This window comes from Lacerta agilis, chromosome 8 (genome assembly GCF_009819535.1).
Source record: "Lacerta agilis isolate rLacAgi1 chromosome 8, rLacAgi1.pri, whole genome shotgun sequence".
Classification (NCBI taxonomy): Eukaryota; Metazoa; Chordata; class Lepidosauria; order Squamata; family Lacertidae; genus Lacerta; species Lacerta agilis.
In genome coordinates, this window is record NC_046319.1 from 56,146,342 (window position 1) to 56,218,185 (window position 71,844).

Below are 71,844 nucleotides of genomic sequence, written 5' to 3' on the forward strand. Positions count from 1 at the left end.
ACACAGCCCACAGGTTTCTCCCACAAACAGATAATTAATGAGACACACAGGCAACTGTCTACTGAAAACTTTAATGAAACAAATAAGTTAATAAGTTAATAAAGTGAGGTAACTATTCATTGTCTCAGAAACAAGGTTTATTTGGAAATCCATTGGAGGGTCCACCTCATTTACCTTGGTTGGTCAAAGCCATGCCCCTCCTCTCTTCCTCCCCCAACCGCACAAGCCTCTTCTCCCTCCCACTTTTGGAGACGTCCGTCTTGGATGGAAGACTTGGGGTGTGTTCTCCAAAGACGCCGTGTTCAGTGCATTGAGAGGTGGGGAGAGGTGGGCTTTGGTGGGCTGAGAAGTCAGGAAGAGCTCTAGCCATTTCTTCAAGACACATGCATGAGCATGCAAAGGAGAAAGGTGCATGGGAGGCCAGAGGGGCTTTTGTGGCATGCACCCTAAGGAGGCGTGAAATGGAAGCAGGGCCCTCCCCCTAATCTGATACCTCCTGGGGCAACTGGATCACCCTGGTGATGTTGCCTGCGAGGTGAAAAGAAAGGGATAACCTTCCAGTTTTAAACCCTCCTCCATCTTCATGTATGGCAATGGTGGTGGCGGCGCTAAGAAAGAGAAGACAAAAATCAGTGGGGAAGGGAAGACAAAAACCATGAAGAAGAGGAAGACAGAAACAATGAGGAAGAGGAAGACAGAAACAAAGAGGAAGACAGAAACAATGAGGAAGAGGAAGGACTTTGATCTGATCTCCTGCTTAAAAATAATTAATTATCCAATCAGGATGGGAGTGCGCTGTGAAATCCAGGTGGCCAGGTAGAGGCCAGAGAAAGGGGAGGAAAGGCAGAAAGGAGCAAGCCATTCAAGCTTGTAAATTATCGTGGGATGGCTCTGTACCAACAAGAATGTGCAATGGAAATGGAGAGCGAGGAAGTATATGGTCCCCTCAAACTACTAGATCTAAGGGCCACTGTTTACACAGCAGCAAGCTCAGGTTTGCAGCAGAGTGTCAACTCAGCAGAGCTGCAGTCAATTGTGGACCTTTGACATGCATGCTGGTATGATGCATGTGCTTTTAGACACATCTGGTTTGTACATTATTTTTGCAGATGAATTTCTAATGCAGAGTTGGGAAATCTCAGGCCCATGGGCCTCTCTCTCTCTCTGGCTCTTGGGGCTTTTCACAGGCCATGCCTCTTCCTAGTCCATGCCCCTTTTCCCAGGCCACGCCCTTCACAAGTGTTTTGCTTGTGCCCTTGGAACACAGGACACAAGTTTGCCTGGATGGAGAAGGGTGTGCTGCATGTGGCTGTAGGTAGAAACTTCTGACTCTTGCTTAGTTGGGATGTTGCCTACTAGACAAAAGTCACCCCTGTTGCTCCACCCACTTTAGCTCTGGACCTGCCCACCATGGGCATGCGGCCCCTGGAAGCTTGCCCATCAGGGAATGCGGCCCTCAGGTTAAAGAAAGATTATCCACCCCTACCTAAGTGTTGTTGTCGCTGTTGTTTTTTTGTAATAGCACATACCTGGAAAGGTAATGTGTCAAGAGGGCCTTAGCCACTGATCTTTCCCAAGAAAGGACACTCAAGACTGAAGTCTACAGTGATGCTTATTGCAATTAAGATTAAGAAAACAGCAAAACAAACTAATTGGGAAAAGTTATTAGGAAGGCAAGTCCGAGAGCCAGTGAGGTGTCATGGTTAGAGTTCTGGACCTCGGGGACCAAGGTTCAAAGCCCTAGTCAGCCATGAAGCCCACTGGGTGACTTTGGGCCAGTCGTAGCCTCTCAGCCTGACCTACCTCACAGGGTTGTTGTGAGGGTAAAACAGGGATGGGGAGAGCTATGTACACCACCCTTGAGCTTCTTGGAGGAGAAAGTGGGATAGAAATATAGTAATAACATAAACAATAAATAAAAATACTGTATCATATCTGGAGGCACAGCCTCGTAATGGGAACAGCTCCCAAAGATGCAGAAGTTGGGGCCTGAAATGGTGTTGGAAACAAGCTTTTGGTGAGGATCATAGGAAGGCAGTTTAGTGGGCTGCCTGCAGGAGACTGAGGGGTGGAAATTGGGGGGTCAACCAGGACCTATCCGCTAGCAAAGGGGCTGGATTCGTTAGGTGGTCTGAGGGGAGGGAGCATCTAAAGCTATGCCAGAGTGCCCTCCGTCAAGTTAACCACCACAAAACCAGAGCCTCTAATCATGAAAGCCTAATGCTATTGGATGCAAAGGAGGCACAATGCCTTGGGACAGACTGGCTGTTGCCGTAAAGGCAGGATGCAACACACCCTGCAGGTCACCAGGAACCTCTCTGCTGCTGGCCAGCTGGATTTGGCCTTCTTAGCTGAGCACATAAAGGCATCAGGATTGCCTCTGTGTCCTACTCAGGGGAGGCTCAAAGTCCACTGACTGACTGTTAAGATTTGATTTCAGGTTGCATATTTAAGATTGTTGCATATCATGTTTGCTCTGCACCTGGGAAGCACTTCCCCTGTGAGGAAGGTCCCGCTGTGCTTGTGATATCGGGGCCACAGAGCAATGTCCACTACCTGGTGGGGGTGAGTGGGGGAAGAGCCAAGGTGCTTAAACGCTGCCAAGAGCAGGAATAGACATTGCCAGTTATTATCCTCTTCTAGATGCAAAAGTAAGAGACCACATTCACTTGAGTCGCAATGCCCCTTGCTTTTGACTGGGGAAGAAAGGGTTACCTAGCATTTGCATAGCTGTTAGTAAGCATCTCCGACCTGGTAGAAGTCCGGAGCCAGAGGCGGTCAGATACAAGCCGATAAAGTAAAGTGTCTGGAACCACTGGTGTTATTTGCTGGGCTGGGGGAGGGGGCTGTTGGTGGCTCTTCAGCCCTGGTACCTCTGTGACAAAGGAGGGTCCAGCCCCTGTGAAGTTGGATGCACCTGGAGATGCTTTTGATAGCAGAGAACCTTAAAAGATGCTCATCAAAGGCTGAAGGGCAAAGGATGGAGCCCTCTGCATCATTTTCTCAGGCTAGCATGGCTTTCTCTCCATGGAAAAGACCACCTGCCCCATGCAGTTCAGACTGCCAGGCGCTGCTATTTAGCACTTTTTGTTTAAAAAGCCACAGAAGTGCCACAATGGCTCTATGGAGGGCATTAAAACTGCATCCTTCTTGGAACACCCAGTAATAGTGGCTTTGTTCTGGCAGCTGGAAGACTTCAAGTAAAGTTGAGGTGCACTGAGAGAGAGGAGTCAGTTGGCGCCCCACCAGGATGGCGAGGGTGACGAAGGGCTCTTGCTCTCGGAGCACTGTCTGTCAGAGCAGCCGGCAATGTTTGTCTATCCCTCCTTCTGCCCTGGAAGCGGAGAGATGCCACCCTCCCTAATATGGCTGGTATGTAACGACCACATGGCTAGGCTGGAAGCCATCTTAGTCCATGTTGGTGCTAGCCGACCGGGAGATGTTCAGGGTCTGAGCGGAGACAGAGATGTCCTCGTGGTCCACGGGGCTGTGGTAGTCGGAGGTGATGTCAGGCTCCCCGGTGGGGATTGGCATTGCCGTCAGGCTGATGGAGTTCACGGACCCTTTCCGCAAGCACTGAGAATAGACACCCAAGAGCAAATCCAACTTGTGCTCAATGGACTGCACCTGCACAAAGCAAGAGAGATTTGTCAAAGGCCAGGAGTTGGTGATGGAGGCTGAACCTGAAGGGGAAGTCACTGCTCCTGGAGGAGTCATTGGCCTCCCACCACCACCAAGCCGAGAATGTGGCATTGTCTTCCTCTCACAACTCCACTGCAGAAGACCCAGGAAGACCTGAACCTCCCCTCTTCCATTGCTGGAGGAGATTATTAGAGAAGGCCAAGCCCTTTAAGCAGAGGAAGTTTCAACAATTAGGCTGCATCTGTTGCTACTATATCAGGGCTCTGTTTCAACTGCAGTAACTTGAGAGCACAATCTGAGCCCTGCTTTGTCTTGTGTGTAGCTTGAACCTCACTGTATCCTACACCCTGGCTGAGCAGAACAGGACAAGGAGAGGGAGGAAGGGAGAAAAAGGCCCTGTAGTGCCCCGGATCAGAGTGGAAAGGGAAAACGAAAGGAGAGAAACTCAACTTTCACATCTCTAGCTTCTAGATTTGACTGAGACCCTAGCTGAAAAAGTAGCCTCGGAAAGTCTGTCACCATTGCAGCCAAGTTCTCTCTAATGAGTGTTCAGCGCAATTCTTTGATTTTATCACTGCTATGAGTTCCAGCTGGCAATGAGGCCTTAGTTTAGCTAAATAAATACATTATTTCACATCCCACCTTTCCTGCCAAAGGACCTCAGTGTGATGGACGTGATAAAACACTAAAAACATCTTAAAACATTTTTTAAAATTGACCACATATAAAGCTATTCCCAGCTGGGTGTTGCAAGAGGCCCCTTAAGTGTGTGCATTACAGCCCCCTCCCTCCCTCCCTCCTCCTCCACTTCCAGCCGTACCTGCTTCTCCACCTTGACTACTCGGCCCATCATACTGAAGTCGTCGGCCAGCTCCACCTCCAGTGGTGTCTTCTCCCCTTTTTTCTTATCGATAGTGATAGCTCCCCGGCCCATGATCTGATCCACACTGCCAGGCAGGGAAGAGAGAAGAGACAGGCAGGAAAATGAAATCACAGATGCAACAATGCAAGGAGGGCAAAGCACGGTGGGAACATAACAGCATCAGAAAAGCCTGCTGGATGAGGCCAATGGCCCCTCTAGTCCAGCATCCTGCTCTCGCAGTGGCCAACCAGATGCCTCGGTGGGAAGCCCACAAGCAGGACCTGAGCACAAGGACATTCTCCCCTCCTGCGGTTTTGAGCAACAGGCGTTCAGAAGCACATGTCCAGTAGCCAGTGATAGCCTTCTCATCCTCCATGAATGGGTCTAATCCTCTTTTGAAGCCATCCAAGTTGGTGGCAATTGCTGCCTCTTGTGGGAGTGAGCTCTGCAGTTTAACTGTTCTATGCATGCAGAAATACTTTCTTTCATATTTCCCAAATCTTTCAACATTCAGCTTCATTAGATGCCCATGAGTCCATGTTCATGGAAGACAATCTTACTTGGCTATGAGTGATAGAAGAAGAAGAAGAAGAAGAAGAAGAAGAAGAAGAAGAAGAAGAAGAAGAAGAAGAAGAAGAGAGGAATGAATTTCTCCTCCTCTATCCACTTTCTCCTTACCACTTACAATGTCATAAACTCCAACCATATCACCTCTTGCCTTCACAGAGCTATAATTCCAAACAGCCTTAAAAAACAGAGTTCCCAGGATTCTTTGGGGGAAGTAATGTGCTTTAAATGAAAATACCTTGCCTGATGCCAAGAGGCAGCAAGTGCCAAAGAATGGCTACAGATTTCTTATAAATGCTGAACAAGTATTACATGGCATCTGCAACCAGACCCAGGCTATTAAAGGTGTTCTCAATTAATAGTAACACCTTGAATTTGTCCTGGTAGCAAACTGGCAGCCAGCGCAGACACCTGGGCACAGGTATTATATGTTGGGAGGGTATCACTCCTGTTAGCAATCACACTGCAACATTCTGCATTGGCTGTAGGGATCAAGCACAAGGGAAGAAGCCCCATGAGCAATGATGGCAGTTGTAGTTCAACAACACTGGAGGGAAGGAAGGAGGGAAGGAGAGAGGCAGGTTCTGGGTGAAAGTGGGTTTCCTGCAAGAGAAACTATAGTCCAGGTAGGCACTGGCAGCTCCACTTACCGCGTCTGGAGACTTTTGATCCTGCCAAGCATGTCCAGGTGGCCAGCTGAGTACTGCTCAATAACATCCTTGACGTCATACGGACGCAACGTCTCCTTGAACTTCCTCTTGGCCACCAGGAACTTGAGGATTCTGCAAAAATGTAAGAATCCAGAAGGCTTGAGGGAAAAGCAGCCAGATAATTTGATGCAAGAAGCTGCCCTACAGTGAGATGGACCACTGGCCTATCTAGCATAGTCTGCTCTGTCTAGTAGCACCTTTCTAGGGTTGCAGACAGAAGACTTGTCTATCCATGCTAATTGGAGATACCAGGTGGTGGGACCTCATCCAATGAAAGTAGATGCTCTAACCCATTCCCATTACCACTGGCCCATGTAGCCCTGTAAGAACTTCAGAAAAGGTGTACAGGATCAAACCAAAGGATTAGCTCGCCAGAGCATCCTGTTCTCACCATGACCAACCAGGTGTCTTGAAGCAAAGGCAAAGTGTCCTGGAAGTTTTGCTAACACCACCTTGTTAGCCAAGATAACCCCACAATTAATTGGTCGTTGTTGTCATATATGTTTATATTTGTTTGCTTTGATATAAGCTAATTGGCTGGCTTTGATGTTATCCTTATCTGTGCGCTTGCGGTACTGGGCTCTGAGCCCAGAAAGGGAAACAATCTGTAAAACTTGGGTATTTGCCACCTATGCCCTCATTTGGACAGGTGAAGCAATAGGAAGTCAACTACCTAAAGTCAGCTAAGCAGCCACCCCCATCTCAAAGTTCAAGTTGTCTCATCAAAAGCAAGGCATCAATCGATCAGAGAGGATGGGTGGAAGGAGGAAAGGGGTACCCAGAGCCACACTTGCAAAATAACACAAGACAAAGGCCCCCAGGGGCCTGAACCAAGAACACTTGCCCCGCAGGGCTCACCTCACTGCCCTGATGAGCATCTTCACAGCAGGCATGATGTCCTCAAAAGTCAAGTCACACTGGTAGGCCTTCTCCTCACTGCTTTCCTCTGCAGGTCCATCAACTGTGAGCAGAAACAAGGCTTCATGGGAGGAGAATGACTTGCCTGGCACTCCTGCCTTCTTAGTTCTAAGGAAGGCAGAAACCTCTGTGCACAGCCCACCATTTGCAGAAATTTCCCTCCACTTTCCTCTTTATTTCTCTCCACTCTCCATCGGTTCATTTGCACCATAATTGCCTCCCTCTCTCTCTCTCTCTCTCTCTCTCTCTGTGTGTGTGTGTGTTTTCCCATTTTTTCTCCGATTTTGTTTATCCTGGTGAGTGCAGACACACAGGCACACAACAATTGCTCAGTAGTATAAGCTTGTATCACAATAAAAGTTGTGAAGATTGAAGGGCAGGAACAGGGCAGTTGGTGGCTGCTGTTGCATACTATCAATATCATATTTATAACAGGGATGAAATTCCCCCAGCAGGTTCAGATTGATTAGTGACCCCATAACGTCTTTATTTCTTCCTTCCTTCCTTTCGTAGTAGCATGTGGCTTGGATCATTTCCTCAAGCTGTCTAGAACTCTTTCTTCTGCAGGCATTTTGAGGAGCAGCCCCTAAAGTGAAGCACGCTCTGCAACCTTCTCCCCCCACCCCAGAACCCCTTCACAACCTCAAACTGCAGGTGCTCCCAAGACCTACCTTCCACAGGTGCCCGGGGCTTCAGCCTCAATGAGGCCCGGAATCTTGTCCTGTCATTGAAGCTCCAGCTCTTCTGCACCTTGGTGGGGCTGATGGCCTCGTTGACATTCTCAGTGCTGGGAGAGCGGCGGAGGGGTGGGACCAGATGCTGCTTCCCCCGGCTGCCCTGCCTTTGGGAATTGTTCAGGCGGATGCGGTCCTTGATGCCCATTTTATTGCTGCAAAGGATTCAGGGGAGGAACAGAGAAATTAGGAGGGAGGTGAGGAGCTCTTGAGCTGGGGAGGATGCAAGTAGTAACCTAAAGGGGGCGCTAGAGAGAAAGAGATAGAGAGATGTGGCGCATTGCACTCTGGTCTCCAGTGGACCTGCTGACTACTTCCAAGAGGGAGCTGACTGGAGCTGACTCAATGGTTCTGACATCCTACACCAACTCTAGATGTATGTCAGAATCAGAGAGGAAACGTTGATACAAAGAATAGCCTGATCACAACAGGCTAAAGACAGGGCACTGCCCAAGGTCTTGAACACAGAACCTGAATAAATGGCTACTCTACCCACACTGAGACTCAAAGAGGTTCTTATTTAGCCTGTGGTATCTTCCCCCCCAACTCAGGTGAATTTCTGTTTGCTCACAAACCAGTCAGGCATCAGCAAAGACCAATGACTGGTCAAAATACGCTGTGTGCCCACCAGCCCCTCATAAAGCACAATCCTGTAATATTTTCCTGGGAATAAGCCCCACTGAACTCAGTGTCACTCACTTCTGAGTAGATATTATAGGATTGCAATATGACTAATCCAAAACAGGCCTGGAGAACCTGTGGCCCTCCAGGTATTGCCGGACTACAACTCCCATCATTCCTGACTTTGGGCCATGTTGGCTGGGGCTGGAGTCCAACATCTGGAGGGCCACAGATTCCCTACCCAATCAGGAATGTAAGTGTGACACGGTGGTTCCAAGGCATGCATGTTGTGCCCCAATTGATGCATTTTAGCCTGGATTAGTTAATCCAGAATAAGAAGGTGGTCCTAGCTAGTGTACAAATGGCAGTAGAAACTGTGGTAGTGATGATTTATATATATATTTTGTAATTTTGTTTTGCAATTAATGGGTGTCTTTTATTTTTCAACACTTTTACAAATGATTTTGACTGCTTCCTTCCCACAAGGAAGGCTTTATTTTCTGCTGCTTGTGGAAGTGAAAAGAAAAGACTAAATGATTGGTTCTTAAGTAAGGCAGATACAACTGTTTCAACTGTTTCAACCAGTATCAAAGCTGAATCCACTCCTTAGCTCAGCCTTCCCCTTCAAATGTTTTTGGGTACAACTCTCCTCCATTGCCCCACCAGTCTCTGGGGCTGATTTTGTAGTGCAAAATCCCTGGAAGGCATCATGGCAGGGAAGGATGTATTCCCTGTAGCTATGCAGGAGTAGGGGGGAAATCTACATGTAAAGGGGGAGGGACCAATTTCCCATCTGTGCTCTCTAGGATGTGGGGACAGGCATATCATAAATCAGAGCTGCAATTCCACCCCTAAAATGCAAAAGTGACTTAAGGGTTAAAACTTTCTGAGAACGTCAACTTTAAAAAGAAAAAAGAAAAAAAAGGATTGTAGTCTTTATCATTGCTAACAACAACATGAAAGTGTGTGGGCAAGTTTTGTTGAATTCTGGTTAAGATTTGCAAGGATTAGGGGTGGAGTTTCAGTACCCTGAACAGCTCCTGGCGCCTCCTTCCAACTAGTAGAACCAGAATAGATGATGCAAAGTAAGAGAGTTCATGCATATTTATTTAACAGACATAAGATTGCAGGATCCAGCTTGTTGTAGAATTTGAGTTACCTTAATGCACACGCACACAAATATATATATTGCACCCAATCCTGACCACTGACACTTGTTGTTTGTTGTTAACAAAGAAATAGGTGAGAGGAAGAAGGAAAAGGCCAAAATCAAGTCATGCCACAAAACTCTATTCATGATCCAGATGCTACTGAGGTACTTACGGTAAGGGCTGAAAAAGAAAGGAACAAAAATATAAAGCATTAAAATGACCAACCGATAAAGAGAGATTGAAAGACACCGCCAGAAGGAGGCCTGGAAAGGAGATGTTTGGATACTCCAGAGGTTTTGGGGGAGTACATGGGAGCTAGTTAAAATAAACAAGTCTTTCGGTTGATGTTCTGGCTAAATGGCCAAGAACATCTCCCTTGGTAGGAAGTTGAGGCCTCCAACCCAAGCAAAGCTGACAGTGCAAGGAAGAGGGCAGCAAATCTGTTCCAGAGCCGAATTCAAAGTGCTGGTTCTGACCTATAAAACAGCAATGACCTCAGGGGTTATAATGCTTACCCCATATTTGAGTTGAGCATTATGAACTCCTGAAGTGTGTATTTCCAAGTCCCAGAAATACAAATTTTGGCGACATCACTAGCACTGACCCACAGGATTTTTATGAAGATCCAGCACTGAAAGAATTGTTACCACTAAGTAATCCAGAGATGGAACAAACAATATGTAACACAGACGACATCACATAACCCTTTCTAAGATGTCTGGAGGCTACGCAAGGGGAGCCCCATACCCAAGGTGCAAGGACCAGAAGTCACCATTTGGTATAAGATCCACACAAAGGCAAATTTAACAGTGGGGGATTTTACATTTGGGTCTTATCAACTTTCCTTAAAACAAACAAACAAAAGTCAAGGGAAATGTAAGTTTCTTGATCTCACTTGTAAGCTACTCTGGAAGGCACTCTGCTACTCAGGTACAACAAAGCATTGTTAGCCTTCAACACTGAAATAAGAGTGAAAGGGCAACATGTGTCTGTCAGAAGCACAATTAAGTAAGAACATAACAAGAGCCCGCTGGATCGTCTAGCCCTGCGTCCTGTACTCACAGTGGCCAACCAGATGCCTGTGGGGAACCTGCAAGCAGGACTTGAGTGCAAGAGCAACTCTCCCCTCCTGCAGTTTCCCCCCAAAAATCGTTCAGAAGCATTGCTGCCTCTGAACATGGAGACAGAAAATAGGCATCATGGTTAGCAGCCACCCATAGTCTTCTCCTCCCTGAATTTTTCTGAAAATTGCAGCACAAACAAAAGGGTGGATGAGCCCTGAGACTAACCATCTCTTGGCTACCTTCAAGCCCCAGGGTGCCTTCTGAATTGGGGTGGGAGGGGGGGGGAGAACATTGCATCTGCTCTGGGTAACTTCTTCCGTCAATCCTTCCAGCCAGGGGCTTTCAGTCTTTTAAACTGGAGACACCCCTTCCCCACATTGGCTGGATTTCAGCAGAACCCACTGATGCACTGCTGGGGAGTCTACTGAAGTGCACCCTCAGTTCATGCAAAACACAGATCACAGGCCTCCTCCTAGTCCTCAGCATCACCTGAGAGCAGCTTTCTGCAACCAGGTACCCTCCAGATGCTTTTGGACTGCACCTCCCATCAGCCCTAGCCAGCACAGCCCATGCTGGCTGGGACCAATGGGAGTTGCCGCCTAAATCTTAGTAGTGCACCTGGCTGGCAAAGTCTGCCCTCCAAGAACTGAGAGTTCACCCTTTCTGCGCCCCCAGCATTCCTTGCAGCTCTACACTGCTGGGCTGAGGGTAGGGCCATAGCCACGGGTGTCCATTGGGGGGTGGGGCATTTGCCTCCCTGAATCCTAAATGCATTTATTTGTTTCACTGTACACAGGCTCATGCAAGTTACAAGTGTCACAGACTTCCCCCGACAAAAATTATTTCTGCACACATCCATGGCCATAGCTCAGTGGCAGAGCACATGCTGTGCATGCAGGTCCCAGGTGCAATCCCCAGCAGCATCTCCAGGTAGGGCTAGGAAGGACCTGGCCTGAAACCCTAGAGAACTGCTGTCGGTCACTGTAGACAATACTGAGCAAGATTGACCAGTGGTCTGACTTCCTATGAGTAGTAATTGTGATTAAGGCATTGTTCTGGAAACGTTTGTCCGGGGTTCTTGCCGAGGGAATGCCAATTGACTTTCAAGCCAGGGTTCCTTGGCACACAATAACTGCCACCAGGGCAGACATTATCTGTCAGCCTTGTTCCTTGGGTTGCACTGATGGGGCAGTTGTCAACCTCCTTGGCCTCCTCTCCTGCTCCACCCTTCCCCCATGCATCTCAACTAAAAACACGATAGGAATAACTTCAGGGCCAGCCCTTGTGTAGCATATTCTGCCAGACTAAATTCTTCCTGTGGGTGAAAACTGATTGAACCCATCCATGACAACCACCAACCTTTAGTTCCATGGATGCACACCTAGGAAAATCTTGGGGTGTGGGGTCAGTAGATGAGCTTTGAATGCGATCCTTTTGAGGTTTAATGCAGCAGAAGTCCTACAGGGTGAGCTGTGGACTCTGAAGACTCTCTGCATCCCTGCAGATGTGGGCGTGGCACCCAGACGCAGAAGCAAGTGCTCGTATTGGAATCCAGACGCCCATGAAAAGTGGTGACATCACCGTGCTAATGGAACCACTTCCCCTGGAATGATGTGGTGTGTGGGTGAGGGAGAGAGAGAATCCACAAAGTCACTACTGGCCCCAAGAGTTATTCCAAACCCACTTTGTCGTCAAGCACCTACAGGCAAGCAGATCTCCAGCACAGCTTTCTCAGAGTTGCTATAAGAAAAAAATGGGAAAATCCAACTTTCTTCCTATTAATTTTTGGCAGTGCTCAGATTATGAAGTGAGGGAAGTAGGGCAGGTGCCTTAATGAAACCTACAAGGTCCACCACCAAAACTTCCCCAATATAACTGAGCTTTTTTCTTCTTCTTCCCTTGCCTTCTAAAAAGAGACAATAAGTGGGCTGTTGCAAAAGGGAAGGGGCAAAGATTCTTCTGTCCCAGCTGAGCATTGATGGAAGCAGAAGTCTATCTTCCTTATTGCTTCATGGGGGCCATCTGATAGCAATGGAAGCAGGACTCCCTGCTCACAACGCAATCTCATTTGAGAACAGGAACTTCCTGACCTGCATCTCTACATTCCCCATGAAGCCACACGGACCAACTCTGTGTCTAGTGGCCACATTCAGTCACTAAAGGAATCTCTAAGTACAGCATCCATCATCTTCAACCAACAGCCATTCTAACCAAGGCTGATTGGAGCTGCAGCTCAGAAGCATCTTGAGGGCTCCATGCTCCCCTTCCTTGGAACGGAGAATTCGAGGAGGACAAAGTCCTGGCAATACAGCTTGTCCAACAGTGATGTCTCTCATGTGAGCCCACTGCATACTCTACAGGTGGGAGGGACCTTGGTGAGATCAGCACTCTATAAAGCTGAATTCTAGCACAGGTTTGGTGGCCCTCATGATTTGCGCTGGTCTGGGGTTGAACCCCCTCCTCATTGTCCTGGCTGAGAAGAGGAATAAAGTATCACACTGTTTGGCCAGAAATAAAGAGGGTAATCTATGCTGAGTTTAGCTTGATGAGAGGTTCTGCTATTAGCTCCAGGCCCTGTTCAAGAAGCCCCACCCTGAGCCATCACTACCATCTTCTGCCCCAAACACACTCCACCCCCTTGGCTGCTGAGTCTCCACCCCTTGAGCCTCTGGGCAACTTGGGAGTGGTACCTTTTTGAACCATAGATGATTCCCTCTATAACACTGTCCTGATAAAATTCACGTCTTATAAACTTTTGATCAGTTTTTGGTCCATCAACTGCCTTCTGTTCAGACAGGTCAAATCCCAACCCAACAGGAAAGGAAGTAGAAAAGTTTAGAAGACTAGGGAAGGGAACCGTTTTAAAAGGAGTTTGGGGGACATTGCATAGTTCTCTCTCCTTTTTCTATGGTTCCAGCAGAAACGCATTAATGGACTCTCCTTTTAAGCTGCACTGGAGACCAATTATCTGGTTGCAGGAGAGCAAACGTATCTCCCACCAAGAAAGGACTTCATAGCAAGATTCGGAGGGTTACCCCCCATGCACATCTCCATTGCACATTGGGGCGGCATGCCGTCCTTTTTTTTTTTTTCTAAAGGAAAGGCAAAAACCAACACAGGACAAAACAATGCAACAACAATTAAAATCTAATTCAACCCCAAAACATCTCTTGGGTAGCAGATCCAAAGCCTCGGTACCTCTGTTTCCAGCCGGTGTGAATCCGAAAGAAATTCCTTTTACTACTAAAGATCTGGCTAGAGAAATGGAAAGAAAGAAAGAAAACAACAGAAGGGGAAAGGTGGGAGGAGGAGGAGGCAAAAAGTTAGTAAGGGGGGCAGCAGAAGGGAAGTTAGAAGGGTGACCCCAGAGGGGAAAAGCCTTGCTGAGGCTGGCAATAATGGATGCTTGTGTGCATACAGCGCCCCCTGCAGAACGAATCGCTCAATGACAAATGTGACTGAATATTTAACTCTTATCCATATGTTTTTGGTCCTAATTCAAATGAACAGGTATGGGGCAATTTATTGGACCCCTTCAGGAAGCAATCCATTATATATATATATATATATATATATATATATATATATATATATATAACCTGTTGGAAAAACTTCTGGTTTAAAAAGGATAAGCACATTTCAGAGAAAGAACTGGGGGGTGCGCAGCAAATAACCAGTTTTTGTGCAGGAAGTTTTGGTACACGCATTCTCTCTCACTTTTTGCTCTCTGCCTCCATATGGCAAGCTGCATACTTGAAACTTTGCACAAGAGAAGCAACTGACAAGAGGCATTCCTGGGAAAACCGGAATATGCCTCTCTGCGATCGTGATTCTGAGACATGCATTCATTGGAACACTGGAACAGGCGGCTGTGCAGTAGCATCAAAACAAAGCAGTTGTGTCAGCAACCAACTTTTTGGAAGACTGCTCGGGAGAAATATGCGAGGGCAATGGGCTGAGTCCACATTGACCCTAATGTGGCCTGCTATCAAATCCCATTTTTGGAGGTGTTGCTTATCCATTTCTCTGTTTCTGGGACTGGAAAATGGCTCCCCTCTTAGGCCTGGATATGATCCAGGGGTCATTGATCATTTGCGGTGCCCCTCCAGATGTTGGAGGATTCTCAGTTCCCATCATCAGCCCTAATCAGCATGGCCAATGGTCAGTGATGGTGGTTGCTAGGAGACCAGCAGGAGGACACCACCTGCTTTAGGGCCTAAAAAGCATGCAGGCAATGTCTCTGTGGTAACAATGTACTGGTTTATTTCCTGATACTCTCTCACACACACACACATTCACAAACACACACTCAAGGTTTATTTGGCTTTGATGACCTCTCCCCGAGCAGTAGCTGCAGATCGTCCGTACTTCTGGAAGAAAACCTACCGTCTCTCTTTTGAGGGGGGATAAAAGCACACAGGAGCTTTGAGGGAAAGGTTACCTTAGGCGTAAACACTTGTGGGGTGGAGCTTCGTCTTCTTTCCAGCTTCCAGGAAGGAATGGGGAATGGTGAAGATGGGATGGCGGAGGAAGGATGAGGAGGAGGAGTGGAGGGAGGTAAACAGGAGGAGAGAGAGAGAGAAAGACGATGAAATGAGGTAGGGGCTGCAAAGGAGACTTGAGGCGGGGGGACTATCCGGCCCAGCAACACAGAGCTTCATATAGTCAAGACAATCCAGTTGGTTGCATCCAGTGACAAATCTGCCCTGCTGAGGACTGGCAGATTTTATTTTTTTAGCCTCAAGAAATATTTGCTGCCTGTCTGTTACGAAGGAACAAACACACAATGGATTTTCAGCACCGTGAAGCACAAACTTTGTAGTCTCTGCTGTCCACCTTCCATCCCCACAAGTTGCCAAACCCTCGTCAGTGTTTATAGGCTCTACAAACGGCTTTCTGCTCCTAAAGCAGAAGTCCCTTGTCCCTCCTCTTACACATAAGGACCCAACTGCCATGTTGTTTGCTGCTGTCTGTTTAGAGACCACCTCTCATTGGAAAGACCCCCAAAAGTCTGACTTTGGCCAGATGGGAAGGAAAAGCTTGGGATTTGGCTCTTTTTGAGCATCTAACACAAGACAGAAGAGCTGTTAGAGGCCAAACTAAACATGATCTGTATAACAAGTTCCAGTTCCTGTACAACAGCCATGTAAATAGAAGTGATGCCCCTCAATGTCAGACCTCCAGCCACTCATGCTTGCTTTGGGAGAGGCTATGTCTCAGATAATTCAGTTATTTTGCAGTGTCTCTGCTTAATCCTCCTTCTTATATGTGAGTGATGTAGGCATGTAAAACCTAAAGGTTTTATTATAGTTGTTAAAAACCAATAAAATATATGTCTTTTTTTTAAAGTCTCTATCTCTGATCCGGTCACCATGTGCATAAATCATCATACCTTCTGCCTTGCAGATCTTCCCCTCCTGTCACTCTCTGCCACCCAGTGGCATAGCATGGGCAGGGCCATGGGGTGGGTGCCTTGGGCACAAAGTTCTTAGGGGTGCAAAATTTCAAAAGAAAAAGAAAGTAGTAATGAAAAATGAAAAATATTGTGTCCTCTCATTCACACAGAAAATCTCCCAATGTTCACATGGGTGGACTGGGGAGTGGATTTGGGCAGCAGCTGGTTGCTAGGGTGCCCTCTGAACAGGCTTTAGAAAGCTACCCACTCCTGACCAATCCCCATCCCACTCTCAGCTGTGCTTGACACTCATGGGGCACTGCAGCTGCCACTCAGGCAGGTTGTTGAGCTATTGCCCCCTCATTTCAGCCTATTGGCAGGCAGTGCTGAGGATACTTTCCTTAACCTGGACACTAGTAACCCACGCTATGCCACTGCTGCCACCCCTTTCATTCAGAGCAGATTTCCTGATCACATGGATGAGAGAGAAAGGAAGTAGCTTGTGCTGCTTATTCTCTAAACCTTTTTGTAACTACTGGAGAGCAGAATAAAGAAGCCCAATCCTAACCTCCAAGGCTCCAGTGTCCATTGTCCATTATCTATTGATTCTGCCCTACAATCACGGCAGCAAGAAACATATCCTAAAACCTTTGGTTGTCAGGGTTCTGAGGTGGGCACTAAAATCTGTGATAGAAAACTAGATTCCCACTGTTAGCAAAGTCTTACAATCCACACCAAAAGGCCAGGATGGTGACAGCTATATTTTACAAACGCCGATGCTCTCTGTAGAAAATGCACTTGTTAAAAAATGATTAATTAGAATAGGCAAGATGTAGCGGCAGACTCCAGTCAGAAGGGGGAGGCCAAGAACAAGAACTGGTGGTGCATTCAGGTCAAGGGGTCATTGCAGACCAGAAGGAAGCCAGTTCAACGTCTGTCAGGTGTTAAACCAGAAGGCAGCAGCAGCAGCAGCAGTGAGAAAGAGCCAGCACACCAGACAGACAGAGGGGACACACCACAGGCATGGAGGAGGCTTTGACCCTACCTTTCCCCCGAGCAAAATGGAGGATGGATGGTTTTCAGGCCAGAGGTGAAGGAGTGATACGGTGGTGGAGCTCCATCGGGGAATTTTCTCACCTCAGAGTTCCTGAGCCCCCCGTTGCGAGCTCGGTGCAAGTGGTCAAACATAAGGACCAGTTCTCTAGGGGTGGGTCCAAATAAAAACATGGAGAAATTAAAATGCTTTGAAAAGGGGGAGAAAGTAATAATAATAATAATAATAATAATAATAATAATAATAATAATAATATATCAATATAACATGCAGAAATTGAAGGGGAGGAATACAGACAGGGGGTTTCCCATAATTGTTTGAGTTGGTCTCTCCGAGGTATGAATTGGCCAAGGTGGGTTTGTTGAACTGGGGGGGGTTACAGATGTTTGGCTTTGGTATTTTGCCTACGAATGACTGGTCAAAACCTTGCAGTGGTCAGGCTTCGTAGTTGGACCTGAACCTTATAAACTGCTTGGTTCTGCACACAGCTTGAAAACACATTGAAATTACTGGACACAACAAAATATGCCGTCTCTAACCTTCCGATGGCAGCAGAATGAACTGCATACAAAGCTGCTGTATTGTCAAAGCAAGTTATACTTCAGCTGTGGGGTGCTTTCACTGCTGATGGAAGACATGCCTGTTCATCCAGGCCAAGGGTAGCAACATGGTGACCTGAGGATGTTTTTGTCTAGAGCAGTGTTTCCCAACCTTGGGTCTCCGGCTGTTTTTGGACTACAACTCCCATCATCCCTAGCTAGAAAGACCAGTGGTCTAGGATGATGAGAACTGTACTCCAAAAACAGCTGGGGACCCAAGGTTGGGAAACACCGGTCTACAGTTCCCATCACTCTCAGTCAGCCTGGCCAATGGGACGAGATGCTGAGAGTTGTACGACAAAACAACTGACTGGCCCCACGCTGGCTACCCCAACCCTTCATATTATTAGTAGACTTTGTTGATTGTGACAATTTTACTGCTTACTAATTTTTATTGGATACCTTACTGTTGTGCAAACCACTGTGGTATTCATTTTGGTAAATGAAAAGCAGTGTAGAAATATTTTGATTGATAAATAAATAAATAAATAAATAAATAAATAAATAAATAAATAAATATAAAATAGCAGGCAAACAAAATAGGAATTTGCAGCACCTTGCTCTTTAGAGTGCTCTATTTTCATCCTGCTACAGCAGAGACTGCCCAAATTGCACCCATCGGCACTAATGTAATAGCTTCTTATGGTGCCCACAAAAGCTCTCAGAAAATATCCCCTCAAAAATCGACAATGCATGAATGACTGATAGCTTTTCCCGGTTGGTTCCTGCTTTCACTGATTCAGGCCCTCTTACGTGGGACCTGCCCCCTTGAAACATGCCTGCAATTCACGGGACGCCAGGGCTGGACATCCATCTTCCCATCTGTTCTGGGAAGTGCAAAGAGCTTCTTTCTGTGAATGAACATGGAGGCACTTGATACATATGCCACTTCTCCCACTGACCTGAGGGGGGGTTCTGGGAGGGGGGACTGCCATACCACTTTGTAGCCCTGGTTTTTTCAGTGCTATTGTAGATGTGGCAGCAATTTTGTGTTCTGCCACACACCCGCAGCAGCCATTGGGAGGCAGGCACCCATAGCACTTTCTCAAAATTCCAGATGTGGTTGTTGTTGTTCAGTCGTTTAGTCGTGTCCGACTCTTCGCAACCCCATGGACCAGAGCACGCCAGGCACTCCTGTCTTCCACTGCCTCCCACAGTTTGGTCAGACTCATGTTGGTAGCTTCGAGAACACTGTCCAACCATCTCGTCCTCTGTCATTCCTTTCTCCTTGTGCCCTCCATCTTTCCCACCATCAGGGTCTTTTCCAGGGAGTCTTCTCTTCTCATGAGGTGGCCAAAGTATTGGAGCCTCAGCTTCCAGTGAGCACTCAGGGCTGATTTCCTTCAGAATGGATAGGTTTGATCTTCTTGCAGTCCATGGGACTCTCAAGAGTCTCCTCCAGCACCATAATTCAAAAGCATCAATTCTTCGGTGATCAGCCTACTTTGTGGTCCAACTATCATTTCCATACATCACTACTGGGAAAACCATAGCTTTAACTATACGGACCTTTGTCGGCAAGGTGATGTCTCTGCTTTTTAAGATGCTGTCTAGGTGTGTCATTGCTTTTCTCCCAAGAAGCAGGTGTCTTTTAATTTTGTGACTGCTGTCACCATCTGCAGTGATCATGGAACCCAAGAAAGTAAAATCTCTCACTGCCTCCATTCCTCCCCTTATATTTGCCAGGAGGTGATGGGACCAGTGGCCATGATCTTAGTTTTTTTGATGTTGAGCTTCAGACCATATTTTGTGCTCTCCTCTTTCACCCTCATTAAGAGGTTCTGTAATTCCTTCTCACGTTCTGCCATCAAGGTTGTGTCATCAGCATATCTGAGGTTGTTGATATTTATTCCGGCAATCTTAATTCCAGATGTGCTTACTGGCCCCAAAGGTTTGGCTGCTTCTGTGACAGGGTGTGCACCACTGAAGATGTTTTCTGAAACCAGCCATGGAATCAGGCCATATAAAAGTAAGTATGGAAGTCATTCCCTGTACTTTGCAGAATCAGTCATCTTACAACTGCATTGCAGGGGGTTGGACTAGACGACCCAACTCTTCTATGATTCTGTGGTGTAAACTTGCTGGGCTGGGTTGTCATACGTCTTCTACTATGGGTTGCTATAGCTGCCTATTTGAGACCCTGAAGAGCCTGTCAAATGAGGCAGAACTTAACGACATGGATTAACAAGTCTGATTCAGTAAAGGCCAGCATCGTATGTCCACACCCACCAGTACATATTCATGTATATATGTATGTATGTATGTATGTGAGTATATATATCAGCATGTAAAGACCAAGGGCCTCCTCCAACATCCACACCGTACCTCCCAGTCTCCACAGAAGTCTTTGCAAACAAAGTCCCAACACTGATTGAGATGGGAAAGTCATGTGTTAAGGGAGAGGGGGATGGAACTGTGATGGAAGTGTGATGCGTTGTGATGAGGGTGTGAGATCTGCACACAATCCCCAGCTGGCAGATGTTCTGTTTCACTCCTCCACTGGCTCCAGGGAAAACAGCAGCATGAGAGGCATAAGCCACTGCCTCACCTTTAAAAGTCATACCACCACACTCCTGAGGGCACCTGTTTTTCCCCCCTCTCCCGTGCAATAGAATGGCTGTCATTCACTACTATGGAAGCAAAAGAGTGTTGCACCGAGAGACAGAGAGAGAGAGCCATTGTCCCTTCAACCCGAGTGCCTGCAATGTTCAGGCTCTCTGTGCTCTCCCTTCCCATCCTAATGACAAGACATTTGACTAGTGCATAGATTGAACAGAAAAGGAACAGTGGATTATTGCTGCATGGCAACATTTTCCCCAAATTAATTCGCCATATAAACTCACCTTAAGTTAACATAAGGACCCCCCCCCTGATTTGGATCTATCAAACACCAGCTACCCAACACTGGATGAATGACAGAAAGTCAGTGACACAAAATGTCCCCACCGTTCTTATTTGCTGGGGCCGGATACGTCCGTTATATTGAAAACTGTTGCATGAAATGGCAACAATCCACAAAGAAACAGGGGGGAAATGTAACTTTACTCCAACTGCTGCTATCCTGAACCTGATGTTAATTATCAGCCCCACTGGCTTAGCCATTCCAGCCAACCCTGGCTCTCCACCTCTTGGCTTGCAGAGAGTCTGTGAATTTTAGGGGCCCACCACCAAGTAGGCTCCTCCACCAAGGCAACTTCACACCTACCTAAATGATGGAAGGATGCTGTCGTAATAGCACCAGGTGGCTGTCAGGTAGGCCCGGCTGACATCCGTTGAGTAGAGGCGCCACGCAGCCTGCACCAGCCGAGAGGAGGGGGGGTAGGGGTGGGGAAAGAGAAGGGCATGTTCTTTATGCACTGCTTGTTTCCCCCAGAGGCCATCTCGTTATTGTTACTGATTGATACTCTGTCGTTTTTAAATCAAGGTGGCTCACAAAGATAGCACAGTATAACAAGATATATATATCTCCCTCTTTCCCTTTCTTTCTTTGAAATCAGCAGTTAACAGCATTAATAACAAATACAACTTAACGCCTAGTGAAGGATGACAACTTGACATTAAACAAAAGAAGATGAGGCTTCGGGGGGAAATGATTGACATACGTTTGCAACAGGATCTGGGAACCTGATTTTAAGAATTTTTATTAAATTTAAGTGATTTGGTCTGATTTGTAACAATTTGGATTTTTTTAATAGAAAAAAATGAATAGCAAATACAATGAATACAACTAAAAAAACAACACATAATTGTTTTTGTTTTAAACTAAACAGTGTCCCTCTATCTATAAGGCAATCAGAAGTGGTCTAATAAGGATGGCCATTTTCCAAAACTTGGCCACTTGTGCTGTGGATGATTTACTGGAGCCCTGAAGCTAAGTGATCATGAGAGACTCAGAAAAGCAGCCAGGAAGGGACTGTATAATGGGATATATTAGGTCTTTCCTAGTGCCTTGAGAGAAACTACAGTAAAAAAAAGACATGCAAGATAAACTCCACCTCAGCATTGTTACAGGGGATAAAACAAGGTAAGAGCGAAACCACCAAACTGCAACAAAAACACAGCAATTTAAAACTGCAACTGGGACCATCTTTGGCTGCATACACGCCACACATTCAAAGCACACCCAAATCCTGGGAACCATAGTTTGTTAAGGGTACTGGGAATTGTAGGTCCCTGAAGGGTAAACAACAGTTCCCAGGATTCTGGAGGGGTGTGTGTGGATGTGCTTTGAATGTATGGTGTGTACACTTCTTTTTCTAATACAGAAGACCAGGTATATTCTCACCCAGCAACCCAACCTGCATTTGGCCAGATGTTGTTGGGAAAAGGGATACTGGATTTTAAAGGTAAATCTAGAAAAAGCTGCACAGGGAAGGAATTGCACTATTGCTTGGGCAGAAATGGGGCCAAAATCTGCTGCCTTTTGCGCCACAGATGTCCCAGGCAGGAATCTTTGCAAATCAAGAGGAAAGATTCCCTCTCCATTCATTCATTCATTCATTCATTCATTTATACTTGCGTAGTGTTTAATACAACAGATTCTCTAAGTGGTTCACACACAATGCAAGCAGCATTTTCCTCCTTTACTTTCCAGAGCAACTTGCCCCCTCCCTTCCCAGAAATATGGTTTCACTTTACACGGGCATCAGCGGCAGTTGTGGTTCTATTACAAAACTGAAACAATACCTGTGGTTTGAAGCTATGGTTAAGAGGCAATCTGATTTCTGTAAATCAGAGAGGGCATCGCTGCACATTTTACATGAAGCCATGTTTAATGCTGGGAAATGAAGGGACTGGTGGTGCTGGCCTGCATTCACAAGGCCGGTTTCTGATTTGCAAGCCATAGCGAAAGGGGTTCTGCTGCATGGGGCAATGGGCAAAGGAGCTCCCCTTTGTGTCCCATTCCACATACAGATACGGACCATATTTCGCCACACCTTCAGGTAACTGGCCATGTAGAACCATTGGAGGCTGTCTTGCGATGTGTCAGATTATTGGCCCATCTAGCTCAGAACCGTCTCAGAATTGACAGCAAGCTCTCCACAGTTTCAGGCAAGGAACTTATCCCAGCCCTACCTGGAGAAGCTGGGGATTGAACCTGGGACTTTTTGCATACCTTAGTAGGTGTGGGTCAAGTCACACAGTGTATTCAGCTCTGTGCTCCACAACAATGGTAGATGGCTGGTCACATCTCCCTGTACCATCACATTGTTGTGAACTGGCTTTAGACACTGTACCTCTCAGTCTAACACAGAGGCTGTGTTTTGTCCCATCACACATTCCAGTATTGATCCATTTTCATCTGATCAGATGCCTCGAGTATGAGACGCTCATACCCATAGAGAGGATTTGGGGCAGGGGGACAGGGCAGAGAATAGGGCTGGGGCCTAAACCAGAGGATGGTGAGCCCATAATCTTCTCCCAGGAGTCCTCAAATTACAGCAGCTCAATGTTCTGAGATGTTTCTCCCAAATCTTTTCCTATCCTATTTATTTCTGGGGGGGGGAGGAATGCTCTATAGGGAACTATTGTGGGTGGGGTGGAAGAAAGTGGACGGCCATATCCTCATTTTCCATCTGCCCCAGAAAGCAAGGCCTCCTGAATTGGCCGGCGTTATCAGGTGGGGAAGGACAGAGGAGCCCTTCTCGGGAGCAGAGGGGACAGAGAGCTGTGTCCTTGCGATTGCTTTGTGTGCTGAAACAATGAGTGTGTTCCCCTTTTGTCTCGCTCACTGTCCATTTGCAGCTGTTCCCCATCAGCCTTTCAGCGAATGAAAGGCAATGTGGAGCTGCATTTAGCAGTGGGGCAACAGGAAAGCTGACAGGAGGAGATGGGAGGGGCAGGAGGGGTCCCCTTTGTCACAAGAGTCCTCTGAACCACAGAGATAACACGGGAGTCAGAAGAATCACCTTTCCAGCAACAATGGGAGGGAAACAATCTAGGCACATAGCTAATACACCAGGATTTTTATTCTTTACCCCGATGGCAGGTCCTATATTATAAAATGCAGGGCAGATGGAGGGACAGCCAAAGAAAAACTGAATCGGAACTGGGTGTGAGCATGCAACATGGGGAAGGGGAAAGGGGGCCAAGAAGGAGGTCACAGATAGAACAAGGATGAATAGGGAAAGGACCAGACTGCAACACTGGGCTTCTTGGGGAGGCAGAACAGGATATAAATTTAATACATGATATTATTGTGCAGGGGAACCAGCCAGGGGCATGCCAGATCTTGTTGGACTCCAACTCCCATCATCTCCCCTGACCACAGGCTGTGCTGGCTGCAAGGGCTGTTGGGAGTTGGGCAGTTGCTGCCAGTCAGTGTTGGCAATATTAAGCTAGATGGGCCAATAGGCTAAAGCCTCCAGTGTTTCTATGTTTCAAGTAAAACGCTGCTTCTTATGCAAAAAATAATAATATAACCATGGGAGATAGGCCATCTACACCCAAACCTCTAGGACTTGGGAGTCCTAGAAATTAAGTACTTCTTTCCCCTTTGGATCCAGCTTTGATGAGGTTAACATGCTGAGCTCATAGGAAAACCAGAGTCTTGGGAAAAGCTGAAGGGATTCCCACCCATCACCTTTTCCTATGACATGCTCAGCTATTGTATTTAAGCAAGAGAAGGGGGCGGGATTGCATTTTCCTTAAATAGGGCTTCCATTGTTCTTCCAACTGGCAGTGGCTCTCTGAGATCTCAGGAAGAGAGAGGGAGTCTTTCTTTCTGAGCCCTGATGAGATATTTTTATCCAGAGAGAGTGGCGACTGAACCTGGGACCTTAGGCACAATATTGTACTGTGAACTGGGACCCCTCCTACTTGACCATTACTCTACTAGCAGTGATACTTAGGGCTTGCTCCAGGCTTTCTAGGCATGGGTCAGAGTGGTTTTTCATTTGCCCTGCTGCTTCCCCCAGGAAAACCTGGTGTTTACCACTGAATCTGGCAATCTGCAGAAAACCCAATTGCCTGTTTGTTCCGATTCAGTGCTAAACCATGGGTTTCCCCAGTGGAAAGCAATGGGAAAAGTGGAAATCTGCGTGAGCCCTTGTTCCCACTGTCATCAATTTTCCAAGGCAGGCAGAGTGACGTTTTCCCCAACTCAAGATCCATTGCCAGGGACGCTTTGCCACTAAGCTGTGCCCCCCTTTGTGCCAAGAAAAACTCCACACTGTGATCTATGCAAATTTGCTTACTTTCTCTTATTTTGCATAATGCATTGTGAAGAAGTGTGCATGCACACAAAAGCTCATACCAATAACAAACTTAGTTGGTCTCTAAGGTGCTACTGGAATGATTTTTTAAAATTTTGTATTGTCATATTGTTTGTCCTGGGGAGGAGCTATATTACTTTAAGAAACTGCTGCTCAGCCTTGCTTTTTCCCCCTCCTCCCCACCCATCCCTCCTTCCTCGAGCTGATTTCCATAAGCAACTGCGAGAGCCTAAAGAGCAGGGTGAAAATGTTTCAAGGGGATTCTTTATTTGAGATTCTTGCATTGCAGGGGTTTGGACTAGATGAATCTTGGGGATCCCTGCAACTCTACCATTCTGTGATTCTAAATAAGTAACACCTGGTTTCTTAGGGGGGATTATTCCAGCCATTCCATGAGGCGTTGTCCACACCCTTCCAAGGATTTGGCAATCACAAATAAAGAAGTGGGGGGGGGGGAATCCCAGGATCACAGCCCACCCACAGAGCTGGAGAAGGGCCTTGCGGCAAACTCTTATCTCCTTTCTATCCACCTGGATCAAGTTGGCCGCCGGTGTCCTTCTCTTCTCAAAATGCTTCTGCCGATGTTGCTCTTGGACTTTGAGAGCAAACCCTGAGCCCAGGATCCCCTGTGTGGAAAAGAGAAATGGAGCAGGAAAATAGAGGTCAAGGACTGATTTCGGAGGAGGAGCCCCATCAATGGCTTGGAAAAGCCCATCAGCCCATCTGCTTGTGCCAGACAAGGGCCTTGGTGTCTCCTCACTTCCCCCTACCCACCAGTCTGCCATCCCTGTTAGCCTCTCCCCCAGGTCTCATTGGCACCTACTTACAGCAGGTAGAGCAAAGAAGGAAATGCCCAGGAGGGCAAAGCAGGCTGCCAACACCCGGCCCAGCCACGTCTGTGGGGTCTTGTCCCCGTAGCCAATGGTGGTGAGTGTGATCTGAAAGCAGAAGAGGAGACATCACTACAAATCCTTTGCCATCAACCTGGCACCTTCCAAAGGTTGTCGGACAGCAGCCCTCCCAAGCCCTGACCACTGGCCATGCTGGCTGATGGGAGATGTAGCCCAACAACATCTGAGAATAGAATAGAATAGAATGGAATAGAATAGAATAGAATAGAAGAGTTGGAAGGGACCATGAGGGTCATCTAGTCCAACCCCTGGCAATGCAGGAATCTTTTGCCCAACATGGGACTCGAACCCACAACCCTGAGATTAAGAGTCTCACTCTCTACCGACTGAGCTATCTCAGTCAGGATGACTGGCTAGGACTAGGCTGGCATCCTCTCGATTCACGTCAACTTCTGGTTCCTTTAAACGTTCAGAGTGTGAAGCTGGGAGGTACACAACACTTTTCATTTCTTAAGTTCACTTCACCACAAAACAAATTGAAAATATAACTGCCGGCACCATAATGCCGTTACAAACATCTACGGTGTCACCACACTTGGAATACGGTGTCCTGTTCTGGTTGCCTCGCCTCCAGTTGGATCTGGGCAAGGTTTGGAAAAAGGCAACCAAAATGATCATGGGGATCGAGCAATTCCCCTATGAGGAAAGGTTACAAACATTTTGAATTTTTCAATTTAAATAAAAGGTGTGTAAGGTGGGGGGGGAGCATAGTGTGGCAAAAGAGAAGGTTTATCTCTCTCTCTCTCTCTCTCTCTCTCTCGCGCGCGCGCGCAATACTAGAACTCAGGAATATTCAATTACCGGTAAGCTGAATGTTGGAAGATTCATGACAAGGAAAAAGAAAGCACTTCTTCACACATTACATAGTGAAACAATGGAATGTGCTCCTACAAGAGGTTGTGACGTCCACCAACTTGAATTGGCTTTAAAAGGGAATTAGACAATTCCATGGAGGATAAGGCTATCAATGGCTACTAAGCATTGTCAGTGATGTACTACTTTCTGTGCTGGGGGGTGTTATGCCTCCAAATGCCAGTTGCTGGAATCTCACATGGGGAGAGTTGCGGCTGTTGCTTTCAGGCCCTCCTTGCAGGTTTCCCATTGGGGCATCTGGTTGGCCATTCTTCAGAAAAGGATGCTGGGCCCCTCTGGTCTTTATCAAGTAGTGTTGTACCTTGGAAGTCGAACGGAATCCATTCCGGAAGTCCACTTGACTTCCAAAACGTTCGAAAACCAAAGCGTGGCTTCTGATTGGCTGCAGGAAACTCCTGTAGGGGTATTTTACTTTCTTATTTCCTCATCAGTTTGCTTTGCTTTTTAGCAAAGTCCTCACTGTGTGTGTGTGTGTGTGTGTGTGTATTCCTAATACACACATTTTGTATGCAGCTTTGCCTGATGTACAGATTCTGCCAGCCATTTCCCTTAACATAGTTTTTTTTTTAATTTAACAAGATTTATATAATGCTTAACATAAAAAAGCTCTAAGCTGCTTACATAAATAGCATAAACTATTCATAATAATAAAAAGTACACATCTGGGTAGGCTTGCCTAAATGAAAGTGCTTCTAGCAGGCTTGAAAACAAAAATACAACAAGGGCACCTGCCTAATATTAACAGAAAAGGAGTCTCAGAAATTAAGTACTGTCACACTATATGATGGGTTCCTTGAAAGTGTAAGGATGAGCATTAAACAGTACATGTAAAAGGGCAAGTTCAGCATTTTGCTACATTCATGTATATTTTTATGCACACTTTCCCTTAATATATGCATTTTTGCACCCATCTCTTTGGTTGGAGGAGGGCATTACAAAATTCAAAGAATTGTGAATTTCAAAGGATGGCTGCCATTCGCTTTGTTATGGGAAGCACGAATTAGGCAGCTTCATGTTAAATGGCAAATTGAAGTCAATTTCTTCCCCCTCCCTAGATTATGGAGGATATTCTCTGTGCTCAGTCATCCCCACCCCCTGCATTTTAAGAATATAAGACAGACCTTTCAGGAACAGACCAATGGCCCCTCTAATCCATCATCCTGTTCTCACAGTGGCCAACCAGATGCCTATGGGAAACCCACAAACAGGACCTGAGCACAACAACACTCTCCCCACTTGTGATTCCAGCAATTCCTAGCATACTGCCTCTGACAGTGGAGGGAGCGCATAGCCTTGTTCTCCACATCTCCTCAGCACCCAGTTTGCTCTCAACAGGTCAGTTGAAACATCCCCCAACAAACTTGACTTCTTCTCCCTTCCTGCCCATCCCAAGACAAAAGAGCAGGCCAGATCAAAAAAAGATGTCTAACTTACCGTACCCCACCAGAGTGAGTCTGCATAGGTGAGAAAATCTTTGTTGGTATCTTTCTCTGCCAGGTAGACGAGGAAGGAGGCGAAGATGAGGACCAGGAAACCGATGTACCAAGCTGTGATCAGCTCCTGCCAACACACACACACACACACACACACACACACACACACGAACATCAGCAAGTAACCTGAAAAGGAACTAGCTGAAAACATAAAAAGCTAGCTAGCAAACCAAAGGAATAGGACACAGAAACCTAAGTCATGGAACAGAGTGCAAGATTCGGGGGCTCTTCTACTAAGATATGAACATACCCCAAAGTACCAAGAAAGAAAGACCTTCCTAAACTACAAAAGCCACAACATGACTGGCGATTCTCTGGAGTCATTCAATGTTTCTCCAACTACAAAAGCCGCACGTGGTTTGCGATCCTCTGGAGTCATTCAATGTTTCTCCGGGGGGCTCTGAAATCCACACAAGGAGATAGCAGCATGCTCAGGGGAACCTTGAGCTTTGCAGAAGTACAGGCTTAAGAAAAACAGCCTCCCAAAGAGACACACCCACGACCCAAACTAGCCTAATGCATAGCTGTCAACTTTTCCCTTTTCTTGCAAGGAATCCTATTCGGAATAAGGGAATTTCCCTTTAAAAAAGGGGAAAGTTGACAGCTATGGCCTAATGATGACTGAGCATGCTAAGTGTCTGCAGAAAGTTGAATGTCACTTAAAAAGGAAAATGGAAAACTGGGCAGATGGTGAGTGGAATGCCCTGCTTGAGTTTCTAACAGAGGGGTTCTAATGGAGGGGCTGGCTGGCTGGCTGGCTTGGATGCCACACATAATCATTCCCACTAGAAGATGAGAAGGACACTCTGATATAGTCCATGCCAGTTCTCTCTATTTAGTTCTGTCCCATTTGGAATTATCTTCCTTTGTTTTCTAATTGCAACATTTTTATCTGTTTTTATAATTGTGTACTACCGGTATATTTTTTTGGTGATTTGCCCTGGGACCTTACAGTGAAGGGCAAGTTAGAAACATTATGAACAAACAAACAAACAAACAAACAAACAAATAGTGATCTTATTAAGAGACCACGTGGTCTCCTGGAACTTCACATAAGCTTTGCTGCATTACATCATTGCTTATTCAGAGAGGAAGCAGATGTGCTGAGAGGAGGGAGGGAGAAGAAATTTAATCTCTGCAACTGACAGACCCAGTTTCCTGTCACCAAAATTTCTTGTGGAACAGAATGCAACTTTTACTCAGATTATGCACTTCTCCAGATTTTGCAATGCCCCCAAAATGTGCAAACAAAAGATGTACTACACATTTTCTTTAAAAGGAGGAAAGAGAGCATATATTTTATGCACTGAAAAGCATACAAAAATGTGCATTTTAGGGGAAGAAGAATACATGTACAATGCAGAATATGTACAATTTAAGCGTAGAATTTTTTGTGCTTTCTTTTTTTAAAATCTGCAAAACCTGAGATGGGACAGACCTTTGAATGGGCAACAGCAAAATGCCATAGAATGGAATCAGGTTTATCCATCTGCCCCTAGCCGAGAACTCCTGATTTTCCAAAAATTGATGATTTAAAAAATGTTCAGTCTCCTAGTTATTGTCAAAAAGATTTAAAACCACTTTCTGCATTGGAAGCAGTATGCCTCTGAATACCATGTGTGGAAGAGTGCTGTTGTATTTAGGTGCTCATTGTGGGTTTCCTGTGGTTGATAGACTGGATAGGCCTTTGGCCTAATCTGGCAGCAAGACTCTTCTTGAAGACAAATGAGAGGCTGAAGGTCATTGCAGCGCTGGAACTGAGCCTCCTTCTTCCCACACCTCAAACATGGCCACCCCCCCACCCCCCCACAGCGTTCTTGGTACCTTCTACTTTTGCCTCCAGCTGCCAACTCACCTTGCTGTGCGCATAAACCACCGAGCCCAGGAGCTTCCAGGTGCCGCCGCGGCGGTCCATGCGCACCATGCGCAAGATCTGTAGGAAGCGCATGCTGCGCAGTGCCGAGGTAGCAAAGATGTTCCCCTGGGTGCCAGCAGCGATGACGGCCAGAGAAGCAATGCAGACGATGAAATCTGGAGCAGAAGAAGAGAAGGGGAAAGCAAGCATGATCCAGGGCCCAAGGGGTGGGCCGGTCCACTGTGTGTTCAGCAAAAACCCTCTGCCTAAGCACAGAAGCTGGTCACCTGAAGCAGCACCAAGGATTTGCAACTGGGCCAAAATTATACAAGAGAGAGATTCATAGGATGTTTACGTTCTAATGGGGCGATAGGGAAGCACACATCCCTGAACTATGAAAAGTCTTTAAATTATCTGTATAAAAACATGTCCCTGGGGCATAGGAAGCTGCCTTATTTCTGAGTCAGATCACTGGTCTACCTAGCTCCATACTGTTGACACTGACTGGCAGTGGCTCTCCAGAGGCCTCTCTCAGCTCTGCCTGGAGATGTGGATGATTGAACCTGGGATCTTCTGTATGCAAATAAGATGCTCTGCCACCCAATTGCAAGAGCAATTCAAAGCACCTTGCAAAATATAAAAACAGGCATAAAATAACAATCATCCAGTATAACTGTCTAACTAAAAGCTGCTGCATCAATAAACAAGAACCAAAATAGCCAAAAGTCAAAAAGCATTTACTTAAACTGAACCATGGAATCAAAAGCTTGTTTTTAAAAACAGCATCTTCAGTTGTAGGCAGAATAGAAAGAAGTAAGATAACATAACCTCTTGGGGCAAGGCGTTTTGTGCAGTGACACCGGAACTATTTTAAAACTTCTCTTTTTAAAGGGCTACATCAGAGCAGCTCCTGCAGCAAAGCGAGCAAGACTATGCAATGCATGCAGTGCTCAGGACTTCCAGTAGGTGGCATCCAAGGCCACCTCTGGTTAAGAGAACTTGATAGCTCAACAAAAATTAAGAAAAACGTGGGTCTCTAAAGGACAAAGCAGGGCTTGAGATAAAGGCCACCCCAGAGCTCTTTAAGAACTGCAGGTGTCTTTATTCAAATCATGAAGAAGGTATTAAAAATCTTCTGTCAAAGGGGAACATAAGGTCTATATGGCTTAAGATCACCTGTATCTAGGATCTCACTGTTTCTGGGTCCTATTAACCTTTGGAGCCCTTAGTAGCTTGAGACCAAGATCCCTGAAAAATCATATATATACCTGCTGTAAGCCTTAGATCTTCAGAGGCCTTGTTCCAGGTGCTCCCACAAAGGGAAGCAGCAGGCTCAGGGGCTTTTCAGCAGTAGTAGCTGAGCCGTGGGCCACCCTCCTAAGAAAGGACCACCTGGTACCTGCCTTGCTGTCTTTTTGGAACATTTTTGTTCTTTTGTAACAACCTGCAATTTTTTATTTTTTATTTTACAAATATACAATTTTAGCATTTTTAGCCACTGTTTACGAGCTGCATGATGTACTTTTGAATTGTCTATTTTTATTCTCCTTTCTTCCAGAAAAAGAATTTTATGATGCAAGTTGGGTTTTTCAAAAAATAAAATAAAATATGAAATTGTCTTTTTAAACTGTATGTTACCGTTCTGTGCATACTACCCCAAGAACAATGTTGCTGGCTAGCCTTGTATCAGCGGTGGGGAATCGGATACAGGCAGAGGGCCACATCCAGAACTGGTTCACCCTCTGTGGACCATTTTTGATGGGCAGGTTGGAGCCACCTATCTGTCAATTACCCTGTTTCTCATAAAATAAGATGTCCCTATAAAATAAGCCATGGCAGGATTTTCAAGCATTTACGAAATGTAAGACATACCCCGAAAATAAGCCGTAGTGCTGGGCGCAGTTCTGGGGGGCGCCAAGGAAGAGGCGAGGCTGCCCGCACCTTAAAGCCTCCTTCCTGCTGGAGGAGCTGCTCTCCAGCTGCTGCCCATCTTCTTTACCGCAGCGCCGCACCGAGCGGAACAACCAGCAGCCTCGCCTCTGCCTGGCCCGGCCGAGGCCAGCCAGCTCGGTGCCCGGAACCGGCTGCTGCAGCACCGCGAGGGACGTTCAGCAGCGCCGCGCGGAGCGCTCCGAGCCAGCGGCCTGGCCTCCGCCTGCCAGCTCGGCGCCTGGAACCGGCTGCTGCTGCAGCACTGAGTATAACGCCTGGCAGCGCTGCGCGGAGCGCCATGAGCCAGTGGCCTCGCCTCCGCCTGGCCTTGCCTCCGCCTGCCAGCTCGGCACCCGGAACCGGCTACTGCTGCAGCGCCGCGTGGGATGCCGAGCAGCGCCGCATGGAGCGCCCCGAGCCAGCGGCCTCGCCTCCGCCTGCCAGCTCGGCGCCCGGAACCGGCTGCTCCTGCAGCGCCGAGTGGAACACCCGGCAGTGCTGTGTGGAGCACCCCGAGCCAGCGGCCTTGCCTCCGCTTGGCTCGGCCGAGGTCTGCCAGCACGGCACCAACAACCGGCTGCTGCTGCAGCTGTGAGAGAGACACCTAGCAGCGCCACGTGGAGCCCTGAGCCAGCGGGACCCAGCAGAGAACCCAAGAGGTTAAACTATTGGGATTGGGACTAAATTATTCCTCCCCCCGCCAAAAAAATACTTGCCATTGTATTTGAATTTCCTTTGTGTTAAAAGAAAAAAAAGTTTAGCAAAGAACGTACATAAGCTGTGCAGTCTTGGCAGCCTGCACCCACATTTAGTACTTCTCATGGCTCTCACTTGGTCCGTTTATAAATCTGTGGTAATAAAAATAAGACATCCCCTGAAAATAAGCCATAGTGGGATTTTTTGAGGGAAAATAAATATAAGACTGTGTCTTATTTTCGGAGAAACACGGTACCTGGTGCCATATGGCATCCCCTGGCTCAAAGTTCAGGCCACAGCAGCAGGTACAGGCTTATATCTGATCTCAGCACTATGCAGCCACATCACTAAGATCGGAGAAAGGCAGCAGGCAAAGAATTATCTCCTGATCTTAGTGCACTGCATATCTGAGTGCTTAGATAAAAGATTGCTGCTTCTGATGTCTGGTGGCTAACAGGTGGGTGTGGTTTACATATTCGGTGCAAAGATGTGGTCCACCTGTGCACGCCTTGTCCCATCGCTATGTCTCTTCCCGTGACTCCCCCTTCTCTCCTGGCTGCTACAGGGCAAAACGAAAGGCGTACCTATGACACAGAAAGGTTTCCGGGCAAATCGAAAGCGTCCCTGCCAGCCTCTGTAGCGGCAGCAGCAGCCAGCTGACCAGACCCTGATGATGTATTCCATGCCGAAAACCACAATCATGACAAATTCCTGCAAAGGAGGAGAGAGGAACAAAAAAAAATAAAAATCAGGTGTGGGGTTTTGGAGAGGAAGGGGTGGAGAGGAGGAAACCAGGCAGGAGAAAGCTACCAAACACTTTTGAAATCATTCTCCATTAACAGTAATAGTAAGAACCTGCCCACCCACCCACCACCCCCCCCCCCCGTGTGAGTGTGTGTGTGTGTTTTGAAAGTCACCCAAATAAGCAGACGTGTGGCTAAGTTTAAAATCAATAAAGGAACATGCTTCTTCACACTCATATATTGCATTTAATAAATATTTACACCTCGCCTTTCAGGACAACTGTACCATAAGACAGGCTACACCTCCTCCCACAAAAGCATATTAAAGACAGCTATTGAACCCCTATATAAAAGGAAAAATAAAACCAGAGTGAAGCAACCGTCTTTCATAACGCACAGTTAACTAACAATATTTGATGCCGTAAAAATTAAGAGACAGCTGTTAATTCGGAAGACTTTAAACCAACTCATGACAATGTGCTTTGTGGCTGTGGCTGCTGCATTTTATAATTCCATATTGCATTGTTGTAACCTTAATTTGCCACCATGGTCGTAACCTGGTATTATCCTTGTAATCTAATATTTTATTGTTTTAACCTGGGACCTCACAGTAAAGGATGGGCAAGGAATCTAATAATAAATACTTCTTCGATTACTCATGACAACTAAAATGGAGCCTCCATGTTCAAGAGATATTCAGCATGATCTCTGAATGTCAGGCCCTGGGAATGAGCCACAGGAAGAGGCTCCTGCTTAATGGCTTCCCAGAGGCATCTTAACAGGCTGCCTGAAATGGGACACTGGACCAGGTGGGGCATGGATCAGACCAGAAGTCCAACTAAGCGATTCCTCCTTATGCGACGACCCAAATGTCACTTCAAGCCACGCAGAACGAGACCTCTCTTCTCTCCCCCCCCCCTGCAGTTTCTGCCGCAGCTCAGTGACCAGGCCACCCCAGCAGGCCCCCGTGGACCCCACAAGCAGAAATTAGAATCCGGAAAGGGCAGGGTGGCATAGGGACCTGCTTTCTAAATATAAGTGTCCTCATTGCAAATCATTGATCCCTCTCCCAAGCAAAGGCCCAGACCTCAGATAGCAAAGGATCTCTTCTGGAGAAGGTGGAGGAAGTTGGTTTTCACCAATGCCGGGAATTCACTTCTGAATTTGGGGGGACGTATTATGAGAGCCCCCAGAGAACTTCAGCTGCAAAGCCACTTGTGAGCACCTGGTTGGCTTTTTCGTAGGAACCACAGGAAGCTGCCTTATACAGAGGTGGATTATTGGACCATCTAGCTCAGTACTGTCAACACTGACTGGCAGCTGTTCTCCAGGGTTCCAGGGGGGAGGGGGAGTCTCTCCCATCCCCACCTGGTGATGCCTGCAAAGCAGAGGCTGTCACTGAGCTACAGGGGAGTCTGCTCCAGGACACCCTTGTTGCAAGCCAAGGAACTGCGGCAGCTGTTTCCATGTACAGCTGAGGTATGGAGGTTTCTCATGTAACTGAAGAAACCCAACCTTTTATCCATAATCACTGCAGTAAGGACATAGGAATCTGCCTTACACTTAGCTAATCTGCTTTATAGCAAGCCAGACCCTTGGTCCACCCAGCTCATTATTGTCAGCACTGACTGCCAGCAGCTCTCTCCAGGGTTTCTGATGGGGAATATTACCAGCCCTACCTGAAGATACCAGGGACTGAACCTGGGGCTTCTGTTTGCAAAGCAGAGGCTCTGGCACTGAGCTATGGCCCTTCACTTTTGCTAAAGTAAGATTCCAGCCCTAGTGGTTCCAAATAAAGGGATGGTTTAAATAGGAATACTGACTCAGACTATTGCTCCATCTAGCTCAGTAGTGTCCACACTGACTGGCAGCAGTTCTCCAGGGTTTCAGCTGGGGGCAGATAATGCCAGCCTGGAGATGCAGAGCTTCTGCACAAAAGGCAGATGCTCTGCCAATGAATTATAACCCTTCCCTCAGAGATGGCAGCTTCACAAGCCTGTCCATCTTTCCTGGTTTGACTGGAAAACCAGCGTAGCGCTTCAGCACCCTTGCCCAGGAAGCCCGTATGAGCAGCCCACTTGCACCCCATTCCTGCACCCTTGGAGTGCTAGTCCATAAGGGCAAGTTTTCCCGCCGTGTCAGCTTTGTCCTGCCTCGTCGCCTCCCTTTCCCTTCTTTCCTTTTTCACAAACAAGCCCCTATTTTGCTTACTAGAGGGAAAGTCACACAGACCTTCTTAATTTAGTCTCCATCTCAGTCGGGAGAATTCCAGCATCAGCCGTTTTGTGACAGTTTGGGGGGAAGTTGCTTTTTTAAAAGATTCTTCTCGCCACCCCCTCCCCCTGTGTTTGGTCGTCCTTCCCCCTTCCCCAAGTTGTCACCCGCCTTTTCCGTACGGATAGAGTTCATCACCAGGACTGCCAGCTATGAGAAGACGAATCCTGCTACCAAATCAGACCAAAGATCCAGCTAAGCTAGCATTATGCACCCAGAGTCCTCCAGGAAGCCCACAAGCAAGCATCTGACAGGTACCGGCCCTACCATTAGGCCAAGTGAGACAGCTGCCTCTACTAGCGGAGGTTTGGGGCAGTAGAGACCACTCCCTGGCTGTCCTTCCAAGCCCTTTGGTCGTATCCCTCTGTCGGAGGGTAGACTTGCAAACACAGCAATGGTGGCTGGTGCTCACTGGGGTGGAAGGCAGGGAGGCCGACAGCAGGTGCGCCAGAGGCATGCCAGGCAATTGTCCCCATCCTCCTGCTCCTCCCCGCTGCTGAGTTCTGCAAGGGCAACACGGAGGACCCAGGAGGAGGAAGCTGACAGCCACAGCTGCCACCACCTGCAAAGGTTGCAAGGCAGGAGGCAGGAAAGTGGATGTAAGCTGCGGCTGTTGGTGGGGCAGTGCTCCCCCAGTTGCTACACAGCCTGTCCTAAACTGGTCTGTGGCCTCAGGGGAAGCAGAGGATGCTATTCCAGTCGCCAGGGTGGCATTAAGCTTCAATTATTAGGCCGGCCAGCTGCTGTAGGTGGAATGGAGAGGGGTGGCCTCTTTTATATATTTGCTTATTGCATTTACATCCCATGCAAGGAGCTGAAGGTGACGCACATGGTTCTCCGCTGCCTCAATTAATCCCCACAACAACCCTGTGAGGCAGGTTATGCTATGAGGCAGTGATTGGCCCAAGGTCAACCAGTGAGCTTCTTGGGCTAAGCAGGGATTTGAACCTTGGCCTCCCAGGACGTAATCTGGCACTCTAACCACTACACCACCCTGGATCTCCTCGGCACCTGCTCCTCCCCACCCCCTTCATTTCTTTTCCACTGCTGGTTTGCTGAGAGAGGAGGAGTAGGAGAAGCAGGCAGCAGGCAAGGAAAAGAGCCTTCTGGGGCTTATAAGGCCTGCCCCACTGAGACGCGGCCTTTGGAAGGTGACCATGATACCAACCGCTGATTCCTTTCCTGGGGGCAAGCAAACAGAGAATGGTGGGAAGGAGCTGCTACCACTCTCTTGGAGGGGAGGGAATGGGGGGGGTTCCCTAAGTCCCTTCCTTGCAAACTTGAGCTGGCCCTGTAGGAAAGCCACCTGAGGAGAAAGGATCGCAAGGACCAAGGGCGGGAGAAGGGATTTGGCAAGAATGAAGAACAGACTTAAGAGGGCAGACAGGAGAGCAAGACAGATGAAGGAGGGGCCAGGGGAGCCCCCCCTTACCAGAATGAAGAGACACTGGTTGGCGAATTTGTGATGCTCTGGGATGGTTGAAACACAGACAGGACCAGACAGCTGACGACCAGGAGAAATCTGGAACAACAAGAGGAGGGGAACACAGATTAGCCCGGGCTGGCAATGGCACATACCTCTGACACTGTTTTCTTTTTTTCTTTTTTTTCTTTTTTATAAAGAATTTATTGAACATTTTTTTTCTTATAACAAACATATACCCACACCCACACCTACATTTAAACAATACAAACAATACACTCATAAACAGATACAAACATTGCCAAGTGTTTCTTATTTAAATCTTTCCTAAAAAAAAAAAAAAATTTCTATTTCCAAATCTTGACCATTGACTTCCCCTGCCTTTTTCACCTTCGGTTTATATCCTTGATCTATTTTTTAACCACTTCTCTGAAAGTTAACACAGTTTATAATTTAAAATTTTACTAATAATACATCATCGTAATAATACATCATCATAAATCTTCATGAATTATTCTTATCAAATTCTTATCCTCTATCCTTTAACCTGCTGCTAGTAACATAAATCTTCAATATCTCTTTCTTATTTAGAACAAAAAGCCTAAATAAAACTAACGGTCTTCACCCTCCGATTTCAAATACCATAACAAACCATTCTAATTTTTACTTAATACTTCCACCCCCTCCCCCCTGTCCAATGTCTTTTTCCTGAAACACCAGAGCCAGATTCCCAATTACCGTCTTTTCCCAAATAACCACAGATCCAGGCACAGTTCGAACACTCCCGCAGCGAGCTTCAGGGTATCCAACTCATCTTCTTCCGGCTGCTCCATTTTCTTTAAACCATTCTTCTTCTTCTTCTTGTAAATATCTTAATTCTTGTCCCTTGCCCCCGGCTCACACCTCGGGTCTGGATATAACAAATTTTGTCATCGTCTTGGGGCTGCCACCCCCAAAAAACGAATTCTTTTTCCGGAGTCGCCCTGTCATTTCTCTCCATTCTTCAAGGCAACCCTCTCAGCTCCTTGCCCAGGTTTCCTTCCAACGTATTTAAAATATTTAAAAGGCCTCCTCTGTGTGTAATAAATTTCTTTTCAAATCCCCCACAAGACTTTCACTCTCCGATAAAGAAGTTCCAGTCTCAGCTCAGTGAGTCTTTGTTCATCCGTTAATCCAAAGTTCAAAACAAGTTCGAAGACATAGTTCAGCATAGTGGAAGAGGGGGAGGGAGTGAGTGTCAGATTACAGTTCCTGTCTCTATGTTCTTCCTTTTGTGAAAGTTGTTTTCAACTCGGTTTTAAACTTTTCGTCGCCATTTTTCTTGAAGCCAGAGTGCAAAGACCGACACTTCAAACGGAGATATCTTTCACAAATTTACTCCCCAAAAGGGAAATTGGTAACAGTCTCACTTATCAAAGCTCAAATACTTTGTATCCAGTTCTGAAGCAGCAGTCACTCAAACTGGTTACCTTCTTTCATCCGAAGGGAGGGAGGCAGGCTGCCTTTCCTCCTTCCCCCGGGTCGTCCAAAAGCATAATAACTAGTCCAATCAAGTACTCACAACCTCCGGGTTCTCATATCGATGCATCACAGGTAGAACTTCAACGCTCATTTCGGGATTTGTCGCCGCATTTACATCCCGGTTGGGGCATGTCCCCTGTAGCCCAGCTCCGTCGCCCCTTCACCCCCACTCCCCCCTTTACAGGGGGGGCGAGGGAAGGGTCGGAGCCACAACGGGCACTGCCGGGAGCCCAGGGTGCGGGACGCTCTTCCCGCACCCCACCGGAGCCCCGCTTTGCGGTAGCGGGGCTCCTAACCCCCGGGATGGACTGGGCGCTTCGCAGCCGAAGCAGCCCACGACCACCCGGAATGGCGTCGCCGCCGGAAGTCCTGTTTTCTTCCTCTTTCATAGAATCATAGAACTGGAGAGTTGGAAGTGACCCCGAGGGTCATCTAGTCCAGTGTTTTTCAAACCTTTTTTGGGCAAAGGCACACTTGTTTCATGAAAAAAATCACGAGGCACACCACCATTAGAAAATGTTAAAAAATTTAACTCTGTGCCTATATTGACTATACATAAAGTAATTTTCCCACGGCACACCAGGCAACATCGCGGCACACTAGTGTGCCGCGGAACAGTGGTTGAAAAACACTGATCTAGTCCAACCCACTGAAGTGCAGGAATCACAGCTAAAGCATCCCTGACAGATGACCACCCAACCTCTGTTTTAAAAACCTCCAAGGAAGGAGAATCCACCACCTTCCAAGGTAAGCAGTTCCAACGTCAAACAGCTGCTACCGTCAGAAAGTTCAGTCTAAATCAACTCACCGAACCAGTCAGCAGACCCCACAACACATCCTGTACGTACTATAAGAAAATAAGGTACAAGATCAAATAACTCTATGGACAGGGAAAGAAATGGGGCAGCGTTTATTTGGCAAAGATTTTCTCCACTGTTTCTACACAGATTAAAAAAGTTGAGGTAATTTTAATTTGTTTTGGTATTTTAAATTTTGTATATTTAAGGTAAGGTTGCAATTTTTTCTTGATTTGATCTTTATGTAAATAGCTTTGAGGTTTTTTATAATCAAGTGTATAAATCTTATGAAAAATAAAAATAAAATAATCTTCTGGGCTGGTTGTTTTTTTTAACTTCTCAAAAAAATCCCTCTAAATGTACTGTTTTTATTATATTTTACTGTTTTGCTCCGTTTTATCAATATTGTTTTATTGTGCTGATATTTTAATCCACCACTGTAAACCACTTTGGGATTTCTAAAAGGAAAAGTGTTTTTTAAAAAAATAAAAAAATACAACCATAATATATAAACGTTAAGGAGAAATGAATGGAGACTGGCAAGGCTTCCTTTTTTTAAAGTGTGCATTTAGGATTACATTTATTTATGCCCTGGCTTTCCTCCAAGGATATGAGAGTGGTGGGCCTGGCTCTCCACCTCCCCACTTTATCCTCTTAGCAACCCTGTGAGGTAGGGCAGGCAGAGGGAGCTTCATGATGGAGAGGGATGTTTGAACCCTCGCTTTCCCCCTCCACAGGCTGCAGTCTAACCACTACACCACACAGCCGAACACCACAGAGCGAGGGTCAGGTCCTATGGAGAGGCATCGCAGCTCAGGTTCCTTACCCAATGCCTACAATTAAAAGGGTCAGGTGGCAGAGGCACTGGCGGAGGAATGGGATTGCGGAGGGAGCGGACCGCTCCTGGCACCAGTATTCTGGTAGGGTGCCATCGCGGTGCCCCCCTGACACATGCCATGTACCCCCACGCGCACCAGGCACCACGTCCCCAAAGGTGGTGTGTCACCCCCCAGAACACGCACCACTGGGCAGAGGGAACCAGGCCAAGGCCCTCTTTTAGCCTATTCAATTTAGCCAATCCTTTCTCACCAGGGAGCAGTGGAGCCCCAAGGAAGGCCATGTTCAAAGGGGGGTGGACATAACTCACACTGGAGCTGCCATGTTTGAGAGCAGGAGAGTATATTTGGAGCTTGGCCATCTCTTGGTTCAGCCAGGCTTGGAGTCTGATCAAACACAGACCAGGTGGAAACTTGGAAGTGGAATCTAAAATCCAGCATTCTTAGCAACCCTCTCCTTGGAAGGACTTCTCGCTGGTTTTCCCAGTAGTAATGTACGGATGTGAGAGCTGGACCAAAGAAGGCTGATCGCCAAAGAATTGGTGCTTTTGAATTATGGTGCTGGAGGAGACTCTTGAGAGTCCATGGACTGCAAGAAGATCAAACCTATCCATTCTTAAAGAAGTCAGCCCTGAGTGCTCACTAGAAGGATAGATCCTGAAGTTGAGGCTCCAGTACTTTGGCCACCTCATGAGAAGAGAAGACTCCCTAGAAAAGACCCTGATGTTGGGAAAGATGGAGGACACAAGGAGAAGGGGACGACAGAGGATGAGATGGTTGGACAGTGTTCACGAAGCGACTAGCATGAGTTTGGCCAAACTGTGAGAGGCAGTGAAGGATAGGCGTGCCTGGTGTGCTCTGGTCCATGGGGTCACGAAGAGTCGGACATGACTGAACGACTGAACAACAACAACAAGAACTTGCCACCAGTGCATCTGACCAAGCTGCAGGTGGGAGGCATGACCCAAAGGTGGCAGCATGGAGCAGCTAAAAGAGCCTGGGAAGTCTCGGAAACCATAGCTAGAGGCACAACACCTTTTTGTTGCTAAATCTGGGGGATGAGCCATTGAACCTCCTAGCCACACACGCACCCCCAAATGCCAATCCTATCTTAGTTTATTGAAGCCTCTCAGCTTCTTTAAGAGAAATGAAGGTGGTGGAGACTTGAATTTGCAAGCTTGAAAAGTTTTCTCTTGTCAGTGGCAGGCGCCACTTTAGAGTGACCTCCCTGCAATAGTAAAATCTCCCTGTAAGTAGAAAGCTAGCATATAAGGGGGAGATGTCTTAGCCCAGCCCACCTTCTGGGCTAGCTTTCTAAGTGCAGGGATGTTTAACTATAGCCAGGGAAGTGTTCTAATATGTGATCCTTGCCCAGCCTCCAGCACTCTACCACCTCACTTCCTCTCCCTTTAAGTGTAAACCAGGTCCAGGGCATGGCTACATCAGAGAAGAGAGACAAATACCCCTAATGACCAGCAGAAATCTCTGATGCATCCAGCAAACAACCTCACAGATTTTTTTAAAGAATTTTTTTTTGGGGGGGGGGAGCGAGCAATAGCTTAGTGGTAGAGCTTTGCATACAAGAAGGTTCCAGGTTTGGTTTTTGGCACCTCTCAGTGGGGTTGGGAAAGAGCCCCATCTGAAACACTGGAGAGCTGCTGCCAGTCAGTATAGATAATATTGAGCTGGGTGGACCAATAGTCTGACTCAGGCAGCTTCCTACATTCCTAAGTTTCTAGCTTACAAAGGTAAGTTAGAAGTCTGGGGGCAATGCCTGGTAAAATCTCCAAAACTAGTGAGTGGTCTCAGTAGGAATTCCAGCAATTGTGGAGGCTGGCACCAGAGCTCATTGCTCTTTCCCATGAGTAAGAGGAAAAAGAGCAAGCGAATGAAATATCTTCAAATGCCCATAATTGAGCTCTCATTTATTAAGGGGAAGTATGCTGTAAAGTTTGCTTGCCTCTTCCTTGCTTGCAAGACTTTGCCCCTTTGAAAAATGGAAAACAAATGAACGAGTGCTTCACCTGTTTAAGTAGAAGAAAATCATAAGAGAAGCAAGCTGTATCCTTGCGAATGAACTTACTACACTATGCAGACATTTTAGCGGCATTGTAACTTCCTTGTTCAGAAGGCTAAAGCTCTAGGGTTGCTCAGGAGAAACCCTCTGCCAGCAAGCTCAGGACAGACAAAACTAAATGCTTATTCACCACAACACACAAACCAGGTGGAATCATCACTACAGGGAGCCAAACCCTTCTGGTTGGTCCATTTCCCAGCTACCCAAGGGGAAGCAACAAAACCATTTTTACACATTGTCTTTCTTTCCCAAACAGCAACCAGGGAAAATGCTGATCTCAAACAAGCAGAACAAGAGACGCACACAGCCTGTAATATTCTGAGCACTATCAGAGTTGAGCCAGAATTTTAAATATTTAATCACTTATAAAAAGAAAAGTGGGGGGGGGGCTTTGTAGCCATTCTCTGAGGACTGGTGAAAGGAAGCACTTGTGTGGTGACAAGGGGCTCAGAATGCCATTATCACACTAATAACTGGCACGGCCTGCAAAGTTGTTGTTTTTTTGGGGGGGGGAGGGATCAGTCATGGCCCCTGAGGTCACAGTTGTGAGGATTGTGGCAGCTATTCCCCATGTCTTTCTGAATTGCTCTTGGAGATTGCTCTTGGAGAGACCTGCAGTCTTTCATCTATTCAGAATTCCCTCATTAAGCTCAAAGCTCTCTGTTATCAACCCTCCTTGGTCAGTTTCTCCATCAGTTCTCTGCTGTGCTTCAGCTTCAAGCTTCTAGTCCTTATGGCAAGTTGGCAGTAGACTCACAGACTAAGCTGCTCATCAGCCATGCACAAACAGTCCAGTGGGAGAACTGCAAGTATTTTCTTTCGGCTACCTGCCTGAGACGAAGAAGAAGAAGAAGAAGAAGAAGAGAGAAGAAGAAGAAGAAGAAGAAGAAGAAGAAGAGAGAAAGAAGACGAAGAAGAAGAAGAAGAAGAAGAAGAAGAAGAAGAGAAGAAGAGAAGAAGAAGAAGAAGAAGAAGAAGAATTTATTTATACCCCGCCCATCTGGCTGGGCTTCCCTAGCCACTCTGGCCGGCTTCCAACAAAATATTAAAATACAACAATCAAACATTAAAAGCTTCCCTAAACAGGGCTTCCTTCAGATGTCTTCTAAAAGTCTGGTAGTTGTTGTTCTCTTTGACATCTGGTGGGATGGCATTCCACAGGGCAGGTGCCACTACCGAGAAGGCCCTCTGCCTGGTTCTCTGACTGGGGTGGGTGGAGAAATACAGCCATGTCCAGCCAAGTGAAACACTGTACAAAGGAAGCTTAAGGCCCCCTGGCCAGGAGCTGCTGTGCTGAGGCACAATTTAAACCGTGGTTCCCAGTTTCATGGCAAGTTTTGTCTGTGCAGCGTGCAAGGTAAACCTAAGCAGAAAAGGACTCCACTCAAGAACAGCGCTTGGCATTTACTATACTCACAAGTAAACCTTAGCTATCTATGAATACAAAGCAGTATGTACACACACTCCCTCTTGGCCTTGCAAGAGAGGCCTCCCTCACTAGCTGAACCCAGGGTTTGGAGTTCCTCACATGGATGGTAAGTATTTCTCTTTAGCAATGCTTTTTCCCACCAGACTGATGTCTCTTCCATACCCTCCGACATTTATCCAATGAAAGGGACATTTATTATTATTATTATTATTATTATTATTATTATTATTATATTTATATTCCACCCAACTCACTGGGTTGCCTCAGCCACTCTCGGCGGCTTCCAACATATATAAAAAAACATTTAAAAACATCAAACATTTAAAAAACTTCCCTATGCAGGGTGGCCTTTAGATGGCTCGGGGGTCAGATAACTCCATAACCTCCAGAAATTTCTCCAATGGAAATAGGGAAGTCCTAAGGAAAAGTGGGACATTCCAGGATCAAATCAGAAACCGGGATGGCTTCTGCAAATCTGAGAGCATCTCTGGAAAATAGGGACACTTGGAGACATGGGCCTAGCCAAAGGAGGGCAGGAGGGGCAACTGCCCCCCCCAAGAAAATACATAGCAAACTGAGGTTCTGCCCTCAACAAAAGGCCTGCCCCCCTAACAAAAATCCTGGCTACACCCATGCTTGGAAGGTCTGCTCTTTCCCCCCCAAGGTGCAGTTTTATTGCTGGGCAGCTCTCAGTTCTTTTAGCTGGCTGCTGTTCTTGCAGTCTTTTCTCTCTCTCTCTCGTGGCTATTTTGGGGGTGGTTATTTTCTTCTTATTTTCTTAGCTGCTTTGGGTACTTTTTAAAGACAACGCAGGATATAGGTTGCAAAGCAAGCCAACAGCATTAAACTTCACAGAGCACCAAAGTCATCCTTTTGGTTCCAAACAAATGATCTACAGTGGCACCTTGGTTGAAGAACAGCCCTGTTTATGAACTATTCGGTTGACGAACTCTGCAAACCCAGAAATAGTGTCCCAGTTTGCAAACTTTACCTCGGTCTAAGAACGGAATCTGAATGGTGGAAGGGCACCAGCGGCCAGAGGCCTCATTAGGGAAAGCGTGCCTCGGTTTAAGAACAGTTTCAGTTTAAGAACGGATTAAGTTCGTAAACCGAGGTACCACTTTATAAGCACAACAGTTTCCCAAGCACTTCACAGGTAGCTTCAGATGGATCAATTTCTGACAACTCTGCTACAGAGGACAGGTTAGGCACAATCAGCAAAGTTAGGAAGTAAAACTTTTCCAGACTGGGGGCAGAAAAGGTAAGCTGTGTGTTGAATTCTCTCCCAAGCAAATATCTCTGCATATGGGGGGGGGGATAACAGACGATAAGGAAAGCTAGGATGAACACTTCTCCACTGCATGCTAGATTTCTCCATGCAGGGAGATTTCTTCTTGGGACGAGGATTCAGCCTCCTCTCCAGCTGCAGCCTGAGATGGCACAGTCCACAAAACACCTTCGCTGCAGGACTCTGCAGGCTGCATGAACTCAGGAGCAGAGTTTGTGTTGTTGGAAACATGCAAGACACACTAAAAGAATAATGAAAACAGCGAGTCCCATCCTTTTGGCCTTTTGGAAAACTTCTCAAGTTGGCTGGAAAACTGGAGCTTGGGTACAAAAGGCACGCAGGAAGGATGTGAAACTCCCGCCCCGCTGCAGTCCGAGAGCAGGCGCCTGAAATGAGAAACCCGCCGGATCTCAATACTGCCGATTCTGGCGGTTTCTAAAAACTGAATGAATGGAAAGAGAGAAGGAGCAAACAAGACCAGTTGCCAGCCAAACATATCAATGTCTTCCAATCTCTTCTGAGGAAGGAGGGCTCTGTGGTCACAGAATCCACACTCCGGGGGGGGGGGAGAAGAGATGGCTCGTGCTGAAATTTGCCTGGCTTGGCCTCGGGAGGAAGATGTGTCCGACCGCAGGGTGAACCAGGCCGCAAAGGCTCCCTCCGAGCTTTCTTTTAAAGAGTGCTGCAAGACCCACAGAACCTTTAAAGCTTGCAATGCTTGGCTCAGATCAATGGAAGGATATGTCCGCTGCAGCACAGCCTTTACAAAATTCCCTTGCTCCTGCCTTGCTCTCTTCCGGCCACAAGCACCGGGCCCTAGCCCTTGCAACTGGCTGGCAGCACAAAGCCCTTGGATTGCCAGCGACAGGGATGAATGTGGAAAACTTGGCCTCCCACTCTGGGTCAATGAACAGTATAGCTAAAGCCCATTGGTAGGGTGGGAAGCAGGGAGCCCAACAGTAGGTGGCGCTAGAGCCATTGACAGGCAGAGCTAACTAATTCTGGTTCTGTCCCACTCCTCCTCCTCCCTGCTGTGTTCTGTAAGGGCAACACAGAGACTAAGGAGGAAGAGGAAGCTGGGAAGCAGGGCTACCTCTTGGACTGGTTTTAAGTAAGAAGGAATGCAAATGGGGGCTGGTTGAGAGTGGAATGTGGTTGGTGGAACTGAACAGACGCCACTGCTTGCTACACTTCATGCTTCAGTTATAGACTGCAGGAACCCCGGGCTGAAGAACAGCCGCCTGGAGGTCAGACAGGTGGCTGGGGAAAAAGGAAAGACTTTTTGGTGGTGGCACCCAAATTATGCAACTCCCATTTTGGGGTGCTGCACCAAGTTCATCTTGTTCTCACATGCATATTAATGACTTTAAATGGTACTATGGATTTTTTTTCAATTGCCTTTTATGCTGCCTTTTGTTTGGGCTTTTAATTGTTGGCTCTTGTTTTATCTGCCATTTATATCCGCTGTTTCAACTGCTGCTGTTTCGCCTTTATTAGCATTTTACATTGCAAGCTGCGTCAATGCCATTCAGTGAAGGTGGAATGTCAGTGCTAGATATTAGAAGAAAACACAGAAACTCCAGGCGTGGACTGAGAGCTTCACAAGCCACCCAAAGCCCTGGGGTTGGGCTGACACGGTGGCTTGTGACAATCAAGAACACTTGCACTTCTTTTGCGCTGAATGGAAGAAAATGTTACCATTTCGTCTCTGAATCATGGCCAGTTGTTACATCGCAAAGTGACTTTGATCATTACTAATTAGAGGGGTAGAAATCTCCACAGAGAAACATTATACTGTCTGAAAGAACTGTTTCTCTCACCAGTGCAGCTATATCCTCCAAAAATGGGCCGATTAAGAGTGTAAGCTAAGCTATTTCAAATCTTCCTCCCTTCTTTTATCCAAGTCCTTAAAAGAAAAAAGGGGGGAGGAGGTGGAGTTGGCACAATTAGCAAAGAAATGAATAAAAGGGAAAACAAAGATTGCTGAAGACAAAGGAATGGGAACTGTGCAAAAAATATTTTTCCCGATCCAGCAATTCTAAATATGGCACATGGAAAGACTGGCCCACAAGCTTGCGTAACGCATGCAGAGACCATCCATCTCCCAGGGCAGCGCACTGCCCCCAAGACCCACAGGCAGCAACACTAGGTACATGCGTGTACGTGACAATTTGACAGCACTTGGTTTAAAGAAACAGGAGGAGGGGGACTCTCAGCTCCTACAAGTCAGTATATCAGTTACCAGCTACACTTCAGAATCGTATCGTTAATGCACACAAGTAGCATTAGGGGACGTCTCCCCTTGACGGCACCCAGTTGTCCTTTGCTGCTCAACAGGGCACAAAAGATGTTTATTAAATTGTGTTCGGTGCGGGGAATGTGTGCAGACAGAAGTTTTTCTCCTCTCATATAACTCTAGAATTCAAGATCATCCGATGAAACTGAGCAGCAGCAGCAGCAGCAGCAGTACAGCTGGAACATGGGAGCTGCCTCCTACCAGATCAGACCTCCGGTCCTTGCAGTGCAGTATTATCTACTCCAGGGGTGGGGTAGAGATTCTGGCCTTCCAGACACTCAAGGATGATCCAAGTTCTACTCCAGCAAAATCTGGAGGGTCACAGCTTCCCCAGCACTGCATTATAACCATGGAACCTAGCAGCTCCATCCTGCAAGACATGTGCTTTACCAAATAGTTAAATTGGCAACTAGGGCACAGAACACAGATAGCTGTCTTATACCAACTCAGACCAATGAGTTCTATACTGTCTATACCCACTGGCAAGGCAGAGGAGAAGATATCAAAGACAGGAGAGGAATTGGAGAGGTGAGAGCAAGGAGGTGCAAATTAGGATAAATACAGTCAGTGTTCTCCAAGCGACTAGCATGAGTTTGGCCAAACTGGAGGCAGTGAAAGATAGGAGTGCCTGGCGTGCTCTGGTCCATGGGGTCATGAAGAGTCAGACACGACTGAACAACTGACAACTGAACAACAACAACAACACAACAACAACAACAACACAACAACAGTCAGTAGCTCTTGCATGGATCTCAACTTTTTTCGGTTATGGCTGAGGGCTGAGGGGTTAAGGCAGGGAGCTTCCGGGTAAGATTCCATCACAAATGAGCAAATTCAGGTTGTGCAAATGGAGCTCTTAACAACAAATCCGACCCTCACCCCCCAAAACTGGACTTTTTCTGATAAGGAAAGTGATGGGAAATATTTGCCTGCAACGATGCTGTCTAATTTCCCCACAAACCAATCAGAATAAATACTCAGCAAACAGCACCTATCGTCTAGCCTCCCTGTAAGCAAATCAGAACAAATGTTCAATAAACAGGTTGTCTGGAAGTGACCCCAGATGATTTGTCGAAGAAGGGGATTTTGAGCTGGGATTTAAGAAGAGGAAGGCAGGAGAGGGGGGGATCATGTATTTGTTTGGGGGTGGAGTTCCAAATATAAAGGGAGGGTAGGCAGAACTAATTTAAGACACTTTCCATAAATGTGTGTGTTCAAAACAAAACTTCTGAGTATCATGCAATTGACATTGCTTGTTAAAAGTAAAAAAGAGCAGAATGTCGAGTTCTTTCAAACATTTTTGGATCTGCTGAATATGTTAGCTGGCTGATCTGCAACTGAACTCTGGCAAGATCTCAACTTTCAGCAATTTAATGGAGATGACCCCTTGCACAGCTCCAAATCTAGGAACTCACTGTGCTTGGGCAAATGTGTTACACTGCCTGGAGAATCACAAACCAGATTCCTCAACAAGGCAGGTACCCTCTCCAGGCAAGGAAGCAAGGCAGATGAGGATGGGGAGCGGAGCAGAAGCTTAAAAGTTAGTGCACAGTGACGGGGCAGGGACACTAGCCCTCTGAGACCCTTGAGTTCTCCATGCAAACCCTTCCCCCCAAGTTCAGCAGAGAGACGCAGTTCCAAAACAGCTTCTCCAACAAAAGAGACCCGCCAAGATGAATCAATCAACTTGCTAAATATAGCAAGGGGGGGAGCCGTGATCACAGACACCCCTTCACCAAGAGAAAGACTGAGCCCGCCCAGTACTGACATTGAGTTTCTCTTCTTTTCTTGCTGATGTGAAGGATTACAGTTGAATCAGCTGTAACAGGAGTCTTTGGGACCTGAAACTAATCCCCAGAAAGCAAGCCTGAGTGTAAAAAAACCCTCAAGTGGTGGCTTCCTAGCTTTCCTGATCTCTTCTCTGACTACTTCTGCACCATCCTATTCCAACCTCAGAAAATTTATCCAGCCATTGGCAGAAACCCTGATTCGCCTGCAAGAGTGCCATCACTCCTGGCACTCCCCAGCATCTCTCAGTCAGAGCAGTTTGGCACTTTAAGCCAATGGTCTATTCTTCTTTGCAACTGTAAGGTCCTTGGGGCAGGAATCTGACCATTGGGGTTATGCTGCAAAGTGCCACGTACAACAGAAGGGGCTGCATAAAGAATTAAATAATGGCAACACACGCTTTTTGGTTGACGGTGCCTCTTCTCTCTTCCTCAACCACTTTGTCATCATGAGTTGGCAGCAGACTCCATCTGAAAGCTAAAATAGAGGGGGGTAACTGACAACTTGGGGAACCTGCAACCTTTGACCTGGATGAGAGCCCCTGCCAGTCCTTCACCCTAGAGACAGCACAGTGGAATATCTTTAAGAAGTATCCGTGTCTCTCTGCCATCGACAACCGCTCTACCAATATCCACTCTCATCTCAAACCTATTTGCATGCTAGCAACCAGCAGAAATCTGTTTAAGATGCCCATAGCTAAAAACAAAACAAAACCTGGAGGCAAAATATAAAACAAAACAAAACAGTTCTTCCACTTACATGTCCACCTTTTGATGAGCATTGTGTTAGTAACAGAAATCTTCTCTGCCTCTTTCTACCTAACAGTGTACTGGCCTCAGTTTATTATACTGACATGTATCTGGCCATCTGTCATAGATGCTTTAGTTGAGACCCCTGCATTGCAGGGGGTTGGACTAGATCAGCCTTTCTCAACCTTGGGTCCCCAGATGTTTTTGGCCTACAACTCCCATCATCCCTAGGTAGCAGGACCAGTGGTCAGGGATGATGGGAGTTGTAGGCCAAAACATCTGGGGACCCAAGGTTGAGAAAGGCTGGACTAGATGATTCTTGGGGTCCCTTCCAACTCTACAATTCCGTGATTCTATCTCACAATCTCCACTATTTCAGAAAAGAAGCACCTTTATGAAGATACTAAGCAAAAGGCCTCCAGGCCATTCTATTTGGCCCTCAGGCCACACCCCTCACTGACCCTGCTTTCCAGCCTGAGTGTTTTTGCCTGCCTGGAATGTGCCCTTTGAACTCTAATAAGGTTTTTGCTTGTTTGGATGGAGGGCAGTATTAAGTAGTGGGTGGACATAGCAGACGACACAGTGATTCTCCAAGCAGCTCTCTTTATTCTCAGGCTGGAACAGAACAGAACTGGACTGAAGGGCTCAGCCAGCCTGCTTATATAGCACTCAGTAACATGCAACAGTAACAACTCTCTCTAGCTACCCAATCCGTGGACGGCACTCTCAACCCTTCATTTGCATGTTGTGGACCTGAGTGAGAACTGCAGTCACGTTGGGCAGAGTGAAACTATATACACAACACCCCTAGTGGCCTAGGGTGAGAACTTCAATACATAACAGGCAGAGAGGGGTGTATGAGTGTATGTAAAATTAGCCTGCTGTACAAAGGCAAAATGTACATTTCTTATTCCTCCGTCCTGTTTTGCCTCTGGTCCTTCTCACCACTGGAATACGGCCCTCAGGAGAAAATATGCCGATGGGCTTAGGCAATTGTCAAAAATATCCCTTGAGTAGCCAGTCGTTTTAGCGATGGGTTTCTATTGCTTTTCCATGTTTGCCTGCCTCCCTGAAGTTTTGTGAGAGGCAAGATGCAATAAATAAATATGGCCCCTGGGCTGAAAAAGGTTCCCCATCCCTGCTTTAATTGGTCAACAGTCCTGCCAATCTTGTACATGAATGTGTGTGCCCCCCCCCCCGTACCCCCACTGCTTTACAAGCATCACCAACAAGACTGCTTTGATCCAGGCAGAAACTGCCTCATCAACTTATGGCTCCCCTTAGGGGTTGGGACTTTCTTTTCCTTTCCTTTTCTTTTTCTTCCTGGAGTATTCGATTTCATGACAAGGGATTCCAGCCCTTGACAAAGGGTAAAGAAGGGGGACTGCATTCCCTCCCTTCTCCCCCCTCCTCCAACTTCCTTGCCTCTGTAGCCAGAACGCCTCAAACTTGCAAAAGGATGGAGGGAGGCGAGAGAATTGCTGTGCTCGTTTTTTCCTAGCCTGTCAGCAGAACATGAGAGAGACGGATTCAGGTAACAGGGTGGCATGTGTGAACAGAGGAAGGAGAGCTGGTAAAGGAAAATGAATGCAGGGTGGGAAATGGAATCTAGGGGGGAAATCATTAAAAAACAATTATATATATATATATATATATATATATATATATATATAATATATATATATGTGTGTGTGTGTGTGTGTGTGTGTGTGTGTATGAATGTTCCATTATAACCATAAACAGCACAGCACAGGCCCTTTCATAAAACCAGCCAGTCCCAAATGCCTGTTAGAACAGCACAGTAGTCATCCGCCGGCAGAGAGACAACAAGAAGGGAGCCAGTCTAGCTTCACTAGGGAGGGAGTTCCAAAGTCTGGGAGCAGCCACCAAAAAGGCCCTGTCTATAGGCCCGTCCAGATGTCCTTTTTACTGTGCTCATGGTGTTATATGGGGCAGTTATATGATCCCGCTTTCAATACTGTTTGCTCCTGCCAAGGTTTCACGGCAGAAGCACTGCTTGTTTCCAAGCAGTACCATGCCCTGCAGTTTCCTGCTGAAATCATGTATTGTGTCATACCACCAACAGTTTCAGATTGGGAGAGTTGTTTTATGGCAGCAGATAGCACAAGAGGGCCCCTCGGATTGCATTAATGCAATCACATTCAGGAAGCACTGCAGAACAATTGATAAAAAGGAATGACGTGTGGATGGTCCAGTTTAAACCCAATAATGCACAATTATTGCATTAATGATGTTGCAGAATAAACCCATGCACAAAAACCCAGTCCAGAGTGTCCTTGTATGGGGGTGAGACCCATCCCTTCTTCCCTGCTGGGTAAAACAGCTTTGGAGTGTTTCTGTGTGGCCAGGTGAGTATGTGGCCAGAGACTCACTGATCCTATGATCCTTCTGCATTTCAAGGGGGAGGAATTAAACTATCCTGCAGCTTAGGCCAAGATCTTGCAATGATGATGATGATGTACAATTACCATCTGCCTTCTACAGCAGCAGCAAGAGACAACTCTCTCCCCTCCTGAATTATTAACAAGCCCCCTTCCTTCTTCCCATTCAGCATTTCTGATGTTAACTCTTTCCAAACAGGAGACCCAGAGGGAGTCTGGGAGGATGAAGGATAAAAGGAATGGTGATGAGCCCAAACAGAGCGTGGCCAGCTTCAAGGAGATGCAGGTAGCAAGGTGGGAGATTGGTGGAAAGTTGAGGGTTTAATGCGAACCTACCTCATTTGCACTTCCCGAAACAATAGAAGTCACACACAAAAACTCCTTTATAATTCACACTTCTCTGAACTTTGCCATGCAGTGTTCCAACCAACCATATGCACAAAAAAGACATCATGTGATGAGAAGTGTGCAATTGAAAAATAAATATATAATGGAGACAACATATAAAATGCTTATATTAGTGACATTTGCTGGGGGGGGGGAATGTCCATAGTAGGGGAAATGGTTACTGAAATGCTAGTGGATTTCCATGATGACTTAAAAATAACAATCAAAAACTGATAGGAATGTGGAAAAATGAGAATCGACCATGGCTGATTTTGTCCTTTTTGTCCAATGAAAGCAGACTTGTTGAGGGTTTGGCAAAGAGATCGAGAAATCCAGCATGCAGGGCAGGATAGTGGACACTAGTTTTTATACCAGGGGAGGAACTGGGGGAGGAGCCTTAGAGAGCAGGCTGGAGGCAGAGACCTTCAGCCCTCGCAACCTGCCTCATGGGGGCAAGACCTAATGGGAAGGGTTGCTGGGACTCCTAGGACAGAGCCGTTTTGTTTGTTTTTCAACAAAGAGTTAATTTCACCAACAGCGTGGCTTTATTGTTAACCTACCCTGGGGGTCTGCAACCTGCGGCTCCGGAGCCGCATGCGGCTCTTTGCACCTTTGCTGCGGCTCCGGGCAGGGCCGGTGCGTTTAGCGCCGAAATGTAGGGGGTGCTGCGCCGCGCTGCTGGCCCACCTGCACCCACCACTTCTCTACCTTGCCGGCGGCTGTGCTGCTCATGCGTGCCTCGTTTCGTGCCAGCGAAGGCGCAGCAGCAGACCGCAGCAGCTTCCCTCCTTGGCGCCTGTCCCGGCGCTTGTGTTTGGCTGCTGCTGGTGGAGCTGCTGGCTGCTGCGATTCGACGAGGCGCGACGACTCAACGAGGTAAGGAGGCAGCTGCGGGCTGGGCCAGCGGCGGCGGGCGGCGGGCAAGGAGGAAGTCCCTCTTTTTAAAAAGTGGAAGGGCCCGGCTCCAGGACACGTGGCAGTCTGGGAAGGAAAAGGAAGCCCGGCTGTTTCAGCTAAGGGCGGCCCAACGGGATGAGATGGGCGCGGGAAAAAGCTCAGGGACGACCGGTCCCAGGCTCTGTTTCAGGGGCGCGCAGGAGACTTCCCTTAAGCAGCGTGGCGAAAGGGGCCTGAGCATGGGCGTACCGATGGGGGTGCAGGAGGGGGCAGCGCCCCCCCAGAAGCCCCCTGCCCCCTAGAAGCGGGAGTCCATGGACTGAAAGAAGGGATTTATCCATTCTGAAGGAATGTTTTCCCGCGCCTGCAGGGGGGACGTGATCAGCCCCCTGCTTCAGCCCCTCTCAGCTGCCTTGCCCAGCCCCTCTGCTGGCCAATAGTGATTGGGACAGTGTGCATGCTGTGTGCTTTTGCATAAGTTTGCTAAACTTTTAGGGTGCATTTGTGCTGTTCATGAGGCGGAAGTATCTGGGGGGTTGGATTTCCCCTTCTAGATTTGCCCCTGCAGCGTCAGGCGTTCAGACGGTTCCTTCCAGTGCTTGTTGTTTGGCTGGGGGGGGAGCGTTTCGTGATATTTTGCCATTTTTGTCTTCATTACCTGCTCTTCATTACCTGTCTAAATTGTGCTATGAGCTTCTGGGTGTTTATAGTGCTTGGAGCCTGTACTTGCATCCGTGTTGGGCAGTGGTTTGGGGACATATTGGAGGTCACCATTTTTGGTGGGTAAAAACTTCATGTTTTAAAGTCACCCTGCTGCATTTTAGAATTGCCCTTTGACTTTTCCCCCCCAGGCACTGTAGCTTAATCGCTGGCCTCTTTGTTATTCAGTTGCCTTGGAATTAGCTACATTGTTCTTTAATAGCTGGGCTATTACCTCACCGCAACTGGATTCCCAAATTGTTTTTTTAAAAAAGATTTTCTTGGTTTACAAAGTGTGTGCAATGAGAGAAGGGGGAAAGAGGTTTTTGTGTTGTTCATGGGGCGGAAGTATTCTGGGGGGTTGGATTTCCCCTTCTAGATTTGCCCCTGCAGCGTCAGGCGTTCGGACGGTTCCTTTAATACAGTGCTTGTTTGGCTGGGGGGGGGGGAGTGTTTCGTGATATTTTGCCATTTTGCCTTCATTACCTGCTCTTCATTACCTGTCTAAATTGTGCTATGAGCTTCTGGGTATTTATATTTTTGTGGGCCGCAATGGTTTTGCGGCTCCCAGTTTTTTTTCTCTTCGGAAATGAGTCCAAGTGGCTCTTTTTATCTTAAAGGTTGCAGACCCCTGACCTATCCCTTGACTCCAGCACCGGACAGGGGAGGGGACTTAGAGGCCACCTGGGCTAACCCCTTGCTCAGTACAGGAAATTAGAGATTGAGAGCACCCCCTGCAGAACGCTGCCTAGCCTGTGCTTGAAGACCTCAAGGAAAGGTCTTCACCCACCACAGGACCCAGTCCTGCCCTCTTCCAGCTGCAAAGCTGGAATCTGCCCTATGCCAACTCAGACCATTGGTCAGTACTATCCACAGTAAAAAAAAAAAAGGTAAAGGGACCCCTGACCATTAGGTCCAGTCGTGTCTGACTCTGGGGTTGCGGCGCTCATCTCACATTACTGGCCGAGGGAGCCGGCGTACAGCTTCCAGGTCATGTGGCCAGCATGACTAAGCTGCTTCTGGCAAACCAGAGCAGCACACGGAAACTCCATTTACCTTCCCGCTGGAATGGTACCTATTATCTACTTGCACTTTTGACGTGCTTTTGAACTGCTAGGTGGGCAGGAGCAGGGACCAAGTAACGGGAGCTCACCCTGTTGCGAGGATTCGAACCGCTGACCTTCTGATCAGCAAGCCCTAGACTCAGTGGTTTAACCCAGATCAAGGCTTTGAGCAAGGAACCTTCTGCATGTGCTCCAGATGTTTTGGAATGCAACTCCCATCAACTCCAGCCACAGCTGGGGCAGAAGGGAATTCAAAACATCTGGACGGGCAGCTTTTTTATAGTCATAGGAGCTGAGTAGGGCTTCCATGTGCAAAGGCACTATACCCCAGGGTCAGGGGAGAATGAAGAAGAGAGAAGGCCATCACCATTATGCTTGTGAGCTTCCATAGAAGCTGGCTCCCTTCCAACGGAAACAGCCCATTTGTCTGATGCATCCTGGCTCTTCAGACGCTCATTGCTACCAAGAGAGAACATAATGCCCAGACCATTTGCCATTAGGAAAAGGGTTTCAAGAACAAGGTATGGGGCTTCCAGAAAGATTTTAGCACCACCGTCCTGTTTCTTTTGCTTGTTTTCAGAACTTAACTATTCTAGAGAGCTCTAGACATCACTCTGCTAAATTCCAACAGTTTTTTTAATCATTAAATCCGCACCAGGAGAAAGCCAGGGTAAGCCTACCATTTATAGTTAAGTTTAAGAGGCAAAAATAATTCCATCTAACGGCAGCCCAGATCTTTAATCAGATGAGCTCAACGCCTCCCATCGCCGGCAGCAAAGATTATCAAAATCAAAACGTTGCAAGTGATTCCAGAGGGGATGGGGGGTTGCAACAAAGCAGAAAGTAATTCAGCCGTCATCCAGCTACCAAGAATTTGGGCACTGTATGGTGATCCAAAGTCAGGTGGGTAAGCATGAAACTGCAACACGCAAAGTTCCCTTGAGGTCTGGGTTGGGTGTGTGTGTGTGGTGCTGTTTGAAACAAAACACTCTGCGTGCAAAAGAACCCAGTTTCAATCTGTGGCATCTCCAGTTAGGGTTGGGAAAGACCCGAGTCTGTGTTGCTGGAAAGCTGCTGCCAATCATTGTCTACAATAGTGAGCTCGATGGAACTATGGTTTGGCGTGATACAAGGCAGAATATAAGGAAGAATCCTGTTTCATTTTCATGCTGGGCATGCTTGCTGGGGAAGTGTTGCTGGGGACAAACTACTGCCAGCACATACCTCGGATGCTTAACAGCTTCCACTGGCTGTCTGGGTGCTACTGGGTTCATGGTTCCTACATTAATTTGCAAGGCCCATAACTTGAGTCTGGGATAGTTTAAGGACCACCTGGATTCCTTATATCAAGCCCAATCACTGTAGTCTTTGTTGGAGTCACTGTCATGTCAAACAATCCCCCTCCCCCTAAGTTTAGGAGGTTTTAGTATTGGTATTATTATTATTTCAGCAGAGATTTCAAGTTAAACCTTCTGATTTTATGCTTACGTTTTAACTATTTCATCTTTGGACTTATCTACACTTCCCCTTGTCCCACTGCTTTACCCCGTGGGGAAACTGCTCTTTAGCGCTTAATCGGAGCAAACAGCAATTTAGGGTTCTCCGGATTGACGTTTGCTCCAATTTAGCTCTAAAGAGCAAGTTTTCCTTGGGAAAGGAGAGGGGTAAGGGGGAAATCACTCAGACCCATGCCTAGAAAACTGCTTGGATCTGTGCTTGCTAGACATGGGATAATTGGAAGTGTGGAAGAGCCCTTTATTTTGTTTTGTAAAACCACTTACGGAATATGGTATTAGGTTGGTCAGAAGCTGCTGGAAAAAATAATAATAATAAATTCCTCTCCATGCTCAAGACCAACATCAAGGGATGATCTGGTCAGGCACCTGCTGAGGGTCCCTCAGCAAGGGGCCCACTGCCAAGAGCCCCCCTGGACCTGCTGCAGTGAAGAAGTAGGCTGAGAGGCGGGGGCGGGGCGTGGAGGGTACCTCACATAAGGGCCTTAAAAAACTTTATTGGATGCTTCTAGATACCATAGCATTCTGCCTCCAGTATACCTGCACAGGTGACATCCAAAGCTGAATGATGGAAGATTCAGGACAGGCAAAAGGTATGGCACACAGTTAAACTATGGAACCCGCTCCTACAGGAGGCAATGATAGCCACCTGGGCAGCTCTAAAAGAGAATCAGACAAATTAATGGATTAATGGCTACTACCTTTGACGGCTATGCTCTGCCTTCACTGCCAGAGGCAGCAATGCTTCTGGATACCAGTTGCTGGAAGCCACAGGAGGGGAGAGTGCTGTGGCACTAAGGTCCTGCTTCTGAGCTTCCTCTAGGTGTCCCACTATGAAAACAGGGTGCTGGACTGGCTCGTCTTATGTCACATTGCTTGTGTTTATGTTTATGTATCCATGTGCATATAATTTCAAAAGGACTTTGCCAAGGACAGATAAACAAACAAACAAACAAACAAGGGTGAGAAGCTATGAGAGTATGCAGGTCAAAAAGTCCAAGTGTGAATCCAAAGCAGGACCAAGTCCCTGAAAGAACAGAGTCCATAATGGGAAGCGTCGCCAACCCAACTCCATGCTAAAACAACAACAAAAAACACCACCTGGCCTTGAGCCCAGGGTGCAGAACAAAATGGGACTTTTTACAGTGGACAAGGAGCACCTGAAGGCTGCTTGAAGGAGCTTAATTGTTTTAATATCTGCACTAAGGGAAACATGAATTGTTTATAGTAGCGATGACTCCTTGGTACTTGGGAGCTGGGAGGAGCAGAGGGAAGAAAGAGAAAGGCCTAATATTATGGGTGAGTGCCTTGTTCAAGAGACTCTCTGTCTCTCTTTCCAGTAGAGTGCACAGCACAGACCACCCCAACTTGATTCCCCATCTGGATCTTTTCCCTACAACTCCCATCAATGCCAACCTGCAAAGCCAGTGGTGAGGGATGATGGGAATTGCAGCCCGACACCTGGAGAGAAGCAGGTTGGAGACACCTGGTACAGGGGCTGCAATGTCCACCTCCCTTTGACATCAATAAGCTGTATTGGAGGCCACCTGCAATATTCTCCTGAGTTTTGGGACCAGCTTGGTAGAGGGGTGGGGGTATCAGTAGCACTGTCGCTTGCACAGCAGAATCCATCAGAAAGACTTTGGAATTGCTACCCTAAAGATTTTCTATGCAGCAAGTAAAAATGAATGCAGTTCCATTTGCCACAGAAAGCAACTGCTGCAGGTCAACTGTGAAAATCCCACTGGTGGTGTGTGGCACCCTGGGCAATTGACATGTGGCAATTAAGCTGACAGGGAGTAGATTCAGGCCAGGCCAAAAAAGAGGAGTGAATAATATGCACGCAATTTACAGAATTCGCTTCAAGATTTATACAGCACTTCATGGAAGAAAGGAAGAGGAAGTAAACAAAAAAAACTTAAGCACGTTACACACATTTCGGTTACTATTTGTGGATTGTCACAGATCCCTCGCTCCTGCTGCCACCAGCCTGGTTCACACATAACACTGAGCCAAACCATGGCTAAGTGTGAACAAGATAATGGCTGCTTCACTCCTCTGCCAGTCCTGCTATTGCCACTCTACCAAGAGCAAAGCCATAGTTTGGCTTAGCTTGACATCTGAACCCAGGCAGACCACAGGCTGCAGCCAGGACTTGTTTGAATGTTAACACCAAGCCAGACCACAACTTCACTCCATGCAGAATAGCAGCATTTATCTGGGCCCCATACAAATGTTTGGCATACGCCTGCTTCCCCCCACCCCACCCCACCATACTCCCTTGCCTGGGTTGGGGGGGGGGGAAGTAGAGGGATGATGGCTTTAGCTGCTTTGGGTCCCTTTGTCTAAATTCCTTACATTCCTAGCTGTCTGACTTGTATTTACTGCCAGCAATATGACTCGGATGTACATGAACTGCCCACAAGTGACAAATGCCCTTTACAGCAGCCTTCACCGCCCTGGTGCCCTCAAAATGGTTTGGATCCCAACTTCCAATGCTGGCTGGAGCTGATGGGCATTGTGTCGGATGTCTCGGTTTTTCCAGGGCAGTTGACAGGTATGGGAGCGTGTGCCTTTGGGGATGAAGTCAAACTGTCGGAAGGTTGCAGCGCCTGCTGTGGCTGTAAAAGACCTAGAGTCTCAGTTAGATACCCAACAACCACATCTAATATATCCACCACTAATACACTATTTAGGCACCAGGCGAAAATGTTTATTTTCAACCAGGCTTTTGGCTTATTAACATCCATTTTAAATGTGTTGTGGGATGGGGTGATTATTGGTTTGGTTCGGTTCTAATTTTTATTATGTATTTTGTGTTCTTATATTGAAATTTTATGTTGTGAACTTCCTTGAGATCTGCGGATGAAGGGTGGTATACCAAACAAACAAACAAATACTGCATCAACAACATATTGCACACACAACACAACCACACAACCAGTCTGGAGGGACTCATTAGCAAGTACTTATCAGCATGCAGTGAAACACTGCAAAGAACTGCAAAAAGTTGGGGCTACTTGCAGCTAGTTCAATCCTACAGCACCCTTTCTCGTGAGAGGAATACAGTACATATAAGCAAAACCCCACACTCCCCGATTCTGGATGTCCGCCCTTCTTTCCACTTCTGCCTAATAATCCCTAAATGAGATTAGCATCCCAGGAAAAGGGTCATGCAAAGTACAGAGTATGAGAAGAATACTTCGTAAACTGGATCACCTGCTAGGCATTAATGTCTAAAACCTTTGCTGAAAGCCCCCCCCCCTTTTTTAAATGTGTACTTCTATGCAGACACACACTAGAAAGGGGCTTTCTTAAGCTGCTTAGTAGAGAGCGAGTCACATGTGGCTAAGGGCGACTAATGGGAAATTTGCCTTAAAATGGAAAAAGGCAGCAGAGCTGGAAGGCTGGGGAGGTGAACTGTGCAAAGAGAAGCTGCAGATGTTGCAAATATGGATGCCAGGAGAGCAGGAAGGATTCTCCTCCTCCCCACGGTGCAAAGGAAACAGTCGATGCTGCTGATAAGAGTCCTGAGCAGGCAGCAAGTTTGAGACCAGGACTGTCAGATCCGTGAAACAAGCGGAAGAGAGAAAGAGAGAAAGAGAGAGAGAGAGAAAGAAAGAAAGAAAGAAAGAAAGAAAGAAAGAAAGAAAGAAAGAAAGAGAAAGGGAGGGAGGGAAGGAGGGAGGGAAGGAAGGAAGGAAGGAAGGAAGGAAGGAAGGAAGGAAGGAAGGAGCAGTAGCAGAAGAGAAAAGCCATGGTTCTATATACAGTGTGATATGCAGTTAAACTGCAAATAGTGACAGCTACAAGATGTGTAATAAGGACTCAGATCTACAATGTAAAAAACATCCTGAAAGTGCCACTTCATGACACAGCACCAATAGGGTGCATTAAGAGGGGACTGCCAGCCTTTGGGGGCCGATGTGCACATCTGCAAAGTGGGGAAACACACAAACTGCAACCAATCACATGCTGCAACCTAGTCTCCTGGCTACAACAGAATGCTTCCTTCAAGTCTACTTTGAGCAGGGGGTGGGAATGCTGCAGGCACCAGGGAAAGCCTCTGTGGTGGTATATGCAATTATGGATGCCACAGTGGCAGCCCCTGTTGAAAGGCCCTGCATGCGTAACCTCAATATGTCTTCTGACAACCCTACAAGGTGGGCTGATGTGTTTGCCACAGATTTTTTTCTAGTAACCATCTGTTTTCGTTGCTGGGGTCCCAACATGTGGGGTACACTTTATTTATGTAGGGTGCAAGTCCGCCATAAGGAGATAGGAAGTGGGCTGATTGCTGCCACAGTCCAGAACATCTGGAGGGCACTAGGCTTGGGGAAGACTGGATTGTTGCATCCTTTTTCTGCCCTCCCCCTATATCAAGCTCAGGGTAATGTACAGCCACCCCAATTTTATTTGCTATTAGATTATTATTATTATTATTATTATTATTGATTTCACAACAACCCTATAAGGTAGGTTAGGTAGAGAGGTAGTGCTTGCCCAAGCTTACTCTGAGCTTCATGGCTGAGTGAGGAATTGAACCCAGGTCTCTCTGGTCCTGGTCTACTCTCCCCCATACACAATGTCCTTTGCCGCTGACAAACTGCTTGTGCTCTGGTTCACAGATGCCCACAGGTATTCCTTGGAGATGCATTTTTGTGATGCAGGTTTATCCCTGACCATTGTAGGGCAAGATTCTCTCCCTCCCTCCTGCCCTTACTAACAAATGGGCCCTGTCATGAAATTTAAGAAGGTAAGCTGCCATCTGCACAGTGGCATTCTTGGAATAATTGGCCGTGGTCAAGGAACAGACGGTCAACTGACAATATCTGATTGATCAATTGTCCTGCATGCCTGCCAACCCGAATTACTAAAATAGTATCTGATGAATTTGGATATAGCAAGACATGGTGATGCAACAGTTGTGCAGAAGAGCAACAGTGCTCTCCCTCCTAAAATAATATGCCCCATTTCTCAGTATGTATTAATTTAAGAGTGGGATTCTAAAAAACTCTTACACCAATGCTTATCATGCAAGGATGGAGAGCCAGCAGTCCTCCAAACAGTCATTGGACCCCAACTCCCAGCAGCCTCTGTAAGCATGGCAATGGCAAGGCGATGAAGAGATTTGGAGAAGAAGAAGAAGAAGAAGAAGAAGAAGAAGAAGAAGAAGAAGAAGAAGAAGAAGAAGAAGAAGAAGAAGAAGAAGAAGAAGACTTTATCACTACCCGAAGGAGTCTCAAAGCGGCTAACATTCTCCTTTCCCTTCCTCCCCCACAACAAACACTCTGTGAGGTGAGTGGGGCTGAGAGACTTCAAAGAAGTATGCCTAGCCCAAGGTCACCCAACAGCTGCATGTGGAGGAGTGGACACACGAACCCAGTTCCCCAGATTACAAGTCTACTGCTACAGGTTTCTACCCCTGTGAGAGTCCATAGCAGCAAATCTGGTGGTGAGGAGAGCTCCTCCTTGCCACCAGCACACTTGTCTGGGCTCAAGTGAAAGAGGCAGGTGAGCAAGGAAGTTGGCACAGCAAAGAGGAGCAGGCGGTGCAGGGAGGCCCTTGGCAGTGGGCCCCTTGCTAGGGTTAGTGGGCCCTCACAAAATGCCCAGTTATGCCAACCCATGGAGCAAGTCCTGGGTAGTGTGTAGGAAGAAATAATCAGAAGAACTGACTCAATTGTAGGAAGAATTTTTTTATTTTACAATAGTACCTCCTTACAGCTGCTAAAATAACATTGTGTGGAGGTTGGTGGCTGGGAGAGAAATGGAGATTACAACATTTCCTAGGCCAATTGAAATGGTTGATCACCATTTGGGATATCTCAGATGTGGGAAAAAAACTGAGGCCTGGGGACCAAATATGGCCCTCTCGATTTGGCCCTCAAGACTCTGCCCAGGCTAGACCCTCTCTTCCCAGCTACACCTCTCACTGGTCTTACTCCACACTCTTTTTGAGTCCTTGAAGACTGGAAAGTAGCCAATGTAACACCAATTTTCAAAAAGGGATCCAGGGGAGATCCTAGAAATTACAGGCAGTGAGCTTAACATCTGCCCTGGGAAACTGCAGAAAAATATTCTTAAGGATAACATAATTGGGCATATAGAAGAACAAGCCATGCCGAAGCAGAGCTAGCATGGCTTCTGTAAGGATAAGTCATGAACCTCTTAGAGGTCATTGAGAGTGCCCACAAACACACAAATGGAGGTAATCCTTAATAGAGGTTGACATAGTATACTTGAACTTTCAAAAAGTTTTAAATAAGGTCTGTGTGGTGTGCAGAAACCTCCAACTTTTGCATAGCTGAGTGTACAAAAATAGTCTCACCCACTGTGCCACCCATGTTTTGCCTGTGCCCACCCCTAGTACTAGCACGCAGCCCTCAGAAGGGCCACCCAAAAGGGAATGCAGACCTTCAGCTGATAAAAGTTCCCCACCACCTATGTATATGAACAAACTCCCATGTTACATATCAGTCTATGTTAGCATTTGCCACCCTGGCACCCTCCAGCTCTTTTGGAATATGCACCATCAGCTCCTGAGAGCACAACTGATGGGAGCTGCAGTGCAAAAGAGCTTCAGAGCACCAGGATGTCAAAGTCTAATGTACATATACACCAAAACAGCCCAGCAAGGCAAGCATTGATGGAAATTTGGCATGCCTTTCATAAGTTTTGGAATAGTTTGAGAAAAGACATAAATATACTTGATTGTGTGTTTTTATTTATATAACTTCATAACAAAACTTGAACTATGTTCTCTTCTGCCCCTTCTGTTAATAGAAACCATAATTTAGTTTTTTAGACAGCTGGCAATGCATGGACGGAGTTCTTTCCTTTTAACGTGATTCCTGTAGACAGCACCAAACCATTGAGCCATTTTATTGATATACTATATATTTTGGAAAGCCGTTTGTTCACTATGCAACTGGGCACCTCTTAAGATACCACAACCAAATCTTCTGAGTGAGAGGCAGGGGAGGGAAGGCCTCCCAGGGTGGGAGACCGGGAGGGAGAAGAAAGGAAAGCTCCCTGGTAAGAATTAGAAGGGTCCACCACTTTCTGTGTGTGTAAGGTCCGTGGGGTGGTTGCTCGTGAGTCTTTTAAGAGGTTTATTGTGCATGCTATTTACAGTGCAGAGCTACACATTCATGTCTGTATCAGTCACTCGCAGAATCTGGGTGTGACCCCAACATAAGAGTTTGTATTCCAAATCTCTGCCTCCCCTCCTTGCGTTTCACCCCTCTGCACACTTGGGGTGCCGGAAATGGCGTGTCTCCCTCCTCGCCCGCTGAGCGAGGGGAGTGCGGGGGTCTGTCCAACATCCCCAGAGCCTCTGCTCTCAAGACCCAGAGCTGCCTGCCCCTCCCCGCTGGAGACCTCGCTGTTTACTCCACTGGAAGAGGATGTGCTGCTGGTCAGGTGGGGCCAGGGCTCTCTGTAACATCCCGAGAACCCTTCCACCACCCTGCGCTGAGCCGGGGACAGTTCCCTGACAGTGTGAGACAAGGGTTAAGAGCTACATTTGAGAGAGGACTCCATGTTTCCTTTTCTCTTTCTTTCTCTGTTTCTGCCTTTATCTAGATTAGTTTCTTTTATCCTACTGTATCACGAAGAAGCTGTAACAAAATCTTATCAACAACAACAACAACAACCATATCCTCAAGGAGTAGGTATTGGTTTATGTTTGGACTGAACCTTTCACCACTGCACCGATTATAACCACTGATTTCAAAACTGTGCTGATATTTTCCCCCCTTTGAATTCCCAAGCAATGCCAGGGACAAGGCTGCTAGCAATATGTAAATATTCTGATAAAGCTTATCAGTTTTGCAAAGTGGTAATGTCAGATAAAGCAATGCCATCACCTTTTCATGCATCTAGCATGTTTGCACGGCTGCTCCAAGCACACTGGCTTGGGAGTGAGTCTCAAAGAACAGAGGAAGGCTTTGCTTGCAAACAAATGTGGCACAAGATTGAGCTGTCCATCTGCAGAGGACATCTGTACCTTTTGGGGGGGAGCCTCACAGTCACCCTAGGTAAAAGTAAAGGTACCCCTGACCATCAGGTCCAGTTGTGTCCGACTCTGGGGTTGCAGCGCTCATCTCACTCTATAGGCCGAGGGAGCCAGTGTTTGTGTGCAGACAGCTTCCGGGTCATGTGACCAGCATGACTAAACTGCTTCTGGCGAACCAGAGCAGCGCACGGAAACGCCGTTTACCTTCCCGCCGGAGCGGTCCCTATTTATCTACTTGCACTTTGACATGCTTTCGAACTGCTAGGTGGGCAGGAGCTGGGACCGAGCAACGGGAGCTCACCCCGTGGCAGGGATTCGAACCACCGACCTTCTGATCAGCAAGCCCTAGACTCTGTGGTTTAACCCACAGCACCACCTGGGTCCCCCCCAGGGCGGTAGATCACGGTTAAAGCCATTACATAGGTGAGGAAAGTTGTGGCCAAGAAAGCAATTTGCCCTGGACCAGGTATCACAAACACATAGGTGCTAGTGAGCCCACCAGAACTTCCTATGGAACCTGCAAAATGTTTCAGTAATTATCACCCCCCCCCCCAAAAAAAGCCTCTCCCTGCTCAGTTCAGCTCAGCAAGAACTTGAACCCAGGCCATGTTCTGCTTTAATGCATCTGCATTGCATGCCTCTCTACATATACGGTACCACTTAAACAGGAGGAGGAGGATACTAATGTGTGTACATGGTGGGGGCAGAGGAGAGAACTCAAATACAAGTAGAGTCTGCTATTTTTATTTGCGGGTGAGTGGGAGGAAAGATAGCTAATACTACCTTCAGCCATTGAAAAGTCCAGCTGTGTCACTTATCCACTCCACACAAAATAAAATAAGTTGTTGGGGAGACAGAAAAGCGCTGCACTTTTCAGAGACGTTCCTGCTGTGTTCTCAGCTGACGGAGCCCTTGCCTCCTTCCCTTTCCCACCCAGATTAAAGTATTTTCAAGGCTTTAATCTCACGAGTCTGGTCTCAGGTCCTCCTTGTTCACAGCTTAGCATCTGAAGTCAGAAAGTGCTGGTGGCAAGAAGGGAAGAGAGCTGGGAGACTGGGACAGGATGGACCGAGTGATCGATCTTAGCACAAATGGTCCCAGCGCAGGCAGGGGCATTCCTCTCTTACAAATAGCTCATCAGCTCAGCATACGGTGACAGCAAAGAAGGGGGGAAGACCACAAAGGGAGGCCAAAGATTAAGAGCCCATCTCATAAGCCTCCTAGGGACCTGCAGCCCACCGGCCAGGCAATTATATTGCTACTGCCGCCTTTACTCCTCGCATTCCGCAAGGAAATGTGTCAAAGCAATTTTTACAGATCCATAAAATACAAATGAGCTTGGCAATAGTTTAAAAGCCAAATTTGCAGGGCGCAAAAAAATACCATAGAACAATACGCCTAAAAGTGCCCCTACAACTATAAATATAAAAAGGATGCGCCCTTAACGCCACGCCACTAAAAGATGACAACCAGAAAACAGGCCAGAGACAAAAGGATGAGCGCCCCGCTGCAGGATGACGAGGGTAGTAGCACTGTTGTGCAGTAGGACAATGCAACCTATTTTGGGCACCACTACAAGTGGGACCCATGAAAGGCAAGAAACTGGTGGGTGCGGATGACGCAGTGATGCTTTCTAAAGCAAGGGTGGGGACCTTTTTCAGTCCAAGGCCTACGTTTCCTCCTAGGCAACCTTCTGGGGACCACATGCTAGTGGTGGGTGAGGCGAGAAGCAAAAGTAAGTGAAACAATAAATGCAATTTAATAATAATAATAATAATAAGACTCCGCCCATCTGGCTGGTTTTCCCCAGCCACTCTGGGCAGCTTACAGCATATACTGAAACATAATATCTGGAGTTACACAGTATGCAAACCAAATTAACCCTGATATTCATATTAAATCATCCAGTTTATACAGTAGGCTAGTTTCTGCATTCACACACCACTCTCTATAATCTCCATCCATCCAGGCAAGCTGGAGGCATTATCAAGACTCCAAGAACATATTTCAGTCTAGCCAGGTAAAAGCACTCAAGAAGGGTGCAAAGCAGGACTGGAAAAGGTCATGGCCTGGGGAGAAGGGGTGTGGCTTGAGGAGGGTCCTGTGGGTCAGATAGTGAGGCTTGGGGCCACACTTGGCCCCTAGGCCTAAGGTTCCCAACTGCTGACCTAATTAAACATAGTGTTTTCCAGCACCTAAGCCCAAGGTTAAAGGGTTGGTGGTCCTGGTGTGGGGCAGGGGGAAGGAGCACTGTTTGGGCTGCGCTTCAGGGAGGAAAATGTCCCACACTAGCTGCTAGCACCATCGATTTCACCCAATCAAAAGCTCTTGCAAAAGAGTGTAAGAACTGCAAAGGGTCATGAAGGGATTTTGGTAGAACTCAAGACAGATCTCAGAGGGTTTCAAACATCCCAACCCAAGAGAAAAATATTAATGCAGGCTGTTCGCCAAGCTATATTCCAAGCTATCATTTGCTTCCCACCAAAGCCGGATGAGCGAGTGAAGAAGAAGAAAACACTCCATCCAGAAACAAGACGAGAGCCAGGAGCAGAGTCCCCATGGATGAAACGAGAGATATAAACCCAGTAAAGGAGGGGAACACATTACTGCGCCTTAGCAGTCAAAGGCTAACTTAATGTTTATCTCTAGTGTTGTGAGTTACTTGCACACTGCTTCAAGACAATTGTAATTAAGTAACACACATTTATCTCAATAAATAAGTACATAAAGAGATGTGTCTTCAGCACACGGGGAAAAAATCTGTACAACCAAGATGCTAGATGCACTACTATGGGGAGGGAGTTCTGCATTTGAGGGGCTGCCACAGAAAAAGCCCTCTCCCCTCCTGGGCCACCATCTCCCAAATTCCTGAGGGTGGCAGAACTACCAAGGAAGTGTTGCCCTCGTCGTCCCGAACAGATCTTGACATCCAAGAAGGATGGGAGGGATGGAGATGGTTGGTGGGCAAATTGAGATGACCACCTTAGGTGGCTGATGCTTGAGGAATGCAGTCCTTGACTGTTTCTCCCAAGCCCCCCCCCCTCCCTACCATAGCCATTTCCTTCTGCTGCACAGTCTGTCCTGCCCCCTTCCCCACTACAAAAACTAGCCTGCTGCTCATCACGAGTGCTGATGTAAGATTCAGCAGGCAGCCATTTACATAGGGTAGGAAGTGGGGGAGGAGACATCTTATTCACCTCAGGCTGCAAAATGTGTTGGGTCAGACAGCCAAGGCCCAAACCCAACACACAGCCATCATGTTAAATTCTCAAGCCAGAGGCGGGCGGTGGGGGGGGGGGGGTCGGGTTCCTGCTGGCTGTCTCCAAGCCAGCACTCAGCTCCCAGGAGGACTTGAAGGGCCGCCTGCCTCTTATATAAACAGCATGTCGTATAAATCCACCCATCCCTCGTTCTGCCGACCTTTATGGAGAGTGAGAGAAGGGAGAGAAGGCATCCGATCTGCTCCGAAGGATATAAATACCCTTCTGTGGAGCAGCGTTTGTTTCCAGCCGTCACCATGGTGAGGGCCGCTGTTGTTGTTTCTCTTGCTGCATGTTACACTCCAGGCCTCTCCGCCCTGCCTGCCAGGGCACCCAGCGCTCCTAGACAGCAGTAAGAAAACCCGCTTCCACTGGCCAGGGCCCAGAGTAGGCCATCAAACCTTCTTCCTGCCCTGCAACCCTGCTCTGTAAAGGGTCAGAAAGGGTCGATCTTAAATCTTATTCCGCTAACTTTAAACCAATTACATTCAGACCTTATCCTGACAGGGCAGAAGTGCTAAAAGGACCACGTTTTGCAGTAACTGCATTTCTCCTTGAGTCTATTGAATAGGAGCAATCATAGCTATTAATGTAAAGCTGTTGAGGGTTCAGGGTGTGAAAGAGACAGCAAATTAGCAAACAGGGAGAGAAAACCCACTAGGTAAAAACCCACAGTAAAGTCCAGTCAAAGGCGACTATGTGGTTGTGGCGCTCATCTCGTTTTGCAGGCCGAGGGAGCTAGCCTTTGTCCACAGACAGCTTTCCGGGTCATGTGGCCAGCATGACTAAACTGCTTCTGGTGCAACAGAACAGTGGGACGGAAACCAGAGCGCACGGAAACGCCATTTACCTTCCCGCTGCAGTGGTACCTATTTATCTACTTGTACTTTCGAACTGCTTGCTTTTGAACTGCTTGGTGGGCAGGAGCTGGGACAGAGCAACGGGAACTCATCCCATCGCAGGGATTCAAACTGCTGACCTTCTGATCAGCAAGCCCGAGAGGCTCAGTGGTTTAGACCACAGCACCACCCCTGTCCCGAAAACCCATAACACCCCTGTCATTATGTCAAAGTAATTTCATACAGTCATTAAATCTTTATAAAATTAAGGCAGCGCAAAGCCTTTGCCCATCATACTTTGCCAGAACAATGGAAGGTGGAAGATTGTTTACCCCCAGCTTTGCCATTGAACAAAATACCACCAACGTATCCTCAGTTACATGGGACGTGGGTGGCGCTGTGGGTTAAACCAAAGAGCCTAGGGCTTGCCAATCAGAAGGTCGGCGGTTCGAATTCCCGCTGCTCGGTCCCAGCTCCTGCCAACCTAGCAGTTCGAAAGCACCTCAAAGTGCAAGTAGATAAATAGGCACCGCTCCGGCAGGAAGGTAAACGGCGTTTCCGTGCACTGCTCTGGTTCTCCAGAAGCGGCTTAGTCATGCTGGCCACATGACCCGGAAGCTGTACACTGGCTCCCTTGGCCAATAAAGCGAGATGAGCGCCGCAACCCCAGAGTCATCCGCGACTGGACCTAATGGTCAGGGGTCTCTTTACCTTTACCTTTATCCTCAGTTACACCTCTGTAAGTAAAAGGGCAGCAGAGGCTTTTGGGGGGGGGGAACTCAGCCGAAAATCCAGAAAGCACATTGGCCTCCACAGACTGATTGTGTGCCTGCTGTTCCAACTTAAATTATCTCTATGGTCAACACTTAGCCTTTTAATCCTCTGGTTTTAAAATGAAAGTTCTTCTCTAGGTTACAGATCTCAGCTGTGGTGGATGCCCTTCTTCACTGCCCACTTCAGGATGTCAGTGATGCTCCAAGCAGTTCTTTCCGGACTCCTGGCATTCAGAAATGGTACAAACTGTATGGGACAACAACTACTTGACAGGGGGTGGATTGATGGACCATCTGCCACTGTGATGGATGAGGAGAAGCTTCCAGGGGAGAGTTGCAGTGAGTGATGGGCAAGGGGGCTTGGCAGGGGGACATTTTGGACAACAGCACTTGGGCTCCTCCTTCAACCAAACAGCTCTATTCGTTTAAAATGAAGATTCCCAAACAGCCAGATTCTATTTCTTCTCAAGACAATAGCTAGCTTTTTTAAGGATTAGTCCCCCTTTGGGCAGCTGTGGCTGAAGAGCCCCACTGCTTTGTTTATTTTGCAAAAATTACATAACGCTTAATCAAAAATATCTCTCTTAAGTGCCTTGCCAAATAATATAAAATATTAAATTTAAAAAGTGATACAAACAAACTTTAAGAATAGTTTCCTCCAGCTCTTCACCAATTCACTTATTCCATATGACTGCACCAGAAAACAGAAGGAGCCCCACTTGTGACTGTGTGCTTCAGCATTTTCCCCCTTGGCTATGTAGACCTGACAAAGACCAGCTCCCTATGGACCAACAGTGGCCTGGAGACCACAATTGAAGAATCAGCAATCCATTAGGACAGGCATAAGCAAACTCAGCCCTCCAGATGTTTTGGGACTACAACTCCCATCATCCCTCACCACTGGTCCTGTTAGCTAGGGATGATGGGAGTTGTAGTCCCAAAACATCTGGAGGGCCGAGTTTCCCTATGCCTGCATTAGGATGTGGTGCAGTGGAGGAGGCAGCACCAGGAGAGAGGCCAATCAGGAGGCTCCAGCATCAGTCTCTCAGGAGGTCTTCAAGAGCATGTTTGGGAATCCTGGGCACCTCGAAGATTCCCAAACACAAACCTCAAGGTTGAACCTTCAAACCAGAACTATGGGATGGGCAAAAGCTTTTTACATCCCATCCAGTAGTAAAAGGATCCCCAACAAAGCGGCATGCACGCTGAGGGGGCGGCTGAGGGGAACCAGGTCCAGAGAACGCCATGGGGCTATTTCTACAGGTGGAAACACAGCCCTGCCTTAGAATCAGCCCCAGCCCCTTGGTGGAGCATAAATACATTAATAAATTGACCTTTATTTCAGCAGCTGAGCAGTACACATGAGCATCCTGCCCATCGATCCATCCATCATCCAGCAACACCCCACGACAGAAGCCCAGTTGGGAAAGGATGGCAAAACTCAGTCCCTGGCACTAGAGCAACTGGATGTAAATATTTCATGTTGAGTGTTCTGTGCGACGCTTCGGCTCACCTCTACCTTATCCATCAAACAGCCAGCCCCATAAAGCAAGGGAAATTTTATCAAAGCTAAGGGCACACAGATAATTTTGTTATGCCTAGCTGAAACAGCGTCTTTGAAGCATTGATGCCGAGGGAGGAACAGAAATACAGCACTGAAAAGGAGCAGAAGGTCATCACCCTCTACCTGAAAGTTGGCCTTTTTGTTAGCAAAAAAAAACCTCCCAGAAAACAAGCAGGTCATGGGGTCTGAAAGGGAAAGCTTCCATTCCAGTGTGACCATTGGCAGTAGTTGAATGGAGGGGGAAAGGGGTAACTATTCCCACCCCAAGCCCTGAAAAGAATTTAAGCAGGTGGATTGATTTAAAGTGTTGGGGGGGGGGGGTCAAGATGGATGAGACCTATTGTAGAACATTAACCTAAAAATCAAAGGAGGGAACTAGAAGCTATCCATACAATTAGCAATTGCCTGAATGGGTTTTCTAAAATTGCAGGTGCCAGGTGGGCGGGGGGAGATGTTCTGGACTGGCCACTTTAAACCTTTGCTACCTGCTATGGCTTCAGTCCAGGTCCCCTTTTGTACCAATGGAAACTCATGCTACTGATGGGAACCCCTGACAACGCAAAATTGCATGTGGGGGGGGGGGGGGACAGCAAATGGGATTGGGACCTCAGCAGGGAACAAAGGCCTCTCCCATCTTTCTCCTGAACGTAAACATTCATTCTGTAGCGGGGGGGGGGGGAGGGTAGAGAGTCATGAATTTGGGAACTAAACAGAAAGAAAGTATAATGCAGAAGTACAAGATCATTGAGATGGGCGCATTAGACAATCCTAGTGAGATACAGGATGACACATCCAGAATTGTAGCAAGCAGCCCCTGGGTCCAGAAAGAAGTGACCAAACTATGTGATCTGTTCCAACATCTGCCAACCTGGTGCTCTCCAGAAGTTTTAGACTACAACTCCCATCAGCCCTG

The 71,844-nt window shown here is 47.2% G+C and overlaps 1 protein-coding gene across 1 annotated transcript; it reads right to left on the reverse strand.

The window, feature by feature from the left end:
- Positions 1-1,854: 1,854 nt before the first annotated feature.
- On the reverse strand, positions 1,855-36,827 carry KCNQ4 (potassium voltage-gated channel subfamily Q member 4). The gene is made up of 13 exons (XM_033157656.1): positions 36,741-36,827; positions 32,876-33,002; positions 29,664-29,839; positions 27,750-27,875; positions 25,359-25,469; positions 25,062-25,157; positions 20,523-20,611; positions 16,710-16,865; positions 7,371-7,588; positions 6,640-6,742; positions 5,722-5,853; positions 4,463-4,589; positions 1,855-3,627 (listed from the first exon to the last, which is right to left on the reverse strand). Exons 2-13 carry the CDS (start codon positions 32,991-32,993, stop codon positions 3,409-3,411), a joined length of 1,671 nt encoding a protein of 556 aa, XP_033013547.1. The 5' UTR covers positions 32,994-33,002; positions 36,741-36,827; the 3' UTR covers positions 1,855-3,408.
- Positions 36,828-71,844: the final 35,017 nt, after the last annotated feature.

Coding starts and splice junctions, on each gene's coding strand:
- KCNQ4 (XM_033157656.1), bottom strand. CDS start 32,993: ATGATTGTGGTTTTCGGCATGGAATACATCATCAGGGTCTGGTCAGCT. Junction 16,866..20,522: donor AGCATCCTTCCATCATTTAG/GTAGGTGTGAAG, acceptor ACCCACCCCTAG/AGAACTGGTCCTTATGTTTG. Junction 4,590..5,721: donor ATCAAAAGTCTCCAGACGCG/GTAAGTGGAGCT, acceptor CCTGCCTGGCAG/TGTGGATCAGATCATGGGCC.